We start from the raw sequence: 72,089 nt of genomic DNA on the forward strand, positions 1-72,089 counted from the left end.
ATTAACACCAAACCCAGCCTTGCATATCTATATCACTGATGATTAACAGAGCAATCAGAGTCGTTTGAACATTCCTCCTGACACCGTCGTTTAAATAGTTGTCCATCGTTAAACTGAGAGCGGATAGAGTCGACTCCTCCTGCTTGATGTCTTAATGACAGAGTAAGTTGACAGTGGGTGATCGTATCTCCTGCTGACGATGGACGTAGCTGCATGTATATTACGATGGATTTGAGCTCTTCACTGGAAGCGGCGTCAGAATTTGCCACGCATCGTCGGGTTAAATCCTTAATCGGTGCACTCCAGCGTGGCGTATGACAACTAACACTCATAATCAAATCATATGGTTACTCAGGATAATTAATGACCTGCAGGTAATGAGGTGGGTCCAGGCCAAGCAAATGCAGTGTAGGATAAACCTGGCTTAGTTCAACTCCCCCCAGTGGCTCTATGATCAATTCCAGAGGATGAGCGTGATATCGCCTAGAACTTCTAGATTCTAGCAATTTTAGGTACATGTATGTGGTGGCACATTGCTTGATCAAAGTTGATGGGCAAACGCCATCCTAAATTTGAATAGCGTAGGTGTTAAAGTTTCTTGCATGTATCAAAGCTATCAATAGCTGGCTAAATTCAACTGCCAGATGTAAACAGTATTCAGAACATCATGTGCACTTAGGTGATATTATTTCCAAAGCAGTCCTTGGGTATCGTTCACCCTGTAACAGCTCCTGTAGGTCTACTGCACTCAATAGTGACCAGACAAAGTGATCCACAAAGTAATAGGCCTATACTTCAGGATGATATCTTTTATTTACCTCCATCTCTATTGTCTACTTTATAATCTTTGTGTTTGTCTAAAACCATGCAATTCGGGCACAATAGTCCAGGTTCATACCACAGGCCAGTGAGAACTAGATCATGTCAAGATTTATAAGTCCAAAGACCAGTCTATACCAGTAGTTGATGACATATACAGTAATTTTTGTCTCATAAACTAAATGACAAGCAACCAGCAGTTCTTAAACAAATGCCATTCCCATCAGGAAAAAAAATCCTTGTACTAGACTTGTCATCTGACTGTTTTCCTACTTGAACTATATGAACTAGAATTTATTGCCTCATTTCTTCCAGGACATTACATCCTTCGTGCTGGTATCTGAACAGAAATCAAACCATACCAGCTTCACAATTCCCCGTCTAGCAACCTTTCAGTTTAGTATCAAGGTGAACCCTGATTAACAGTCGTTACACATGTGATGAAGAAGTTACCATGTCCACAAAATGTCAACTGAAATATTCCACACAAAAGCTTGCAGTCACCGTCCAGTTAGTGATGAGTTTTCACAACTATGTTCAACTCAGGTTCCATGTTAATGGCCCATGTGCTTATTGAATAAACCTTATTCAATATCAAACCAACACGCACCACAACTATCCACGACCAACACACAGGTGTACGCAATGGGACAATGAAGTCCATAAAAAAGAACAGGCATCGATCTCTCTTCAGATGACTGTCTGTATAGCAGCTCACACCACGCTGAGTGCAGGGATCATATACAGCGCACTAATCTCCCTACCAACATCACTACCACCACTACCAATTCATGGGTGCGTTACATGCACCGTGGAGTCTCCCTGCTGGGCATTGAAGCAAAGTACAATAGGAATCAGACTCGCTTGCTCTCCACGCACGCAGTACTGTGTTATCAATATCATGAGGTCGCAATGCTTTCATAATCACACCAATGCCCAACTCAGGACCATTTATAATCTCCTATTCTAGTGTATCAAGTAAAATGGTTCTCTCAACAATAAACAGACCATATCCAATATGAGTTAATACAACTACATTTCTCTCTTTTTTTCTATTTCTCTCTTTCTTGCTCAACTTGTTTATGTTTCTAATTCTATGACTTATCTCCAGCTGATCTCATCTGATTTGCAATATTTGTGTGTCTCTCGAGGTGGTTTCAGACCGCCTCGAAGTTCATCAGTTCCAGGTATTCTCTGATCGGGAAATTTACCCTGATCAGAAAATACCAGGTATTTTGGTAATGTGAAAGCAAACTACGCGTAATTTCCCCGAAAGAAAATACCCGCTAAATAGTAGGTACTTGGCGAAATTACGAGAACTTTCGCGGGGATTTTTCCAAGGTTGCAGGTATTTTGGCAATGTGAAAGCAATATACGGGAACTTTTAGCCCAGCGTGTTGTTGGGCGCGGGCGCCGTGGGTGGCTGCTGGGCTAGTGGTTTTGAATCTCGCGCCTTGCTTGCTTATTAGACCATACTGCGCATGCTCCTAACTTCAGGAATTCATCCCGAAGAGTATGTTTCGGGGCGGTGTGAATGCAGGAATAAATAATGGGTATTTTTTAGCCTAAAAATGTTCTCGTAATTGAACGGGGATTCTTGTGATCGAGGCGGTTTGAAACCGCCTTTTTTCTCAGTTGTTCTTCATATTTCAATGCTTTCATGATTCCAACGCAGCTCTTAAGAGCAGCTCAGCATGCTGGGTATGGATTGAGGCTGCAAAAGCCAACAAAACACAAAAATGCTATAGCAATGAAATGCCAGAGCAAAGAAAGAAGACAACGCTATGCATTAGGACACAATTGTGAATGTAAAATTGCCCCCTCCCCAGTGAGTTAACGATTTCAAATTTATCTAAAAATTTCAGGTAGTGATAAAAAATCAAATGAGTATTAGTTATGGTATTAACTTTCATTCCAATGGTAATTTTTTTTACTACTTTAATCAAGTTAATCCTCAACAAACTACTTTAATTATCCAATGTCTTAATACATAAAAGTAATATCCTTGGATGCTTGCCTGATCTTTTTTGTGAAATTTTAAGGGCCTTTTAAAACCGAGCTCTAGTGACTCTATTCCCCATAAAATGAGATTTAATATAAATTTTGTTACTCAACATCATGTTTAATTGTATTTAAAGGTCAAGTCCACCTTAGAATAATGTTGATTAGAATAAATAGAGAAAAATTAAACAAACACAACACCAAAAATTGTATCAATATCGATCGGCTGTAATATAAGAAAGTTATGGCATCATAAAGTTTTGCTTACATGTATTTTTTGCAAAACAGTTATAAGCACAACTCAGTGATAAGCAAATAAGAGAGTCGACGATATCCCACACTCACTATTTCTTTTGTCTGTTATTGTTTGAATTATACAATATTTCCAGTTTTGACAATAAGGACCAACTTGACTGAACTATAAAATATTAAAACAATGGGTAACACTACATGTTCAGGGAGGAACAAAACTTTGTTTCACAGGACAATGAGAAAATAAGAATATGTTATATTTCATATAATAAAATACAAAGGAAAAGTGAGTGGGTGACGTCATAAGTCATCTCATTTGCATACCGGATGTACATATATTTTGTGCAAATTATTAAAGCGAAACTTCAAAACATCATAACTTTCTAATTTTACATCCGATTTTGATGAAATATTTAGTGTTATGGTTGTTGGATTTTTCTTTTTATCCAAATCAACCTTTTGTTGGGGTGGACTTGTCCTTTAAGATATTATTTAATTCTATTTACATATTTTAGAGTATATGCCTTCAAGACCAGACTAGATAGATCAAAGGTCTTCTAGTTTAGACTATGCAGCCAGGTCAGGAAAGAATGATAAGCCGAGAAATACAAACACTTCAAATCTTACAAAATACACTCTAAATTCCAAGGATTTGAAATAAATCCAGATCAGCTCTGAACAGTGACCAACCCAATACTAGATTTAGATTTAAACGTTGTTGATTTAAATATAAATCTAAAAGATTTGCAGTTAAATCTTTTGAGATTTAAAAGTTAATCCTTAAAATTTGAAATAAATTTAAAATTCAGCTGATCACTATTCACAGCCGATCTCGATGTATTTCAAATCCTTGGAATTTAGAGTGTAGTGAAACCCAGGGAATGGGTGAACAGGAATGTGGCCTTTTCTGTGCAGGTGTGGATTTAAAGGTTCCATGACATTTGCTCCGCCAACAATTGCTCCGATGTAAAAATCTGCACGCTGATTCAAACATAAAACCTAACCTCCAAAACTAAATAAACCCAAATCTTTACATTAGGCTATTCTGAAAAAAAACTCTATTAATTTACAATCCTAACTCTAACCGAATGTCCTCTGAAATATCAGGACCAGACAAATTTCGAAAGAGCGTATGTCATGTCATCATGTTTAAGGGCTAAATTTTGTGATAAAAATACAGTTCTACTTGCCCACAGACTGATGCAGTGGACAAGAAATAATTCTTTATTTCTACATCTACCAAGAAAATGATGCCCTTAACATGATGGAGCTACTCTCTATAAATGTAAACAAGATAATTAAGTGTCTTTTGTCAGAGTGAGACCATTCCCTTAGGAGTGAACTGTACATCCAGAGTGCACAACCAGGGATTGAATTTTGAATTTGAATTTATTAACAAACTTCATTCATATGGCATGAATATTTTGTTTTAAAATATATACAATGATAACATAAACAAAAACATTCATAACTGTACATGTATGTCGTATAAATCAGTAATACATCAATACATAGATTTCCAATTATTATAAAGATATACATCTATATATATACAAAGAGAAATGACGAATTGAAATTTAACATAAAGAAGGTGTAGCATAATGCAATATACACAAGTTATCTAATTATCGAATACAAATCAGGAAATAAATAAATGTATAACGTTAGAGATGGTGGCTTTGGTGGATTTTAGATATTTTGAATGAAATTTAAAAAGAAAAAATGTACTTGATGTTAAAACTCACCCCTCTTATTTATAATCACTTTGAAAAACTTACAAAAATTATCAATTATGTTTTCATTATCAAGTTTCATTATGAATATAAATTTGTCTTCATCGCTAAGGTTCTTAAACTGTTTATACATTTCAGCTATTTTGTCAAAAAACACCACCCTTTCAGTTGTGTGTAGATTACATTCTATTATCATGTGATACTCGTCCCCAACCCATCCTGAATTACAATTATTGCACGTTCTTAAATGTGAGGGTATTGAAAAATAACATGGATTCAAGTTCAACAAAATATGAAAGCAAGGTCAAGTTTCAAATTTTATCCTTTGAAATGAATTTGTTGTCCATCAAGGAGATTACATTTACCATCATGATCTCCGGACATTTCCTTTTTTAGATGGATCACGAATTCCCCCCAAAAAAATCCTACAAACATCACAACTTACCCGAATGAAAGACAATGCAATTTCCATGGTAATTAGAATTATATTTATAAATCCATATTAATCAAAAAATGTTTTAAGAAGTGTAGAACTTCACATTACTCGGCTCACATCGTTGTTCTGTCGGTTCAACTGTCTAATAAAGGCGATTCAATTCTGCAAAGTGATCATTGGTGAAACTTGTATAGTTAAGTTATGTAATATTTCAAAAAAGTCTTAATCCCATCTAACCTCCATTCAAGGCTTTGTATTTCCTACCTTGTCCAGACAAAAGATTAAGCAATGTCAGATGACTAAATCAAAACTTGAATATCAAGTATGAAAATAGACTCAAGCAATTACTTCCCTTTGCAACAATTTGAATTCCATGCAAAGGAAAATAATTTAAAAAATTACTCACCCATGATAAATTTCAAACACAATTACCTACAATTTAAGATGAAACTGATTTCTTTTATGAAAACTGGTTATTGGTTAAGCCAAGGAAGGAAAGGAAGCTAACCAAAAATCTATGAGAGGATTAAGGTGAAGACGTGACTTCTAAAGGGGCTATTGTATGTCTTGAAGAGTGATGCTTCTCATGTCTTGAGGGCGCTGTTTTTACAGCTAGCACCGTTTTTTTATTTACTCTCTCATTTGATCTCCTATTTTACTCAGAATTTATGTTTTTACTTTGGATTTTCAATGTTTGGACATATGATTGTGCTTATTGGATTGTATGGACTGGTTTGGTCAACTGTCAATATATTTTTGTGGAATCATTAAATGACATTTTGCGTTCATTCGTTGCCCCGTTTAACTGCTACTGCTAAACTTCTTCATTCAATGGCACAGTGAGTACCGTACACTAACATGTCACGCCAATGTTATAGACGTTACAATTGGTCGTCCGCACTCGAACCGCTTTTGTTACTTGGTGCTTTGTTACTCGTGATGTCGCTTAATTGCATAACTTCGGACGGGAGCAATCGCCCGAATAACGGATTGTTGCGTTATACTCGCGATGAACTTTTCAAGTTACGGAATAGTTTACAGCCAGTACCCCATTTACCACAAGATGTCTTTTCTACAATACATACTCTTGGTATTGCACGCAGAAAAAGAGGATGTCGGGCTGGCAAAAAAACAAGACGGAAAATAAGCGTAGTACTTGATATGTATTCTCGTCAACTGCTCTTTCCACAATCAAAAAGAGAAAGAACTTTAATTCATGTTAAGACTGGTGGTGGTTCGTCAGCATTGCCCTCAATACTACTTCTAAATGCCAGGTCATTGTGCAACAAATTTGACGATTTTGAGGCAACTGTTGTCTCCCAGTACAGTGGTATCAGTTTAATCGCAGTAACTGAAACTTGGTTCACTCCTGACAAGCCATCATCTTGCTTTGACTTACATGAATTCACTTTACATCGGGGTGACCGTGTGGATCGAACTGGAGGGGGTGTCGCGTTGTACTGTAGAAATGACATAAACTCACGTCTGGTGTACAATGATTTGGTACCGCCACACCTGGAAATTATTTGGGTAAAACTGAGTTCATCTTCGACTATTCATCTAGCGAAGAACATTTATGCTTGTGTTGTCTATGCTCCGCCTCGTTCTCCGTATCGTCAAGAAATAACTGAGCACATTATCCAAATGACTGATTTGATCAACTCTACAGAGGAAGCCTTGATCCTAGTCATGGGAGATTTTAATGATCTCGTCACAGATGTCATTGAACAGAATGCTCTTTTGACACAGGTAGTTACCGAACCAACCAGGGGTGATTCAGTTTTGGATAAAATCCTGACTAACCTCCCTGACTTGTTTGAAGACCCTGTGATACATGCCCCGATTGCTACTTGTGACCACCGAGTTGTTGTTATGCGCCCACATGACTGTATCCAACCTCTCAAGATTTCCAAGTTAAAAATACGACCCTTTTGTGATTCTTCTGTTCGGGTGTTTGGGCAATGGATCACCGACTTTAGCTGGGAAGAGCTTAACGCCACTTGTGATCCTGACGAAATGGTTGATATTCTCCACTGTACGCTCATGACGCAGTACAAACGTTGCTTTCCTGAGAAATCTTTTAAACGGAGAGCAAGAGACAAACCGTGGTTCAATGTAAAAATTCGAAGTCTGATTAACCAGCGTGAACTAGCTTATAGAAGTAGAAAGTTTGATCGATACCATCAACTAAGGAATAAAGTTCAACGTGAAATTAGCAGAGCTAAATCAACCTATTTCCGTAACAAGGTCGAGCATCTGAAACAATCAGAACCAGGAAAGTGGCACAGACAGATACGGTCTCTTACTGGAATGACCAAGAAGCCGTCATTTTCCCTGGGTCCTGAGGATGAATCCCCTCGTCAGATAGCAGAGAATCTTAATGTTCATTTTTCCCAAGTCTGCAACATGTTGCCTCCATTAGACTTGTCAGCCCTCCCAGCGTATCTCCCAGCCCCTTCATCCCCGCCGGTAATCCAGGAACATGAGGTCTATAAGCGTCTTAAACGTCTCAACTCATCGAAGGCACCTCATCCCAATGATGTTCCTACTCGTCTATTCAAGGAATTCGCATTGGAAATTTCAGGACCGTTGAGCAAGATATTCAATGAATGCCTGAAAGTCGGTTATTTCCCTGCGAAATGGAAGTGTGCATCGGTTTGCGCTGTTCCTAAAACTCAACGAGTCACCTGCCTTGACCAGCTTCGTCCAATCTCGATCACCTCTGTCCTGTCCAGATTATTTGAGAGCTTTCTGGCAGACTGGTTGATGATTGATCTTAGGCCTCACATTGATCCTTCTCAATATGGCAATATGAAAGGAAGCTCAATCAATCATTATCTTGTAGATATGCTGGATCTCATCTACAGGAGTTTGGAACGCAGTGGATGTTACGCCAACATTTGTACAATTGATTTCACAAAGGCCTTTGACCTTGTCAATCACACCAAGGTTATTGAAAAGCTGATCAATCTGGGAGTAGATGCTTCTGTTTTACCTACCGTCTGTAGTTTTTTGTCGGAGCGTTATCAAATGGTTCGACATCAGGGATACTCATCTAGTCATCTGCGTCTCTCTTGCGGAGTGCCCCAGGGTACGAAACTTGGGCCTATCCTCTTCCTTGTACTCGTCAATGATGCTGCTATAAGTACAAGGAATCGATGGAAGTATGTAGACGACTTAAGCGTTGTGGAGGTTTTACCAAAGAACCAGCAAAGCTCCATGCAGGACCATGTTAATTTGCTGAGTCAATGGTGCATCTCAAATGACGTTACGCCTAAACCCGAAAAGTGCAAAGTCATGCAAGTGTCCTTCCTGAAGGTCCCTCCACCCCAGCTAGACATCACAATCAAGGATTGTCACTTGGAACGTGTCAACTCGTTAACCCTTCTTGGTGTGATGATTCGTTCGGATCTCAAGTGGGATGATCAAGTCCAACACATGATTTCACGCTCTTCAAGAAGACTGTATATCCTCTGCATTCTAAAGAAATTTGGTGTTGATAAGCATGATCTCGTAAATATCTACAAAGTGTACATTCGTCCACTGTTGGAGTTTGGTGTTCCGGTTTGGGGATCTGCAATCACTAAAACACAAAGTGACGAAATTGAAAGACTCCAAAAACGAGCTCTTCGTATGATTTTGTATCCGTCATCTCTTTCATACTCTCAACAACTCACTCTTTTTGGCCTCCCTTCATTATGTGAACGCAGAAAGGATCTCATCTTGAGTTTTGGACTTGGTCTTCTCAAATCTCACCGCCATCGAGACATGTTACCCCCCACACGTCAATCTGTTTCGCGACACAGTTCGGCCCTGCGTAATGCGCATCTTCTGGACTTACCGCGATGCAGAACTCAGAGATATAAGAACTCAACTATCCCTCATGTCACAGCATTATTGAATGCTGCTCTGTGATATGTGCCTCTGTATATGCCATTGAAGTCAATGTCAACCCTTGTTCATGTTCGTATATAATTTGTGTGTAAAAGTATGACATTGTTTTCTTCCCTTCACCCTTCACCTCCTTTTTCATAACTTACAAAAGTTCCCCCCCCCCCTCAGTTTACATTGAAATCAATCAACATAATACATATCCCAATATTTTTGTGTGTTTTTATCGGTCATTCTATTTTCTCTTTATATGGCATTATCCCCTTAATTATATTTCTGTAATGTGTAGAACCTCGAGTGCAATATTTAATCTTACTATTATGTTTTTATTATATTTTGTTAATTCGTAGGTATATAATTTAATGTACTTTTCCTTTTTTTCTGTTAACTTTGTATGTGTCAGTCTTCGGACTGTTTTACAATGTCTTTCATAATAAACCGAATTGAATTGAATTGAATTGAATTGAAAATTGATAAAGTGCATAACACTACACAATAATCAATACTTGGAACAATGAAATCAATAACATATTCACACTGTCTACAGTGAACGTTACCCTATTACATAATCTGTATCAAACTATCTCTACACTCAATGTCTTCTTCGATTCCTCTATGGCATAGTAAACAGATAGAATCTCCAATCAGATTTTTAACAATCATATACATATGTTTGTACTCTAATAATCCAAAATAGCCCTAATTTATGAGCCTCAATCCTGAAACACATGTTGTGGATCTTTATCAGTTAAATGAGAAGAGGTTTTAAATAGTTTAAACTTCAACTAACCATAACAATTACTTTATAAAAATTGAAATTATCAGAGAAGAGGGTTTGTTTTATTCTTAATTTCATTTTTCAAAAGACATCTAATTATTCTTCCTTCTATAGGGCACAAATCACATAATTTAGTACCTAACTTTGACGCTAAGAACATTGGCATTATTTTTATGTGAATACTGCATTTTTTTTTGCAGGTGTTTCTGCATTTATTGATAATTTGATATATGAAACACAGTTATCATAATGCATATAAAGAAATACAAAAATAAATGAAAGAATTACAAATTGTGACGATTAGATAATATAAGAATAATTTACATACAGTAGATATACATGCAAGCAATTAAAAATGATTTTAAAAATGAAGTGGCCAGCTATCGTAAGCAAAATGCTTGAGAGAATAGCAGCCAAGGGAAGGGAGCTACATGAAAACCATTGTAAAGAAAACTTTACGGGTCTATAAAAATGATGTCAAATAATTATTTGAAATGTTAAGAAAAAAAGGGGGAAAGGGTTTAAGGGTCAAGTGAAGTGAGTGAGTGTGGGTGCACGTGCAGGTGAGATTTTTACAAATACTTTGATACAAGAAACCTCTTTAACAAAGCTTTAAGGAAAAAAGAGATGTAGCTTGTTTGATGTTATTAGGCAAAGTGTTCCAAACTTCAGGACCGTGATGACGTATTTCATAGTATCACATGGACATTTCATAGCTTATTCAATGACAAACTCTAAATACAAGAAACAAACATTTGAAGAAAAAAATAACAATTTCACAAGTAGGACATGGCACACTCATCACATGGAAACCAATATGCGTTGCAACACATCACTGCTGAGGAAATAAAAAAAAATGATCCTGACAGCCTTGGTGGGAGGCTAAGTATCCCAGGGGATAGATTTATTGGTCTGAATTTATTGGTCTATAATCATTGGTGTCTGAGTAAACTATTAAGCAATAAACATTAAACAAGCCCTAAGAGATAGGAGAGTCATTCAAACATTTATCTCAAAGACGATGTGTGGCATGATTTATAACTCTCAATAAATAAATGTCCCTTGTACTTTAGATGAAAGGTCATGAAGTATCCCAGATACATGTATGAGGCTGTTCTCACTACGTTCCTAAAACTAGTTTACTGGAAACTAGTTTAACGCGTAGTGAGAATGGTCAAAGCGGTCTTGGAAGCGATCTTCCAAACCAGTTTGGAAAACCACCTCGCGATGTAGTTTTCAAGATCGCTTTGCCTTGTTAAACTGGTTTTAGCGTGAGGACACAACCGTTCTTCGGGAAGCGATCTTCGCACATTTTTAGCGCGCCACTCCACGCAACAGGTGTAAAATGCCTATGCTGCGGTTTCGAATTTCACACGAAACGTGTCACCCCACTGAGAGCGTTTCCATAGCAACAAGAGCGCTTTACGTGAAGTGATTTTGAAAACCACTTTCGTGTGATCAAGTGGGAACGCTAGCAAAGCGATCTTCCAAAGTGGTTTCCTGAATCGGTTTCCAGTAAACTAGTTTTAGAAAGCGTAATGAGAACGGCCTCTATGTATGCTCAGCAGTTCATCTCAAGGTAGCCTTAAAAGTAAAACTTGAAAATAAAATTTTAAGCATCCCCAGGGTTGTTAGTCAAATGTATTGCTGTACACATGCCTGACTTATTTATTTCCCAAAACCCCCTAGACAAGTTTTTCTCTGTGTGCAAAATAACCCCCTAAACAAGGCCCTCGCGGCCCTAAACATGTTTTTCGCGGGCTTCATTTGAACATTTTGGCCCCTAAACAAGTTGCCGCCAGAATATGACCCCTAAACAAGTTTTGCCTGCTTGCTATAAATAATAAGCGTAAATAGACAAAACTATATTGGGTATTGCATGCCCCCAGTGGAGTATAGGGTTATAATACCACAAAAGAATACAATGTTAAAGCTGTATTTTAAGTCTCATCCAAAATTCATCAAGTAATAATTCATTTTTGAATTAAAAGGTATGTTACATCAAATTGTGTTTTTCCTAATAGGCTTTGATACCAAATTGTCAGTTATCCTTTATTAAAAACATAATTACCTTTGAATACTATTTCTGGATCATAAACACATAAAAATGTATTTTTATGGCAACACTAAAATATACAATAAGAAAATAGACTGTTTGCAGTGACTGGTTACCAATTTCCACGCCATATAGGCTGTACTCACTGTGATGCCGAGCGCGTGGACAGAGAGGTGAAAAATTTCACAACCATTTTCCCGTTTCCCCAGGCTCGTTGCTTACAATCGGGAAGAACCCCGAACACTTTTCGGATAAGAGGAGAAAAAAGCCCAAGGGATAAGCTTGGAGAATAAACATACCCTAAACATGTTTGGCTAGTCTTTAAAAAAAAAGCTTTGTAAAAAAAAAAACATACCCAAAATACGTTTGACCCCGCGATTAACCATTGACCAGTCTTCCAAACCCCCTTTTTTAGAATTGGTGTTTTTGGTACCCTTAATGAGTGCATGCGCTGCCCGCGGCCAAAACTGGAAAAAAAACACCCCTTAAACAAGTTTATTTTGGGTCACGCATGTGTACAGCAATATATTTGACTGCCCCCCTTCCACCCGGACAAGAATCCTCCCTTTGCTTTTTCCATTGCTTGAAGTTTTGTGGAGGGGGGGGGGGGGGGTGATTGTCACACTCTTCATGTAATGCTACACATTCACCTCAGAAAATGCATCAAAAGGGTCCCATTTCAGGCACCGAGTCCTCAACTTCTTTGGAAAAAAGGTTTGTTTTTAGCTCCATTTGCATATTTGCGTATGTGTAATTTCTTGTAGCTTTCAAACGACGTTAACTTTTTGTTTTATACTGTGTATTGATAATTTTTTACAACCATTTTCAAACGTTTTCTCAGTTTTATAATGAAAAAAATAAATACTTAACATACAGTATGTTATCACCATCATCATCATCCTCACCATCATCATCATCAACATCACCATCATCATCACCATCATCATCATCAATACCATCATAATTATCACCATCAATCATCATCATCACCATCATCATCATCATCATCATCATCATCATCACCATCATCATCATCATCATCACCATCATCATCATCATCATCATCACCATCATCATCATCTTCACCATCATCATCATCACCATCATCATCATCATCACCATCATAATTATCACCTTCACCATCATACTTATCACTATCAATCATCATCACCATCATCACAATCACTTTCATTATCATCACCATCATCACCATCATCACTATCATCACCATCACTGTTAACAATTTCCAGAATCATCATACCTTATATAAATACTAATGAAATAATGACGGTCCCAAAATGTGACAGAAAAAGAGATGTGAAAATAATTAAATTACCACTTCCGATCTGGTGACAGTTTAAGCAGTCTCTCGAATCGATACACAAATATACATTGGTAACCTTGGCCTTATTCGCAAGGACAAGTTACACTATTAGAGATCATGATTAACTAACATCACAAGATCATGAGGCCTTGGAGAAGTCAGTCTAGAGGTACTAGGTGTGACACTATTGATCATAGCGTCGATGTTAATGCCATTGTCTAGTGCCCATAACCCTGTCATATAAAGGCAAGACTGCGAGGGAATGATGGGAAGCAAATAGACAGACTGCTTAAAGGCAACATTCAAGCTGGCAACAAGTTAGTTTTCATAACAAGCAGAACGCCTCTGGCAGTCTTTGTCTGCATTATGCAATTGAGGCCGTGTTTATGCTTCCACTTTTCAGGCCAGAATCAGCTTTTCCAAACGTGATTAGTCCAAAACATGGTTGCGTCCATGCTTACTTTCATTTAAACGCTGTTTCAAAACGCTGATCGTAAACTCACAAAAAGGTGCGTTTGTAAACGTCGTTTGACCAGAATCAGGCTTTCTGGGGAAGTATAAACAGAACCACGATCGTAAACGTGTTTAAATGACGTCATTTGGTGCATGCTTCCGGTGAGATGAAAATCCGCGGGCAAATACAGTCGCATTGCTCCATGGTCGCATGTTACCTCCACGGAATTACCTCATCTCCCTTGTTACATTTGCATGTGTGATAATTGATTTAAGTACTATCACTAGTATTACTCTTCCAATTTGTCATCACGATGAATGTTGAGGGATTTACAAAAAAATCTGGAACATGTTCTTATAATGAGGAGACATCGCCAGATGCCCATAAACAAATAGATGTTTTATTATTTTTTTATGTATACTTTAATATTCTTTATTTTTTCTCACTATTATCCTCACCATGGTGGAAAATATATGGCTATGTCAAGTAGCTCCATGCAATGACTAAAATATCAAAAATTGTTCGATGTTTAAATAGCAGTCAACGTACCTTCCCCATAACAACTCTCAAAAAAAAAACTTTCGAAAAAGGGCACGCCCAATTTGACCTCACTTTCCTGCTCAACGAAAATTACGATGCGAAGCCAGCTGGAGTTCGTGATTTCGCCTCTGAAAAGTGAAGCATAAACAGCACTCCCAGAACCCCGTTTACGATCGGCGATTTGAATCGACGTTTGAAAACACTGATTCTGTCCTCGCAATGGAAGCATAAACACACCCTTAATATGGCAGCAGTGATGACTTTGGAAACAACTTATACCCCATTCATCCTGCGCTTTTCCCCGGTGAACTTCACTGGCGAAGTTCGCCAGCGAAGGGGAAAGTGTCCAGTATGAAAGGTACACAGAACTTCCCCGGTGAAACTGTTTCCCGGCGAAGTTCGCCGGTGAAACAGCCAGTATGAAAGCTAACCGGAGAACTTCTCCTCTTTAATGACGTCAGAGATCATTTTTTTTCACCCCGAAATCCCCTGAACTGAGATTCCGCGCACTAGCTAGTTATTATCTCCGTGGCTAAATGTAGAAGGCCACGCTTTAGCTTAATGAGCTTTGAGCGATACGATCATTCCAAGATCCATAGAGTTAAATACCCTCGAACATACAGTTTGTTTTTTTCACTAACAATATTTATTAAAAAAGCGTTATTTTACATGCTGAAAATGCGCTTAAAATATAAAAATACTTTGATTCCTTTTTGTTTTGCATGTAATATTTCTAGAATATGTTGTAATTTATTTTTTCACACCTTTTTGTAATCGGTAAGAAGCAATGTTTACAATTTTCTTTTCGATCGTTCTAATTCTGCATGCACGTTTTGAGTGAGCTGATCAGCAGCTGAGAAGTTTTTACCAGCCGTCATCTCCAAAACTTCGCTGATAAAATTAATTAGGTATCTGCAATTAAGAAGGAAAGAGTATAATTAAAATTCAAATTTAAAAAAGCGTGCGCTTTCACTGACAACGGGTCTGCACTTCCTTCCGCCCGAGCAAATCACCCGTCGACTTTCGGCGGGGAAGAGATGTCAGTGCAAAAGGGTACATTTTTTTTCTTCGCCAGGGAAGTGAGCAGAGCTGCCAACCTTGTGCAAGCAAAAAAAGGAATCATTATGGCCAAAAAAAGGAATTTCCAACAAAAAAAAGGAATGTGTTAAAACGAACCTTAAAACGACATGCGACAAACATCCAATGCAAAAAGTATGTATGCAGTGAACAATTTAAAAAAAGTTAATCTCTAGGCCTAGTCTGGGCTAAGTAACGGAGCGTTACAAATTGGACCCTTATTTTAATTAAGTCAGTAGCGGGGCTTGAATTAAGAATTGAGAGGGGCAAGGCCATTTTCAAATGGGCACTTTCAGCCAAGTTGGGGCAACCGGCAAAGTGGCCTTGGATGCCCCAAAATTTCAAGGGGTATCAAGGCCATTCTAAAGGACATGAAGGCCACTTTTATTCTAGTCAAATGGGCACCTAGGCAAATTTTTCTAAAAATGTCAAGTAGGCCTTTCATTTTGTAGTGCAACCTACTCCGGCACTTATCAAAGTGAAGATCTGTCGAGAAAAAATTCTTTCAGGGGCACCAAAATCAGTTCTGGTGAACATTTTTAGGGCCCCATTTTTCTGGGGCTTCCTTTCCACTTCTAAAATAATTAATTGTTTTATGTTGAGTTTCCTGACAAAACTACCAAATTGTAGACTAAGAGAAATATTAAAAAAAAGTTGACATCAATTCAGACTTCAGACCCAAGTAACATTGTTTTTGCCAAACAGTACCCTTTAAAATTAAAGTGTCATAAAATGGAAGTGTACATGTAACATTCCACAAATATAGAAAAATTATTCATAAATCAATCTAATCTAAAATTCAAATAGATCTATAGATAAGAAGTTGAAATCATTCCACAAAAGTCCCATCGTAAATCACTTCACGATGTGCACAGCTCAGCCTCAATCACACTGCACGCACACTCAATCATCCCCAGCAGTGACGGCACTATAGAGCAGACATCTAGGCCGCCAGAACCGGGGAAGAAATCTTCCCATTCCTGCTAAACTGAATGCTAAAGTGCCGACTTTTTTAATGAATTCCAAAGGCAGTAGGACATCTCTCTAGTATAAATCATGTGAAACTATCAATAAATGTTGAATATCACCCAGAATTATTACTTCAAGGGACAATGAAGAGCTTTCCAGGTCTTTTCAAAGCCGAATTCATCGTATTTGTTTGATACGATTACGAGTTGATGAAAATTAACCAGACAGTACCGTTATCCGAAGGGAATTGATATTAATCAATTCAAGAAAATAGCCTCAAAATTTCATTTCTTTATCACAACAATTAATTTTAAAGTATATGAAAAATATCTTTTGATGATTCAATCTTTAATATATATGATGAGTATTTTTGTAAAATTTTGCAAATGGAATAATAATTTCCCTCAAACCTCCAAATCCCCCTCCATTACAAATGGACTCTTCTCTTACTACATTTGGGAATTACCCTACCCAATTCATCGTACTCCTCGCTCTGCGCTGCAAGAACAAACATTGGCTCGATCACCTGATGAGTGTTGGCCCGTGCGTAAAGACAACGTATTAGCAGTAACGTTAGATCTAAATTCTGAAATCTGATTTTCGGATCGTTTTTTTGTACATAAAACATCACTTTATAGGAAAGAAATTACATGCAAATTTAAGATAAAATATATAAAATTCAGAAATATCGTACCTTAGACCGCAGTTACTGTTATTTCCTTTCAAATGATGATCAAAACATAATCATCCTCGATCCTTTCGTTTGTCATCGTAAGTTGCCATCTTGAATGACGTCATCATCCTTACAGACGTATTTACCAGTCGCTATACATCGCGATTCGTACCATGCATGCCGCTCGCATATTCAACTAACGTATATGTACGTGCACGCTATCAAATTATTAAAGTGCGTTGGAAAACCGGCCGGCGGGCGACTACGCACGCGCAAATACCAGGCTCATCTCGGGCTCAACCACTGAACTAGAAATACGTATTTCTAGTTCAGTGGGCTCAACACGCACTCCACATACATACAATTATGTACACACATTATCAAAATTGTCAAAAAACGTAATTTGAAAAGAAAAACCATAATGCCGTAATTTGAATGAAAAAACGTAATGATTACGGCAAAAACGTAATGGTTGGCAGCTCTGAGTGAGGAATGCGTGCCGGAGAAGTTCACCGGGGAAAAATGAAGAGGCCAGTTTGAAAGGGGTTATAAGATATGATATTAAAATACTAAGTTCATTGAACCCAAATGACATTTGACCTTGGTCATGTGATCTGGAGCTCTTCCAAGATGGTATTGACTGATACTTGATTGAAATAGGTCTATACATTTTTTAAGTTATGATGACATCTCAAAAACCTCGATTAAGAATGAAAAAAATCAAACTTGAAGAATAGAGTCAGACCTGTATAGAAGGACCACCTCTTTATCAAGACACAAGTTTGGTCTCCCTTGAATATTATTCTATATTGGAACATATATTATAGTTCTGAACCTATCCATAAAGACCACCATTTTCATCTCCCTTGCAGGGTTTATATAGCTATACAGGTTTAAAGGTAAATGCTAGTTTTGGTAACGATATCAAAATGAGTTCGTACAGAATCCAATGAAATGACCACCAAAGTGTCTGTTTGTATAAATAAAACGCATGTGCCAAAGGATTCTGGAAGAAATTGTGTAATTGCTGAGAAATCAGCAAATAAGCACAGGATTCGGGTAGAGTGTCGGGCCCGACATTCAAAGCAATAATTATACACTGTCCCACGTGCGCTTATCTGTGTTGGGGATCTTCAGTCTGAACATTTTTCAGCGTAGATTTCAAGATTTTAAGATTTCACAAAGTTCAGTTTATGTAACTGTACCACATCTTGATCCTCGATGATATACTGACAATTAAGCCTGGTTTTACAGACTTTCTCATGAAATCAGTGTTTACTGCAACTACTGGAATTTCTCTTTAACTGTGTTACTGGAGTCTGTCTAAAAAAGGCAACCTGCTCAAAAAGACCAATTTTCTTGTCACCGTTTGGTCTTTATAGGCAGGCTCAAGAAGGTTGGACAATCAATAATAGAATGGCATTTCTAGAATTTTTAATTTGGGCAATTCCATAAAATATGTACGTCCGACCCCCTATATGTGGGACCTTCATGACATTTTTTGTCTTTCATTTCTTGTTCTTTTGACACTCTGGTATGCTCTCAAAGGACCATGACTTGGTCAGTTTATGAATTGAAGTAAGTAGAGAAAAATGGGGGTCGGACATACAAAAAGGTTATTTTATGGAATTGCCCATATGAAATGTCATATATGCAAGCAGTCCCCCCCCCCTCCCATATGTTAATGTCATAGAAACTCTATAACTTGGTTCAACTTCAATGGTTCATGACTGACAACATTTTCTCACAGAAGTGGGTGTGAAATAATTTTTTTAGAGAATTTATGTCTTGGCCTGCTACTTAAACTTTTACCTATATTTGTATTTCTTATTTAATATCATCATTTGTTATATTTGGGATACCAACTTTTATTTGTTGTTTCAACCTTGTTTTGCAACCAAAGACATGTAAATATAAGTATTTTTTTTGTATGAATAAATGAATCAATTCATGGACTACTGCATGAGTAAGATACCGTTAAAACCAGGGTAATAAGGCAAAGTGATCTTGAAAACTACATCACGGGGTGGATTTCCAAACTGGTTTGGATGGAAGATCGCTTCCAAGACCGCTTCGCGCATACTCGTTTAACATGTTAAACTAGTTTCACTAAACTATTTTCAGTAACTTAGTTTTAGGAAGGTAATACGAACAGGGTTTGAGATATCTTGATTTTGTTACTTGTCTAGCTATTAAGCACTATATGACTCTGGCACCGTTCTCATTACCTTCCTAAAACTAGTTTAGTGGAGACTAGTTTAACATGTAATGAGAACGGTTGAAGCAATCTTCCAAACCGGTTCATAAAACCACATCGGGATGTAGTTTTCAAGATTGCTTTGCCTCGTTAAACTGGTTTTAGCGTTAGTGAGGACACAACCATTCTTCGGGAAGCGATGTTCATACATTCTGAGCGCGCTACTCCATGCACTATGTGTAGAACTCGTGAAACGTGCCACCCCACTGACAGAGTTCCAGTAGCAACAAGATCACTTTACGTGAAGTGATCTTGAAAACCACTTTCGGGTGATCAAATGGGAACCTAAGAAAGCGATCTTCCAAACTGGTTTCCTTAACCAGTTTCCAGTAAACTGGTTTTAGAAAGTGTAATGAGAACGGGGTCTAATTGTGAATAAGGGGTACCCAGTACTCATAAACTGGAACCTCAAATCTAATCAGAAACTACAGTAGGTCATGACTTTAATAATCAGAACTTGGTAGTCTCTGGTTTTAAACCCTTTTTTTTAATCTATTGGTCTGTTGTTTTACTTTTGGCCTAAGCAGCTACTATTCAATTTCATGTTTTCATTGTATTGTACAAATTGATTTATGTTAGGCCTAGGCCAATAGTTTTATATGTGAATTGTTCTATAAAAATAAATATGAAAGGATTTAAAGGGGAAAATAAAACACTCAGAGAAGCACTTGTAAAATATATTTCCCTCAGGCTGGACAAGAGGCTACACTTCTCCAACCTTCGAACCCAATCAACAACACACAAGAAGTAGGTCAGGTTGATAGAGTTCATGTAAGGAAAAGATCTTTGTAGAGCACTTGCTCTATACAAATTAAGTATAAGCAATGTGTTAAATGCTGACAAAGCAAATAAGTAAATAAATAAAGTAATAAACAAATTTGAATTTTGAAACTTACTCTCACTCCGACCTTTTATAGGCTTAAGTCCAGGTGAGCAAATGAGCATGCGAGCTACAGAAATCAATTTTACGTTTTTCTTTCCCAGGTGACCTGGGGAGTGTTTCATCTATATTTTCATCCGACAAGTTGTCAGATCTGACATCTTTCCATGATTTTGATTGGCAGAGAGGCACTGTCCCTAGATGGTAACTGTTGGATAAAATGGGACTTGTCGGATAAAACGTCCGACAAGTCCTTTCATGAAACGCCCCCCTGGACTGGTAATAAAAACATCAATTCATTTTCTCTTTGTATATTCTATTCTTATAATAAATTGCTATTGTTAAAATTCTGAATGAAGCTATAATAATAATTTTTAAATGGTGATGTGGATCCCAATCAAATGATTTGCTGAAATAGCCAGTCATTTATTTTAGCTAATAGGGAAATTTGCTGCTGACTGGTAGTAATGTCATAATAATAATATAGGATTTGTATAGCGCATGTATCCACCTTGCTAGGTGCTCAAGGCACTCCTATTACGCTAGCTAAGCTAGTCTACCGATTCTGGTGTGCACAGCTTTTTGAGGAATTACTTCCTGCCGGTACCCATAATAGAGTTCTACAATAGGACTACATTAACACACATTATTTTGCTTGGGCAGTGGAAACACAAAAATTGTTACCTTTAAAACAGTCTAAATGCATTCGACTATGGGCTAATTAGAACTTTTCCAAAGGAACCTTGTGCATGTACAGTCAAACCTGTCTATTGTGGCCACCCTTTGTATAGTGGCCACTTTGGCTGTTACTATACCCAGGTTTGACTGTAATTCTTTCTAATGCCCTCAATGTTATTGAGCACTTTTAGAAACGTACGTCCAAGTAGACGACTGCTACGAGATGACGTCATTTTTTGGCGTTCCATATGCCTCAGGTCCTCACACACGTCTACTATCAGAATCGAGAACCTCGCCACATCCATTTTGCGGTTCTCCTAAATCTTAGTCGACGTGCACGTGAGTGACGTCATTTCAACCGCTCAAGCTCAGCATGAAGATCAACCTTTCCCTTTTGAAACACAGTTTTCAGTGACTTTTCACAAAATTAATGTAAGTTGTACGATGCATTATGTTTATCATATTTGAAATTGCTTTTTGATCTCCAAAATATATATCGATATATATCCTAACTCGCGCGAAAAGGAATCAAAGCAAGTGAAAGGGCAAGTGTGGTCAAGTTGCACCTTCGCATCACCCGACCGGGTCGCCAGGCGATGGAACGCCAGATCTTCCGGGTGGGGCAGCGTGTCATGACCCGCTGGTTATCGCGCTGTTTCACGTGGACGTACGTACACGTACAAGTCGAGTGAAATCTAAAGTATTCGCATCTGTAGTGAACAAGGGCAGACAACGACGTTGACTCAAACGACCAGACGCCTGCTACGCAGTTCTCGTTCACTGCTCCTAAATGTCTTTATTATATGAATGTGGACAGTTCTGACACCATAGACACTTGACCAAATGATAGAACACCTCTATCTCTCAAGATAACTCCATGATGTGACACACATATTGGCAAAAAAGGTCAATAACTACATGACTCAAACATGAATCCCTATGGCCCCATTTCTGTTCCCCTATATAGATCCTTCATTGTCTTGTCATATTACCATATTATTAGACAACAGTGTCAAACTAGGCCTTTAAGCTAGGCTTCATGTCTGATAGAAGAGTTGCATTAAAATTAACTTTAAAAAAAAAATCAGGTCCACATTTGATTGGTTAAAATCAAGTTGAGTATGAGTTCTTTTTTTTTCAATTTGCATTCACAAACTTTTTTGGGCAAAGGCCCCAGAAATTGAAGAATACAGAGCAGAAAATCAACATTTTCTGAATGGGGCTCTCTTCTTTTTTTTCCATTTGAAATAAATACCAAGGTTCTCTTTAGCCTCCTGGTAATTTACAGACCTATTTCATGACAAACACTGACTAAAAAGCCCTTAAGCTCTTGTGAATCATTTTGACTATAGTGACCAATCTAAATTTTCAATGATTTGAGATGAGGTGGAATTAAGACCAGGTGGGATGCTGCATGAAATCAAGACATTTTATAACAAAATGATTTGACGTGGAGAAGGTTTACGGTTCACCATGTGTAATATGAAGAAGGGAAAGGAAATACAGGCAGAAAAATTGAAATGGAAAGACGAGAAATGGTGAAAAGAGGAAAAGAGAAAAAAATTGAGTTTGTGAAATGGTAAAATAAGGTAAAATGGTAAATTTTCCAATGACATACCATTGGTCTACATGGAGTCAGTTTTGTGTGTTGACTGTACCAATAGAGCATTTAAATAAATCAATTGTTTAGTATTCAATGGTATCACATGGAAATCAAATGCGGTTGAAACGGAAGATAGACAACGAGTAATCATCAACTATCTTCACAACTACTGCGATTAATGACAGCATATCTCTCTCACTTTGACTCACCAAAACCAGGTTATCCATTCAAAAAAACAAGACCAGGAAAAAGGAATCAAAAAGCAGCTGTCAGTTGTACACCGTCACAAGAAGAATCGGAAGAAATCGTAAGTAATGCCCTTGACGATCCCTCATCGTCCTACCCAGGATATACAAAGAATTGGTTTCTAGAGGATGCATTTACACCCACCCAATCAAGCAGAAAAAGCCTGAGGGCATTCATAAAGAATTTAGTGTGACTTATATGCTTTTCTTTAATATATCGTTTTCTTAGCCCGTACTATAACTTTACTATTTCTCACATGCCATGCTTTACACTACACTTGTCGTAATGGCACAGGTTCAAATAGTGAAATACCGTTATTCTTGTTGGCTAATATTTTATTCCAGTTTAGAAATGTATGATAATAGACTTCATTCCAATTATATTGGACCTGACAATAGTGAATTACTTCAATAAACTTCATTAACTTATCTGGTGGATGTAATGGCGGGTGGGCACAATAATGAATTTTGCCGCAACAAGAATATGCATCATATGTAAAGGAATACAAGTCATCGTGTCAGTGCAAGAACGCCCTTAGCAAAACATTTTCGCACACCGCATTAGTGCAAAAACACCCTTACGCAATACACTTATGGGTGCTGCTAAAGGAATTTGTGCACGCATGCGATGCGGTGAAAGTGTGATTTTAAGGGCGTACTTAAACCGACACAACGAAGTCGGATTGCTGGCTGCAAATTTTTTTTTGTTTTTTTACTTTTTATCTTGATGTATATTAGAGATAAGATGACCAACTGATGCGGTATGTCTTCTGCTTGGTTTTTTTATTCCAAATTAAATTCATTAGTACTGTGTAATACATCGATTTATGTTTTAACAATCATTCATCAATTTTATAATAATGACAGAGCCCTGAGGAAGACCAGCTTTTAATGTTATTGTATTTTGCATGTTTATACATGTATCTTGCCATTTGTATCTCGTGAAGTATTCTCATATTTTTCTTATTTGTTGTTCTGATTTTCTTCTGTATCTCATAATGTCCTGTTACTATGTTTTTCATATAATGTATATACAATTTTTATGTTTTTTATGCTGATCAGGGAACCCTGTTTAAATATTTGAGAATAAATAAATAAATAAAAGAATGAATGAATGAATAAACAAAAATATATGAATAAATAAATAAATTAATTAATAGTAAATTACACTTTCTGTTTCAGAACAATGGTTTGTAATAATACAAGTATTTTCTGTGATGAGAGGGGGTGTGATAGCACCTTTCAAATACAATCACCACACAAACTTCCCTTGCGACTGACCGCATGATCCAGAGTGTTGATTTTAACCATGAACTTTAGCCAATAGCTCAATACTCATAGGCCTAAGGCTTATGGTGTGGTGTTATAATATGAGAGATATATACCAGGATTGATGAAGATAATATGACAGATAAAAGGAGGCTAGTCTCTGAAGTAAACTACATCTCCATAGATAACATACAGTTTTATTCAGTGGTTTTGATATCACATTTAAAGCCAAAGATACTAGTGTCCTATAGTAAACCGGACATTCTCATTACTCAGTCCCTCAGAAAGGATGTATAACTGAAAGTCCTCTGCTTAATAAAAACCATTTGGCTCGCTACAAACTTCACACCTCTGAAAACCAGTGGAAACGGTTGCACGCTGTCCTACATTTGTGAGAATCATGGTTTTCATGTTCTTGAGTTTAAAGGAAACCAAAACCCAAGATGAAAAGCAATCTTATTGGAAAGAGTAAAATAAGAGGAACAATTAAAAAAAAAGTTTCATCAAAATCGGTTATGAAATAAGCAAGTTATGGACGTTAAAATTCTTATTGTACTTTCTATGGGGATCCTCAAATTGGCTAACGTGCTTCAAAATGGCTGATTTTGCGGACAACTCTCCATTTGTTTTGTACACAAATTTTCAGATTTTCCTCATTATCTTTCAAATTGCATCTTGCCTCCTTCTGAGCACAGCATATGTCATGGGAAAATATAATTTACACCACATATGTCAAGGTCAGGAAGAGATAATTTGAAATATGTAAAATAAAGGGGGAAATCTGAAAATTTGTGTACAAAACAAATGGAGAGTTGTCCACAAAATAAGCCATTTTGAAGCACGTTTGCCAATTTGAGGATCCCCATAAAAAGTACAACAAGACTTTTTAAACGTCCATAACTTCATCATTTCATAACCGATTTTGATGAAACTTTTTTTTAAATTGTTCCTCTCATTTTACTCTTACCAATAAGATTGCTTCTTTTCTTGGGTTTCCTTTAAAGGTCAAGTCCACCCAAGGAGAATGCTGACTTGAATAAATAGAGAAAAATCAAACTAGCATAGTACTGAAAATTTCATCTAAATCGGATGTAAAATAAGAAAGTTATGACATTTTAAAGTTTCGCTTATTTTTCACAAACCAGTGATATGCACAACTAGGTGAGTCAGTCGATGATGTCCATCACTCACTATTTCTTTTGTTTTTTATTGTTTGAATTATACAATTTTTCATTTTTTATAGATTTGACAATAAGGACCAACTTGACTGAACCATATAGTATTAAACAATGCTAATTCCACATGTTCATGGAGGAATTAATCGTTGAATCACTTGACAATGAGGAGAGAATTAGAATATTTCATATTTCATATAATAAAATACAAAAGAAATAGTGAGTGGATGACGTCATCAGTCTCCTCATTTGCATACCAGCCAGGATGTGCATATAACTGTTTTGTGAAATTAAGCGAAACTTTAAAATGTCATAACTTTTTTATTTTACATCCGATTTTGATGAAATTTTCAGTGTTATGCTTGTTGGATTTTTCTCTTTTTATTCAAATCAACTTTTTGTTGGGGTGGACTTGTCCTTTAAGTAGAGAATGAAGGACAGTATGCGTACTGCTTTGAGATAACATCACCATTAGCAGTCAGTCCATGATATTGATGATGCGCAAAATATACGACTCCTATTGTGTCATTATTACAAACAATATCTTTTTCTGTGCTATATTTTTTTGATACATACATTTGCAATTTGTTTGTGAGAATAGGGGCAGACAGGGGTTGGATCACATAGAAATAAAAAAAATCTTTTTTATATATCATTTTTTTCTAAATCTCCTGTGTTTGTTTAGGATGGTGATGCCATAACATGTTCGACCTCCCATTGGGAACAAAAATTTGAATTCTGGGATGAAGATTTTGATCTTAGTGTTAGATGTGAGGTCCTCAATTTACTGCAAGGGTTCAATCAAGATGAAGTGAGGCCATCTGGGAAATAAACCAGAGTACGCACTCCTTTCATTATAATTAAATTCTCCCTTTCCATGTTTTCCCCACGCACCACTCGTTCTTGCGAATTTCGACAGGATCGTCCACATTTGTATTTCATATTTTTCTCCATACGTAAATTCTCTCCTCTCTCTTCTTCCTCCTCTTTCTCTCTCTCCATCCCACCCCCCCCCCCTTTCTTGCTCAATATCTATGTCATTCTATTTCTTTCTCTCACTCCCTATCTCCCTCTTTTCCTCTTCTGGATCCGGATGGCTTGATGTACAAACACCTGGTGGGACTATATGGGCAGCCAAAAGGGCCAAAATTAACCATCTCAAAAATAAAGAAACTCTCAGAAATAAATGTAGTATCTCAGAAATATAACATTCAGAAATGAATACATTACTTTGAACGATTAGTACATAAGTCGGAAATAAAAGTATTTAACCAGAAATTGATACAATTGAGAAATAAAAGACAACTGTGAAATAAATCTTGTCAATCATAGATAAAAGATTTAGAAATATAAGACACATTCAGAAAAAAAATATCGTAATTGAAATAGCAGTATATTTTACAAATGAATGTCATCGTTCAGAAAAAGATGACCTCGCAAATAAAACAATTTCAAAAATAAGAAAACTCTAGAAGTAAAGATAACTACAGAAGTTGACACAGAAATAAAGACAACTGCAGAATCATAAGTTTACACGGAATTAAAACAATTCTTGGAAATAAACACAATCAGTTTTGCGGGGATATAATTATGTTATCACAAAAATAATTCATTTCTGAGAGTCTGAGAGGCTGCATTTATTTCTGAAAGACTGGGATACTACATATACATAATTCTATTTCTGACAGTTTCTTAATTTTTGAGATTGTTAATTTTGGCCCTTTTGGCTGCCCATAGGACTATCCCATATTTTTCGTCACCAAATGTGTGAAGTCAGAAGTAAACTTTAATTTAGAATTTTTCTTGCACTCTATCACACACTCTCTCTTGGTCTCTTTCTTTATCTATGTTCTATTCACTCACTCCCCTATGCCTTCTCCCTTGCCCCCCTCCCCCTATTTTCCTATCCTTCAGGCTTCATCCACAACCTTCATCCGCAACCTGTCTCCAAGTTTCTTTCGTTGTCTCCCTCTTTCCCACCTTCTCTCACAATTTATCTTTACTCCAACACTGCATTTAGAAGAGAATTACAAAATACATCTAAGATTAATTATCTCCCCCTCTCCCCTACCCCCCCCCCCCCCCCCTCGGTAAAATAGCCTGTAGTTTTGCTGGCATGCTTATTTAGTATCAAATTCCATCCCCTTGTTTTAGTTTTGAGACAAGTACAACCGAAAGGTATAAAAACTCTTACCCAAAGGCATAAAAGAATAATGCAAATTTGGTAGGGAGGGAAATTTGAGATGAAAATCAATGAAAATGTTGTGTGAAAGAGCACATTGTGATTCTAAATTTTAGAAAAACGATTTCCTCGTTTCAGTTTCAACTGATTAAGTACAAGAGAAAGGTGAGTATTACCTAGCCCAATCAGAAAGGGGATTAGATCAGAGTTTGGGAAAGAAAACTAGAATAAATAATAATAATAAACAGTGTTCATTATGAGTCATCTATCTAGAAACTATTCTGAGGTACAAAGGGATAAAATAATGAAAAGGGGTCTGGAATTACAGACAATGTGTACATGTACTTATGTTTTAAATCAACTGAATTGCATTCAATTTTGTTCAGTACTGAGTGAAGAATCATTTGTGTTGCTTTAAAACAAAGAAAACATTCTTAATATCAAGAAATCTGATTAAGAGAATGGTTTGCCATAGCCTGCACTGGATTTTAACATTCAGGTGTGACTGCCGCTTAAAATACTAATACCCTTTTTACACAGGATTTTCTTAGCCCCGGACTATCGCTAACCCCGTACTATCCTTGACCCCGTACTATTTTTTTTCCTTTTCACACATGCCAAATTGTTATTGCTAACCCCGGATAAGGAATGCTTGCTTTTCACACACGAAACTCGCTAACCCCGGACTAGTGGTAGCTCATTCACTCGTACCCTTTTTACACACGCTAACATTTCCTTAACCCCGTACTATAGGTGGGGCTAAATTGCCATTTAGCCCCACCTATAGTACGGGGTTAAGCTTAGCCCACTTTCGTTTTACACTAGCGATCTTAACCCCGTACTATCGCTCTTAGCACCGCAATTGCTGGGATAACCCTGCTTTTTTGCAGGGCAAAATAATCCCGTACTAAAGGTGGGGTTAGCCCACTTTGCAAAAATGCTGTGTAAAAAGAAAGTGGGCTAAGCTTAACCCCGTACTATAGGTGGGGCTAAATGGCAATTTAGCCCCAATTTAGCCCCACCTATAGTACGGGGTTAAGGAAATTTTAGCGTGTGTAAAAAGGGTATAATATAGCTTCAGAAGTAGCTATTAACGGGACGTGATGGAAAGTGATGACATCACTGATTCAAGGAAATGAACTTTGCTGGCAAGTAACATGTGATGCAATGTAATTAAATCAATGCTGTTTAAAAGACACATGAAAGGTGATTCTAAAAACACATTTATAGAGGAAATTACAGATGCGACGGAACTGAAGGGGGGAGCAAAAAAAAGGGTTTAAATTCTAACAAGGGGAGTGCTTCTGGCAGTCTCGCCTGCATTACGCAATTCAATATAGCAGCAGTGCTGACTTTGAAAATGACTATAATATCATTATTCCCCCCAAAACACCATTCATATAATATGCTAAAACGTTCATTAACCCTAAATGACATTTGACCTTGATCACGAGACCTATGACTTGTGCAAGATGAGCAATGATACTGGATTACCCCTATGTCCACATTTCATTAACTATATCCATAAACTTTCAAAGTTATGATAGCAATTCAACAAGTACCTACAACAAATTCAACAAATACCCCCAATATGACCAGTTCATTGACCCTAAATGACCCTTGACATTGGTCTTGTGACCTGAAACTTGCACAGGATGTTCAGTGTTGATTTTTCCTATGTCCAACTAAGTTTTATGAGCTAGACCAATACACTTTCAGAGTTATGATGGTAATTCAACAATTCCCCCAACATGCCCAAAGTTCATTGACCCTAAATGACCTTTTACCTTGGTCATGTGACCTGAAACTCGGGCAGGATGCTCAGTAATACTTCATTGCCCTTATGTGTAAGTTTCATAAATTAGATCCATATACTTTCTTAATTACATGACATTTCAAAAACTTAACCTTAGGTTAAGATTTCAATATTGATTCCCAAACATGGTCAAAGTTCATTGACCCTAAATGACCTTTGACCTTGGTCGTGCGACCTGAATCCAAGGCAGGATGTTAAAGGTCAAGTCTCCCCCAGAAAATGTTGATTTGAATAACTAGAGAAAAATCAAACTAGCAAAACGCTGAAGATTTCATCAAAATCGGATGTAAACTAAGAAAGTTATGACATTTTAAAGTTTTGCTTATATATCACAAAACAGTGATATGCACAACTCAAATGAGACAGTCGATGATGTCCCTCACTCACTATTTCTTTTGTTTTTAATTGTATGAATTATACAATATTTCATTTTTTATAGATTTGACAATAAGGACCAACTTGACTGAATCATATAGTTTTAAACAATACTCATTCCACATGTTCAGGGTGGAATCAATCGTTGTTTCACTTGACAATGAGGAGAAAAATAGAATATTCCCTTTTTCATATAATAAAATACAAAATAAATAGTGAGTGGATGACGTCATCAGTCTCCTCATTTGCATATCCACCAGGATGTGCATATAACTGTTTTGTGAAATTAAGCAAAACTTAAAAATGTCATAACTTTCTTATTTTACATCCGATTTTGATGAAATTTTCAGTGTTATGCTTGTTGGATTTTTCTCTTTTTATTAAAATCAACTTTTTGTTGGGGCGGACTTGTCCTTTAAGTAATACTTGATTACCCATATGTCCAAGTTTCATGAACTAGGTCTATACTTTCTAAGTTATGATGCCATTAAAAAAAACCTTCAGTTAAGATTTGGTGTTGACGCTGTCACTGCCGTCGGAAAAGCGGCGCCTATAGTCTCGCTCTGCTATGCAGGCGAGACAAAAATTAAAAGAACATATCTTTGCATGAAAATTATGAGCAAAAAGGCCGGAGGTGCGGAATGCAGTATATAAAACTAAGTAATGAGGCAAAAACAATTGTAGTTTTAAGAATAATTCATATAAAGTATTGTAAGCACTTCTGGCCTACTGGGAAAAGCGCAGTCTAAGTAATAGTAACAAAAATAATGACTTTTGTCAATATTTCTTGTCAACAGCATGCAGGCAAGAAAGCATTATCATTTATCAATCAAAGGACTAATGGCTCTTGAATGTCCAACAAAAAATCATTGTAATGATTAGTGAAAAAAACGTTCTTATCATACTGTACATCTACTCGAACAAAGCTGCAGAGCACAATAAAATAGGGCATCGTGAATTGGGTTTATACAAGGTACTCATGTGGCCATGATTAAAGGATGACACCTTAGACTTATCCATGAAGAGATACCAGCTGTTATGAACCCCTTCATTTAATTGTCAACATCAACAAAATTGAGACAGACTAGACCTAGGAATACACTATTGACAGTCACAATCATCATTTCATACTGAACCATCAATTACATTGGGTCAGATTAAAGGACAAGTCCACCCAACAAAAACTTGATTTGAATAAAAAGAGAAAAATTCAACAAGCATAACACTGAAAATTTCATCAAAATCGGATGTAAAATAAGAAAGTTATGACATTATAAAGTTTCGCTTCATTTTACAAAACAGTTATATGCACATCTCGGTCGGTATGCAAATGAGGGAACTGATGACATCACTCACTCACTATTTCTTTTGTATTTTATTATATGAAATATGAAATATTTTGATTTTCTCGTCATTGTCATGTGAAATGAAGTTTCATTCCTCCCCGAACACCTGGAATTCCATTATTTTAACATTTTGTGCTTCAGGCAAGGAGGTCCTAATCATCAAATTCGTAAAAATTGAAATATTGTATAATTCAAACAATAAAAAACAAAAGAAATAGTGAGTGACATCATCGACTCTCTCCTTTGGATGTAACTGGCTCGTTCATATAACTATTTTGTTAAAAATAAGCAAAACTTTGAAATGTCATAACTTTCTTATTTTACACCCGATTTTGATGAAATTTTCAGCAATGTGCTTGTCTGATTTTTCTCTATTGATTCAAATCAACATTTTTCTGAGGTGAACTTGACCTTTAATGTCCTGATAGCAAAGCAAAAGATCAAGCCTGAGCAATTGCTTGATTTGGTATGCAAAATCTTTTGCTTGCACTTAAACCCTATCTTCCCTTCAGCAAGCAATACTGCTAGCGGTTTGAACAATAGCGACATCACGCTGGTGAAGACTATCAGAACAAAGGCAGTAGTTGTATGCAAAGTGTTTCATGCCATGGCAGTGTAAAATTTATTGCCTCTCTCATGTAACTTTTTTTTTCTGTAGACATGGTGTAAACTATTCCTTTAACTTGTTTCTAATCAAAAACTTATTCAGTTAGCATCCAGTTTGCAATTGGAGGAAAAAATATACATGTGGGCTCCTGTACATTGGGTTTCCCTCTCGCATGCATAAACATGGTTATAATACCCACACATCTTGCTTGATCAAGTAAACGCTCAAGCTGCTATGACGGAACTTGAAAAAACCTGAACAAATGCTTTAACGCACAAGCAAAAGAGTTTGCTTCAATGATATCGGTACGCTTTTTAGCAATTACGTAATCCATGCAGTTAGGAATTACTTGAGCTTACTAGCAAGAGCTTTTGCTGCAAGCAGTTACTAATTTTTAACACCCTTTCATGTTTCATGATAGGGTCTATGTATCAAGACTACCCTAAAGCAGATGCACCTAGAATGCCGAGCTCCTTATATGCTTTTCACATTGCATTTCCTTAACCCCATACTATCTTTTTTTCGATTCACACTGTCTTTCTTAACCCCGTACTATTTGCTTAGCCGGGGTTAACGCCTTAACCCCTGGCAATCACACAGCTCATAAAATATTGATGATTTTACCATACACAGCGCGATTAACGTGCAATTTCGACTTCTGTGATTGGCTAATCAAATGCTTAGCCCCACTTTTGCTTAGCCCTGTTTCGTTTCACACTGCATCTCTTAGCACCGCAATTGTGGTGCTAGCACCACAATAAGCCGGCTAACCCTGCTTTTTTGCAGGGCCAGATAGTACCGTACTATTTACTGTGCTAGCCCACTTTGCTAAAAGGTAGTGTGAAAACGAAGTGGGCTAAGCTTAACCCCGGGAAATTGGTGGGGCTAAGACCCCCCTTAGCCCCACCAATTTCCTGGGGTTAAGGGGAAAAAGTGCAGTGTGAAAAGCATATTAGAGGATTCTTTTCTTTTAGGAAATATTGAAAATGCCCCCCTTATTCATCTTCTCACCCTCCCTCGACAGCCCCTCTTTCTTTCTCTTCCCCCCTTATCCCATCCCTCTTCAATTTCCTGGCAGATGACTGAGTTACAATGAGCTCAATTAGTGATTGTCGAGATTATAAAACCAGACATAACCACAGTTACCCCCTAAAAACAATACCATAATCCTCAAAATTAACATTGGATTTATGATTCAGCTCAACAATAACAAAGATTAATCAGATTCATAACTAGTCTGCTGGGCAAACCCTTCACTCGAGTTAAGGGTCTGAATGTGCAGCCTACTCATGCTTGTGTACTGAAGGCCTGAATTCTCGCTACCCCAAATAGGAACAAAAATCTCATAATGCGCGAGACGAGATAATTTTCACTCCGTCGGGTCGTCATCACCACTTCCGGTTCAGAGTCATGCATGTTCGCGATACTGAGTTTTCCACCACGCTGAAATCGATGCCAATCAGCGTAATATGTACAGATTATCATACTTTTTATTTAATTTGTTCAGTTTTGATTCCATTTGAATTATAAATTAAAATAGAAAATATATTTCACGTGAAAATAATTTTTATTCATGTTTTTATTTGGTTATAAAAAATAAAACAAAAAATGAATATCTTAAAATTTTGCATTTAGTGACCGGCCTGACATCACGATCGTATTCGACTAAACGCTAAATATATACACTACAGCATTCATTCCGTTCAATTTTTCGTCGACCACAAAATTGATAAAAAATCAGTTTCGGAACTTAAAGTTGAATTAAGAAGGGGGTGAGTTTCCATAAATATAGGTTCTACATACAATATATAGTATATATAAGTTGTTCAAACACATAGCATGTCACAATAATCCTCTGCCTTCTCGATATTTTGCTTTGAAAGTCTATGAAATTAGCCACCTGTCAGAGCCCGAGAGACGAGTGTACAGAAAAGTCACTCGGAGTGTGACGTAACCGGGGGGAATTTAGTATAAGAGGTGCCTGAATGTCATACAGAAATGCTATGCAGAGAGAGAAAGATATTTTACAATTTTTTTTCAAAGCAACTCGAATCAAACAAATAGGACTGATATGTACAAATCTTTACTTTCCCTGTATAAAAAACAGTATGAATAACCATCATGAACTCTTCAATCATGATGTAAGATAGCAAACAGTGAGTTATTGAATGATATTTTCACTATTTTTCATTTATTTTATCACGATGTTCAATCAAGTGAGTAGCTGGAAAGTAATTCCGGCGGATAGCTCAGCTCTCGCTCAGCGCGCGCTGAACGCATAATACTAGTACACACAACACCCAAGCATTGAGTGTACTGTTATGGTCTGGTGGCCGTGCAGCGATCCCCTGGCGTTTTTTCTTCTTTTCTTTTGTCTTTGACTCCACTTTTATATCCTCTGGATCATTTCCACTCATAGCTCATTCCACAGAACAATCTTGAACCAAACGTATAGTATTCTTTCTCGGCCTTCTGAGTTGTTTTCTATATTTAATTACGCTAGGGGTCACCGTCACACATACAAACGCAATTCGGAAGTGAGTTGAAGACAGAAAGATATATAGTAATTAGTATACATCTCTATGGTTAAAGACAACAAGAACGGTACGGTAGCTCGACAGCTAGCTGCGCCGGAGCGGGCGGCCGGTCGGCACAAAGCAATTCCGCAACCAACTGTGTTTTTTTGCAAGAGCCGCGTCACACGCGGATAAATATGTCATAATAACACGTCTGCTACGTTATCGACTGGTGAGAAGATCTCGATCAAATTTCATATTATTCACCTTGAAATTATTCCTTTAGGGTCTATGGTATCATTCTGAGGGAATTCACATATTTGGAATAATAGTACGGCCACAAATATTTTAATCATTTCCTCTTTGCAAGTTCTATGGCTCGCAGATACAACTTCAACTGCAGTTATTCCATAGTAGTACACAAAACGGCACTGCTTTGTTTACTAAACCGGGACCGAATACCCCCCGGTGACGTCACACTCAAAGAACACCCGTCTCGGTAGGCATTGCAGGAGCGAACTCAGGGAAAATGGGTAGGGATAAATCGTTTAAATTCACTATTTTGAAAAAAGAAAATGGGGGGTCGAATCACCTATTAGTGTTTGGGGGGTTGTAAGGTTGCTATTAATGTAAATATCTCAATATTTGGAATCGTCTTCTTAATTCAACTTTAAAAAATCTTAATTGACAGAGGGATATGGAAAGCGTCGGGCAGAATTAGTGACTTTAGCAGAAAAGGCTGTTAAACTGTATCGTGAAAGAAAGGGTTGTGATCACGAACTTTCCGAGCGAAAGCGACGTTGTGTTGTTGTCGATGACGGCACTGTTGATCTGAATGGCAAAACAGTGCATTGGACTTCCGAACAGGAAGTTGTAATACCGAAAAGCTATCCCATAATGCAATGCGCGTTACAGGGATTTTTCCCGGATCTCGGCGAAATCGCTATTTGGGGTAGCGAGAATTGAAACAGCAAGTTTTGTATGTGCTAGTCTTTGCGTGGAGACACACTTGCTGATCAAAGTTTCAATCAGGGTCTGTGCCTGCAGACTAATTCATAACTATCAGGCCCCCCCCCTCCCATACCAAATATAGTTGGCTCAGGACATCTTTTACTCAAGAATATACTGAATAAAACTAATTACTATTATCCCATGACATATATGAAAATGGGAAAGGTTTTAATATTATTTCTTAATGAACACCATTAAATGCAAACAACAACAAATCCACATTTTGTAGTCTGAATGCACAGACTCTAATCCTACTTTTGTAAAAAAAAAAAAAAAAACACTTTGGTCTTGTGAGGAGTGTAGCACTAGCTCCACGAAGGGCATGCTACATGGGTAAAGTTATTTAATTAAAAAATGCAGAGGTTTGAGGTTCAAGCCCTGGTCACCTCTTTTAGATGGAAAACGTTAGATGTTAGTCCCAGAAATAAATAATATCTGATTTATCATTTTTAGTAAATTCAATTACACACACCCTCACACACGTTCCTCATGTTGTCAATAATAGTTTAGAATGGATTCAATAACATTGGAGTATGACACAATCAACCATAATTGACATATTTATTTATTTTCAATTTACCTCTTTTCAGTGCAATTCCAAATGATACTGAATTTATTGATATTGGAATATGAGTTGTACACTGATACTTATATATTCAGATAGTTTTGTGAAAATTATGATTTATAATTGTTTTGTCAAATGAGTCAAGCCCAATAATACTGTGGCATGTATTCCTTGCTGTGCACTATCCTTACAAACCATCACTCAAAGAGGAACTGGACACTATAATCAAACCAATCACAGTGACCTTGTTTGTTTGTAATGAAAACACTTCATTTCAATGTCATTTACAAGTGATACACTTGATCATTCTTAATACTCTTATTTCCTATTCTTCCTCTTGCATTGTTATCAGTGTTCCATTAACTTCCCATTTCATTCCTCAAGTTCTTTCCGTATTCTTAATCCGTCATTTCTTTCTTCTTGAATTATTCTTACTATGTCCATCACTGACGGTCATGGGGAATTCCCCATTTTTATCCTATAATTATGATGAATCTGTTGGGGATCCTTGAAAAGTTGTTAGATTACGCAATAAAATTGCAAAACCTAAAGTGAATGAATCCATAACATGAAATGATGATTTGGGGAGAGAATATGTATTTGCTCTGTAATTATCAAAACAAGCATTAGATTATGGTCAGAATAATGTCCATTTCCACCTGTGCTTATCTGTTTTTCGGAATTGCCGTATTCTCAGTTTTCAGATTTTATTACATGGGTAAAATTGAGATGAAATATATTTTTTACTCCTAAAAAGATTGTATTTTAAAGCTTAACTCAAAGGTCACAGCAAGCAGTGATTTCCTGAAACTGTCTTTAAATTCAAAGTCAAAAGTCACCATACATTCATTTAATACCAAAATAAAAATATTTTAAAATATTGCAGACTTGGCATATTGTGTCTTCTGATTGTAAACTTGTGATCGTCATCTTTGCATCATTCATACAATGTATGTTTTAAATCATATTGATATTCCCTATAACTTAAGTCTTTCGGGAGATATGTAAATTACACAGTATATGAATCTCTTGAGCATTTTTAGATAAATATATTTGACAACAATTTTTAAATGAAATAAATTAATAACCGTGATTCTATGAAAAGGAAACTGATAGCATGATGTAACCAGCAAGAGAGGGGGTTTTCATAAAATGACAATCCTCAAGATTGCATCATTTGATTCCACATCTCATAGGTGGAGATCATCAATTCATTTTTTTTTTCAATTAATTTCCATGTTATTCATCTAGGATAATACAGTAAAAGATGCACTGCTCTTAGCAAATGTGGTTGTCTTGATAGTGGTGGTCCAAACGTTTATCTGTCTTCAGAGCATTATAAGCAATATCACCCAAACAATTTCTTCCACATTTCAATCTGATGACCACAAGTCACTCATCTAATAACCACCTGATTGATGTAAACTTTATATTAAGTGAAATATAAACCATGTATCAATTGTTTTCCATTGGAAGTGGTGGCCTATACACAATAATTGAATAATTTCTCACACAGTACAAAGGATGTACATGGATGCTTTGCTTTCATGAATATAAAATAATTGAACTTACCTGTTAGTATCAGATCAGTGGCAGGTTGTTGATATGTAAGATGAAATAGAGGGGAGGAGAGAGACATAGAGGGGGAGAGAGAAAATGAGAGGAGAGTGAGAAAAGCGAGAGATAAAAAATAATAATTTGATTAGCATAGAAAATCTGAGTCTCAAAATTGCAAGGTATATTACATAATTTACTTCTTTTAATTCAGATAATTATATATTTTGTAAGATGATAAAAAATCATATCCTATGGCATATGCAACAATTATTGAATTAGACTTCAATACTATATGGTCTGTACTAGGTTACATGCACATGTAGAACAAAACAGTATGCAGTTTCACATCAACTATTTCTCAAAATAAAGTCCATGTACAATGAAATATAGATTTTATCTTATCAAAACATTTATTCATAATTCAGAAATTACTCATAAAAAAACAAATTGTATGCAATACAAACAACCTAACAAGTGGAGCGCCTCACCTGCATTACGCGATTCAATATAGCAGCAGTGCTGACTTTGAAAATAACTAATGAATAACTTCACAAAAAACACCATTCATATGATAATAAAATACTAAGTTCATTGACCCTAAATGACCTTTGAACTTGGACATGTGACCTGAAACTCAGGCAGGATGTTCAGTAATACCTGATTACCCTCTGATGTCCAAGTTTCATGAACTAGGTCCATATACTTTCTCTAAGTTTTCTTAGTTATGATGACATTTCAAAAACTTAAACCTGCTATGCAAGCGATACAAAAATCAATCTCCTTTATACAAAGCCAAATCAAACAGAATTAATAAATATGCATAGTATGTTTCCAGTTTTTCTCATATAATGTGTAAAATCCAAACATATACATGTGTAGGATAAATAGCAATGTTTTCATTTCATCAGTAAAAGACTCAATGCAGACACTGGCATCATGAATCCCTATAGTCTTCACACAAAGGGGATGAATACATGATCCCAGAGGAAGCTCTTTACGCAGAGGTCAATTAACAGGATTAATTTGTTAATTACACATCATCACCAATGACTAGTATCTTAGAGGGTTTCTCATCAAATACTGATTGATGTCAATTCAACTTTTATCATTATAAGGTTTCCACAATCTATTCCTAGTTTAAGCGATATCAAAGGGAGGATTCTAAAATCAATGTGAAAAATAATAAGACAATTTTCAAATTCATTTCATACAAGTGATAATGTCGTATCAAACTAGAAATTTGACGTATCCAAAGGACACAGATGCCCCCGCTTAACGCGACCAGAAATTCATTCAATATAATCGAACAGGGACTCGATTTTAAGGCGCGCGAGAGCGATCGCGCGCTACATGCGCGCCTTAATCCATTTTTGGTAGCGCAATGAATAGCGCGCCTCGCGATAGCTAACCTGCGCGAAAATGCCTAAAGTCGCCCTCGAAATCACCCAAAATCATGCTTTCGGGGGCGACATAAAATCTGAATGTCGCCCCCGAAATTATTGCCGAGTGATAACAACTCAACGGCCCACTAGTGCCATATGCTCGAGCTCCGCTTACCATTTAAAAACCATCCAAAATCCACACTCAAAATCACGAATAAGCCTTAAAAGTAGCGAGTAGCGCAGTTTCAAATTCCGAAGTTGCGTTATTTTTTCTGTAGCACGTATTTCCATACACATGGTACCAGGTATGGAAAAAAAATCAACGCAACGGTCGGGAAAGAGTTGCATGAATAGGGGTCCATTATGACTACCACCGTGTGCCATTTCGAATGCACATGTTTCCCCTACACGTACGTTAATCCCTCCAACTCAGTGTAAAAAGTGGGCGGAGCTTAATCGGATTTTCGGGCCTAGCAACCCTGTTAGCAACGCCTGTTAGCATCGTTTGGCTCAATCTCCATAATGTCTGCGATATTAAATTCCTACAAACTGATGGAATTATTCAAATTTAGTAAGGCTATGAATGTTTATCATTTACACTGACTATCGGTGTACAAACTCATACCGAATTTAATGGCAATTGCCTGTTATATTACGAATTATCAGTCATTTTGATGAGTGATGCAAAGTGCCAAAATTTATGAAAATATAGCGTAAATTTTATATAGCATTTCAAAATCCTTATTTTCAATATCCCCATAATTTTTTGTTGTTTAAAAAAATATCTTATTACATTTACCAGAATTTTCCCGACCTGATAACGTTAATAGATTACTGTTTCTCGGCTTTATGAGGAAATGCCAGACCTTCAAAATCAGGTTAATTATTGTTATATTTCTAACAGAAAATTGTTAGATTCGAACTACTATACCAACTGTACGCCCGAATGAGGGTTATCATCTCGTATTGTTGTGTAAATGATACATATCAATTCATTTTAGGAGTGTAGTAATCCATGTTAGATAATCTTTTTCACGATGAGTTTTGTAATGAAGAGAAAAAATCAAGTTCATTCTTGGCACGCGAGCCGCAGAATGATAAATTTTAGCGTGCGCAGACGGGGCTGATCCCTAGTGTGTCGGACGGGATTATCTAGTCCCATACTGGTCATGCTGGTTTCGGGTGGTATATTCCACGATGACCACTGTCCAGTTTTATAGTGCTTAATGTTGATACTTAATCTGTGAAATGAATAGTTTACCGATATCTAAAAATGCTCTAATATACCTGACACATGAATGATTTCATTTTTGAGAATTATCATTTCTTTCGACCTGCATGAATCACAAAAAGTCAATCATTAGTCCCCTTTCTCTGCTACTGAGACTGACGAGGTGGTAGAGGGAGGGGGGGGGTAATCATCTCACCGTGCTCACTGCCGCCCCAGCCAAGTGTGTTTGATACATTTTAATTGCAAGGGCTTCTCCTCCTCCTTTATCTCCCTGTTCTCTCTTTCTTTGTTTTTGCTTTCGTGCCATTATATATCTCAAAGATCAGCTCTCCCTATTTAAATTTCCACTGTCTTGTATTTTTCCTTCCCTCCTGTTATGGTCAAGCTCTCAAATAAAGCTTGCCCTATTAATATTTGACCCTCTGTCATTCTACCGGCCTGCAATCTCCTTTTGGCCCCTTAATTCTTTTTTTCTTTGGCCTCGACCCCTCCCCATGCAATCTATTTCATCCAACCCTTTTACTCCCCCAACTCACCATGATTATAATCTATAATCAAAAGAGCCTGGTAATAGGCATATTGAAGGTCTATAAATATTGATACTACTTTCATTTTAACGAATAATTTGAGTCCCCCCCCCCCCCCCCCCCGGCGGTCATGCAGGTTGGCTTCATATGTTCCATAATGGTAAAGGCGGTCGTGGAATTTACAAAACATATAGTTGTTTTATATTTTCTGTTTAACATATACCGAGATGCTGATGACATTGGACAAACTTAACACGATATTTCCCAAACCTATATTTTTAACTATACAGTCAATGTTACACATTCTTGACATCAGTTTGACTTTTTGTAAATAAGGAAAGAAATAATAATCACCGAAAATGAAATAATTTATGTGTCAGGTATATTCCAAGTATTTTTAGACATCGGTAAAGTATGAATTTCATAGACTGAGTATCGAAATAAAACACTAAAACTGCACAGTGGTCATCGCGAGGGGAAAAGGTACGTGAAATATACCACCTGACTCCAGTATCGGACTGGATAATCTGAACGGACAGCCCGGGCGATCAGCCCCGTCTGCACACGCTAAAATTTTGCATTCTGCGGCTCGTGTGCTAAGAATGAACTTGATTTGTCTGTTCATTACGTAACTCATCGTGAAAAATGTTATCCAACATTGATTGCTACACTCGTAATATTTAATGTTATGTATGATATACACAAATTTATGTGATGATAACCCTTCTTCGGGAGAACAATGGTATAGTTGTTCGAATCTAACTATTTTCTTTTAGAAATATAACAAAAAATAACCCGATTTTGAAGGCCTGAAATTTTCTTATGAATGATGGAGAAAATAAGCTACCAACGTTATCAGGTCTGGAAAATTCTAGTTAATGTAATAAGATATTTTTTAAAACAACAAAAAATTATGGGGATATTGAAAATAAGGATTTTTGAAATGCTATATAAAATTTACGCTATATTTTCATAAATTTTGGCATATTGTATCACTCATCAAAATGACTGGTAAATCGCCTTCTTACACACACTTGCTTATAATTTCGATATAGGTTGATACACCGATAGTCAATATAAATGATAAACATTCATAGTCTTACTAAATTTAAACGATTTCATTAGTTTTTAGGATTTTAATATCGCAGACATTTTGGAGAGTGAGCAAGAAGATGCTCGTAAGCGTCGCTAACAAGATTGTTAGGCGACCTACCGCGAGAGGGCTTTTATAATGGCGGGCTCCACTGAGTTGATACATAGCCTATAGGCGGTGAACGTACGTGCCTACAGATATCACAATTCTGTGATAAAATAATTCGAATTACACAGGAAATAAATCCCAGAGTCTAGTAACCTAGCATTGGTGAGTTGTCAGTCGGCTTTGCTTTTCAAAACGGCTTATTAACTTCCAAAATAAGTTATCTAATTTATCAATTATAACTAAAAAATCATTTGTTTTCTTTTTCTAGGGGATGAGGTATTATATCAGACAATAAATCATCAAACAAAGCTCCATCTTTTTTACAAGGACGGCGGCAGGCTCACGCATTGGCGCTTTTACTAGCTAGCCAGTTGGAGCTCTGTCTCTCTGCCAGAGCTCTGGGGGACAATTCGCTCAGTAAAGGCCTCAATTATGGTGATTTTCTGTTTCAGACAGAGTTTACATTTCAGGAATATTATTCAAAACTGCCAATAAAGTTTGATGATTTCTTCATTGTCATGTATATTTAAGTTCCTAATGAATACATTCTCACCAAATTTAGACTCCCCCATAGAGAAATTAAATTTTCATGGAGATCTGCGTTTTCAAAGAACTTCAGGAAAAGTTAGGGTACGTAAGTGGGCCTTTATTACATGTACATGGCTGACTAGGGTATTGTACTGGAATAAATGGAGTAGAAATTAGATATTGAATTAATTTATATCCAAGTCCAACTCACAGTCACACACACACGCACACACCCACCCATCCACACACACCCACATCCAAGATTCTAAACATGATAAATAACTTTAAAAATCATACAATATTAAACAAAAAGTAATAATTCCTTAATAAGTGAACAGGTATTCCTCAAAATACAAAAAAGTAGCATTTAAAAAGAGCCCCCGAAATTTGACAAAAAAATTAAAATGGAGCCCCCGAAAAAAAAAAATTGTCAGTGACTTAACTTTTAGCCAAAGTCAAAACCTAACTAAAACAGGTTTTACAACACACAATCTAATTACAATACATTGTAAAACAATTATAAATACTTCCTTTGGTTGATTGTAATTTTATAGTACATACATTTCCTCCATCCATTTTGTTAATTGGGCAAAAAGCTCCCCTTGTATGTTGAAGAAGAGCTTTTTGAAGTGCTCCTCTACCGCTCTCCTTAAAAGTTCTAGGAGAGCTTTTTATTGCTCCCCTTATAATTATAAAACCGAGTCCCTGAATCGAACTTAATATTGTGCAGAAACCTACACACACTATCCAGTTACTATCCAGAAACCAACTTGCATATATATTGAGCTGTGACCTTTGACCTGTGGGCTCCGATTTCAAACTTAGCTTGTATCTTGGTGTCATCTACCTACACACCAAAAAAATGTTTTAATCTGTTGAATATTTCAAAAGTTAAGTTAAAAACCTGTGGGCTCCGATTTCAAACTTGGCCTGTATTTTGCTGTCATCTACCTACACACACCAGAATTCTTTGAAATCTGTTGATTATTCCGTAAGTAACTATGCAGAAACCAACTTGCATATCTATAATGAACTATAACCTTTGACCTTTGACCTGTGGGCTCCGATTTCAAACTTAGCCTGTATTTTGGTGTCATCTACCTACACACAAAAAAAAATTTAATCCATTAAATATTTTCAAGTTATTGCGCGGAAACCAAGTGGGTAGACGGACAGAAGGACAGAATTTCTTCCAAAAAGCAACTGCAAGCGACTTCCGCAAACAATAGGCGAAGCTACCAAGCATTTAAGTTAATATTTTACACACTTCTTATTGTATTTAATACGAATGTTGTACTACATTGTTTTTACATTCACAGCCTTGCAAAACCTTTGAGAATGCCACTTAATCATATGAATGGTGCCCTCTCTCATAAGATTCGTTCAAATGCAGTGGGGCCTAACACCCTATCCATCCAGATGGATTTCTGTATGTACTACATGCCAGTCATAACAAAACAGACCATTTTTCTTTTGGGTGATTTTCGGTTTACAGCATACAATATTCTTAGATGCATATGGTCAACATTACCCGATTGAACAGTTTGTTTTAAAACTCTATCTTATGACGAGAACCAATCTTTAAAAAGTAATTATTTTCACAGGGTGAAACCATATACATGTATATCATAGTGTTTAAAGATTTGTCATAGAAGTGATAATATCTATGACCTTAAATTTCTGCCTTGGTATTAGGGAAACAAAAAAGAAAAATTTTGACATAACACACATATATAAATTATCTGTTTTGGGTTTCTAACAAAAAAATTGCAGTTACAGTACTTAGCATTTGATCATTTATTGTTAAGACTTCTGGGGAGTTGCGAGAAAATATTTGTCATCAAGTATAATTGATAATCATTGTCAGCACATCAGTTTACTATTTGTGGTGCAAGAAGATGCAAATTTTGAATAATTTGCACAACATACATGTATGATTGAGTTGGGAACCCCAAAATAGATTTGTAATTGATAGTTTGTGCTTCTTTGGTCTGTTAAACACTACTAAAAATTGCAGTCCAGGTTATACAAACTTGAGTTTAGTATTAAAAAAAAGCTGTTTTGTCAAAACAATCCTATCATGGCATATAATGAATGATAGATATTGCGAATATACATATTTTATGTAAGATTATCCCATGAAGTTTGATACTTTTTAATCATAGCAGACGTCTTCCTTGATGATGTAATGGTTATTTACAAATGCACATTGGCAAAAACAAGAATGAAATCAATCTGACGTAATAACAATAATAATGATAATAATAATAATTTAATTTATATAGTGATTCATACGTTGGTTTCTAAGCGCTTTCCATTATTATTAGCCTGGTCATAGGATCCATCACTGTTCCACACATACAGTGCACCATCTCCACTCCCGGGGGAGTATCCTCGCCAGGCAATTGTTTAACAGTGCACACGTGGCAATCTAATCACATTGACATTCACATCCTACCGGGTACCCATTTCACACCTGGGTCGAGAATCGAGAGTGGCAAAGTGTGAATTAACGCCTTGCCAGAGGATGCTCGGCCACTGAGGGATTCGAACACACGACCCTCTGATTACAAGGCGAAAGTCAGAACCACTACACCAGGACTCTAATAAACTAGAAGCTTCTATACCAATGATATTCTCTTGAAGAATAACATCTTCATCAAGTCAATTAACATTACAAAGCTGCATCTATGCACCTGTTCATCATTCATCAGTTAAAAGAGAATCTGAAATTGCCTCTACTAATTATCAACAACAGTTGATGGCTCTCATCAGCTGGATCATCAGCATCTACAACCCTGTTCTCAATACTGTCCTTAAACTAGTTTAGCGGAAACTAGTTGAACATGTAATCGGAACAGTCAAAGTAGTCTTGGAATCGATCTTCTTGACTGGTTTGGAAAACACATCGCGATGTAGTTTTCAAGATTGCTTTGCCTCTTTAAACTGGTTTTAGCGTGAGGACACAACATTCTTCAGGAAGTGATCTTCGCACATTTTGAGCATGCAACTCCACACGTACACTGTGTATGGAATGCCTACGCTGGGGATGATATTGGTGGCGGTAGGGATGATATTGGTGGTGGTGGTGCATGTGATGGTGTTAGTGGTATTTATCAAGGTGGTAATGACGATGGTGGTAGTAATGATAGCCGTGGTAAGAGTGTTGACAGTGCTAGTGATGGTTGCAGAGGTGGTAGTGGTGATTATGATATAAGATGGCCATGATTGCATTGAAACAGCAATCATGGTGATAAATGTGATAATAATGAATGATGGTGATGATGATGATGATGAATTGATGATAATGACGATGTTGATCATGATGATCATGATGATGATCATGATGATCATAATGATGATGAAGATGAAGATGAAAACTATGTTTGGTAAAACTAGATAATTTCACTGATGCCAGAGCAAAGTGTTGTCCTGATGTGATGTAGACTGCTCAGAAGATCAACTTAAATATTCATCCTTCAACTTACATAAATATTGCTGACCTGGGAATATTTTCCCTAGAAAATATACCATTTGGATATCAATCTCTGATTGCAATTTATTCAAGCTGAAGATATAATGTCCACCTGATATCCAACGGATCCCACTAATTAAAATCAAATGATGTTAACATGAACTTTCAAAACATCATCTCGCATGCTTTGTCACCAGGTTTATAGATGATCATTAAAATAACAAATGATTGTTTGTAGAAGAAACATGATGATTGCCTGCTAGCTATCCTGGGTAGATGTTAACATGGTGAAAAGGTATCGTCTCATTTTCAAACCATTGAAATAAATAAAATCAGATGGAAGCTAATCTTATCCGTCAAAAACCACTTTTTATAGTGGCATGTTGTAGAAGTACAACAAGGAGGAGGAGGAGGAGGAGTAGTAGTAGTAGTAGTAGTAGTAGTAGTAGTAGTGGTGGTATTGCAATAGTACCTGAAGTAGTAGTAGTAGTAGTAGTAGTAGAAATAGAAGAAGTAATAGTTCGTAGTAGGCATGGTAGTATATGTTGTAGAAGTAGTATATCAGTAGATAGTAGCACTGAAGAATACTCCAATGTTTTGAATCAGTTTTTATCTATTTCCTGACAATATTTACATGTAGTTCCTTTCATCAATAACATATATTTATGCAAGCCTCAATGACAACAGCCTTGACCATCACTTGTTTTATAGGGCAACCATTATTGAGCCTGATTCTACTCAAAACAAGAGACCTGGGATCACCTCAGCTTATCGTCTCGTCTCATGTGTCTCATCGTTGACAAGACAAACAGACGATAGGTTACTGTTATCTGTGGCACACAGATGTCCATTTAGTTGGTGAAATGCAAGTAGAGACAAATTGCCATGTAACCATGGCAACCAAACCAGGGTCTAATTGTTGATGAGACTCTTTGCTATTCAACCTGTAGTTATCAGGGTATGATACTGATGAATGAAAATAAAAAATGAAAGGAAGAAGATAACAGAAGGGAAAAAGAGAAACTGAAGGAAGAGGAAGATGAAAAGTAGAATCATAACTTCTGTATCTTTTCTTTATAACTTCAGGGGTCTTTTCACTCTATTAACATTTCCATATTATGGACACAAGCAAATCAAAGTCTCATCATCAATCTTTTACATGTACTTTTAATAAAACAGTTTTCTACTGAAAAGAGACTTTCCCAGTGAAAAATAACTGGAAAAAACTTGGTGGAGAAACCAAAACCCTTCTCACTAAAACATTCTGGGACCTAAATAAGATGTAATATGTGTTGGCATGTATGCAAACGGCACATAATTTGGCACAGGTTCAAATATTCCATGAGTACTACTCTCATGTGTATTAATACTTAGTGAATAAGTCAAGGACAGTGAGAGTGACATAGATAGATAGGTATCACATTAGCTTGAGATATATACATGAGGCACCCCTCACACCTTGAAGATATCTTGAAGATGATATACTCCTGGCAATGAGAGTAGGTGAAATGCCACTTGGTCCACTCCCATTTGGTCTATTCAGTCTACTGTATGTTTTGATCTCTTCACACCCTGGGAGCAGTTCAATGATTTTCACAAAGTAATTTGCTCTTAGCCAATCAGATGCTAGGATTTCAGAAGCTTATAACAAATAGTCAGTGATCAGTTTCACAAAATACTCCCCTAATGTCCAAATTTAATCTCATCTAGATAACCATTCTCCATTTTACAGAAGTTTGTTTTGCCCATTTTGTCTAACATTTCTCAGTCTAACAAAACTAAAGGAGCATTTCAATAAAATGACAATCAATTACAAATCAATATTTAAAGTATTTCAACAAGCCTAATTGCAAATTAGTTCATTAGTCTTAGATTTCTGTAGTTACAGCCTGATTGATCTGTAAACTGTAAATATGAAATAAGAATAATGTTGAAGTGTTAAAAAAAAAATATGAAAGGGTTTCAAAATGAACCAGACCAAACTGAAAGTATACCAAGGGGGGTGAAATCAATTTAGAACAAATGTATAAAACCTAGAAAACAAGTCAAATGAGTTAGTAATAAAAAAAGGAGATTGAACAGAGTCAAATACTTTACGGAGCAAATGCAACTATTCATTGGCAACTTGTGTAAATACAAATTCCTTTCCTTTAATTTGAGAACATGTTCAGCTGCAAATAGAATACATACTTGACATATTAATTTTTCTGCATACACAACATAAACATTCAAACACATGTTTATTTCTGTAGGCTATTAACAGAGAGAAGATCGCTCAAAAAAAAATATCTTTCAAGGAGATTTTTTAATAACTCAATGTTTAAATTTCTCGCTGATGCTTATGAGAAAACACCCTATGGCTGGGATTCGAACCAACAACCCTATGTTTGAAAGATGATGATCAGAGCCACTAAACCATGTTGCATCCACTATTAAAAATGGAGGAGATTAGATAGTTTATTCTGTGAGCAGTGTGAAAGATCCCTTGTTATTGAAGAGGACAAGATGTAATTTATCTTGAACAATCAATATTCTCTTTCCATCAATCTGTTTCCATTTATGGTCTTTAGGGTCTACCCGCAGTAATTGCTGACACGAAATTAAGTATTAGGGACTGACAAGGATGTGAGGTACTCAATCAATGGGTACACAAACCACAATAGATGGGATTGACAATCTTTCCTTTGACTATTAGGGGTAATATGGTGAGTTATCCCCATGGTTTTTTTCATAAATTTGAGAAAACTCAAGATAAATATGAAACAAAATTTTCTTGTGACTACACATTGCTCCTGTCCATAATACTTCCATATATGGAAGGGACCATGAGAAAGATCGCAAGCTGTTACCTGTTTAATCCCATTGTGATTTGTAATTGAAATATTTAGACTGTCAACTCTGAACTGAAAACCTATCTTTTACAGCAACTGTGTGAAATGTTTGGGCAGTCAGTGCCATTGAATTTTTTCAACAGCAAATGGTACTAAACCAATGCTATTCTCCATCTTCATCATCATCATCTCTGTAACCATCATCATCACCACCACTATCACAACCATCACCATCACCGCCATCCCCCCTATCACCACCACTAACAATCATTATTATCGCCACCATCAACACCATCATCACCACCACTATCCCCACCATCACCATCATCACCACCATCACTACCACCATCACCATCACCAACACCATCACCATCATCACCACCATCACCACCACCATCACCACCACCACCACCATCATCACCACCCTCACCACCACCACCACCATCATCATCACCACCATCACCACCACCATCATCATCACCACCATCACTACCACCACCACCATCATCATCACCACCACTATCCCCACCATCACATCACCACCACTATCACCATCACCACCACCACCACCACCATCACCACCATCATCACCACCATTACCACCACTATCACCATCACCATCATCACCACCATCATCACCACCATCACCACCACCATCACCACCACCACCACCACCATCATCACCACCCTCACCACCACCACCACCACCATCATCATCACCACCATCACCACCACCATCATCATCACCACCATCATCATCACCACCATCACTACCACCACCACCATCATCATCACCACCACTATCCCCACCATCACCACATCACCACCACTATCACCACCATCACCATCACCACCACCACCACCACCATCACCACCATCATCACCACCATTACCACCACTATCACCATCACCATCATCATCACCATCATCAACATCATCATGCTGATCAACATCTATCACATCCTTCAGAATGTCTTCAAAATCTTTCTAGGGTTGCCTTAGTATTTTCATATCTTGCAAATACCATTTATCTCAGGATTAAATGAAAAAGAGAATACAAATGAAAGTTGAAGAGGAAGAGAGTCAGGTGATTTATCAACCACAAACTTCCTAAAATATCTGCATCTGGACAACAACAAAAGCCTTCAGACTTTATCCGCTCATATCTCGTTACATACTGAGAAGACAGTTATAGATACTTGGGGTCTGGAATATGTAAGTCAGAATTTATATTTAGTGAAGGATCCTTAAAGGTTGACATCAGTTTCCTACTTGATAATGATAATACTTTGGTAACTCAGACAGAACCCTAAGGCCTGTCACATCGTTCCGTGCAAGCTTTCTGTGCGACTTACGGGTGACCATTTTGTCTACCCACATGTCGCCCGCAAGTTACCCGCACTGACAATATCTCGCAGGCATCCCACACGCAGTTGCCGCAAAAGCACACGTAGTCTGATTTGCACACAAAGTTTTGAAGATGCTCAAAACTTGGTTGCGGGTGAGTTGCAGGCAATCCCGGAACCATGTGACAGGGCCTTAAAGCACATACACATTATCATTAATAGAGCCATTTGATATATATGTTGCAAATTTTCTGTATCATTATTATTGATAATGTATGTGTGCATGCACCTTATTTTGCCTCTTGTCTGCTGGTTCCTTATATTTGAACAAGTGAATCTCTGGTATCTACGGCCCCTGATACATATGCGTCAAGTTTGAAGCTGGCCCAGACAGCGGCTTTAGAATCGCCATCAAACCTGAAATTTGAAGCCAGCTCAAGATCACTATACCCCTGTTACCTATGGTCCAAGGCCTCCAAATCGTGTGTCGACACTTAGGTCGGCTTCACGCCTCCTATTCACATGATAACTGTCACCTGACTTTTCATGTGAACATTCTACATGGTTCTTACACGGTTTGTTAGCTATTTTGTTCGTTATCACATCAAGCCGGCCCAAGTCCACTTGAGGTTGATACACATACCTATTGCAGGACTGAAGCCGGCACGATGCTAGCGTCAAACCACATCCAGAGGTTTGACTCAGTCCGAGCCGGCGTCAGTAACGGCTTTTAAAAAAAGGGGGATGTTACACATACATCAAACAGCCTCCAGAGCTGACCTCAGTCCACTTGTTTGTATGTGTAACATCCCCCAAATTTGGAGTTTGATTTACTAGCGATAGTGTTATTTTTTCCAAAGATAAATTCAAACTTTCCTAATATTGATCCATTATATGTATTTCCAAATTGCCAAAATGCTCTCAATTCAGTTTCAATTTTGTATAATCATGTTGTAGTAGGTCCATGGTATAATGATGTTCTATATGATTGTTTTTATTTTTTATTCTTTTTATTGCTTTCTCATTCCACCTTTTTAGAGCACTAAGAGACTTAACTGTAATTTATGCTTCATAAAAATTGAGTATAATCATTGCTATCATTATCACAAACAAGAAAATTCAAAGACAGGAGGGGTAATTGAATTTTCAAAGCTGTACTCTAGCTTTAACTTTTTTTGGAAACTGAAAATGATACTATGTACATAATAAGGGCTCCTTACTGTTTTTAATGAGGGTCATATTGTGGGTATTGCAATAAAAACAATTGCTCAAGTGCAAGGTCTTTGATTGTTCAAATAATCCTTGTCATTATGATTAAGTGACAAGGTGTATTTGAGATTAGCCAATGACAGATTTTACATGGTCACCCCTTAATTCCAACGATTTGAAATAAACCCAGATCGGCTGTGAATAGTGACCAGCTGTATATTAGATTTAGATTTAAACCTTGTTGATTTGAATATAAAACTTAAAGCTTTGAATTTAAATCTTTTGAGATTTAAAGGTCAATCCTTAAGATTTAAAATAAATTCAAAATTCGGCTGGTCACTATTCACAGCCGATCTGGATTTATTTCAAATCCCTGGAATTTAGAGTGCACCACAGCATACCCATGGTGCTAAAAACTGTTATTCGCCGCCAGGGATTTCTTTCATGTAATCACAAAAACTGAACATTACCTTTAAGTCCCTTTCCCAATTTTAGATAGCTGACAGAAAAAAAACTAATATGAGATAGGACAGGATGAGAGGCAGCTGCATTTTTTTACCTTGTAAAGCGTTAATGGGTGCTAGATTTAGAGAGACTATAAAGTACAGAGGGTTTATGAGGCTGAAGCATGGAGAGGAATTGTGGGGTGATTCAGTTGATTCTGTGCAGGTGAATTTGGATATCACATACATCATTCATGCTAGATGGGAGACATGTTCATACAAAAAATTTGGCAAAGTATTTAAACCAAAATGTAAATTATGATACAAAATGCCAATTCATACAATTTTTTGGGGTGACTTTGCCAAATTCTTGCTTTTTTTCTGAGCAGATTCTCCTAAAGCTAGCCCATCACCAGGAAACCTTGGACTTTCATGTAATTCAACTTTGGAGCAAAGATTCAACAAGTAGCAAGCTATGGGGGCAGGGTGACATCATTATTATGAATATGATTGTGTTCTCAAAAGAATCAAGGCAATTTCTATTACAATGTTACCACATCCAACCGCTCATCTTTTTCTAAATCTAAACCTACCCTTACTGATAAAGCATTTGCATATATGTGGCTCTCAAATTATGGGACATGCTCCCACTCTATAAGGGAATCACCCACATTTATTGTTTAAAACTCATCTCAAGACTTATCTTCCTATAGAAATACTCTTTAAAATGTACAGTTTATTTACTTACTTTCATAATATCTGTGACAGAAAACTCATCATTCAATTTATCTCACAGGGAGTGTAATTGTAACACAAGTCAAGTCAATTTTAATGTTTAATTCTATGATGGCCTCAATGAAGGACTACTACATCTACATAATACGTGCGCCGTCTTGTTTAATGCATAGATCGTTCGACATTTTGTACAAGCTCATTCTTCTTACCCCTCTAAAATAGAGCGTTGAGAGTTAGGTCAGAATGTCGTCAAACGCCCGAAGACAATACCCTTCTAAAGTAGAACATGCGGATAAGAAATCAATTTCCCTCTCAAGGAGGAGTCTTTGAAAGGAAATCTTCAAAGGCCTTCCTAAGAAGGATGAATACATGTTCGTCGTGAGGGGGGGGGGGGTTGAAACATAAGCTTATCTGGGACACGCAGTCAGTGCACGTGTGTAAGAGTTCATTAGGCACTTCTGACTTGGTTTACGTCTTTGAGAGGATAATATTTCACATGAAGCAGACAATCGCTTAATAAAGATTATTTTGATGTCAAAAACAGCATCTAGTCAGTGTCACTTATCTTTGCGCCTTTTTGGCATCTTTTATTCTCATGAACTCTCTACATTTGGGTTTGATAATTATGTTTGTAAATACAGCATTTTTATGTCATGGTTTAATTTTGCATGAAGAACTTGTCGCACACTGAAATATAAGTGATGATTTTATTCAAAGCAAATAATACAAAGATACTGATGTGATGATATAACACGAAGCTGATTCATGGACAAGTTGAATAGGTGTCATAGATGACTTCAAGTTCACCTCAAGTATAAAGTCGTTAACCATTTTTATGAGTTACTGGCCTCTGAATGAACCTTCAATATTAGAAGTTTATTAGACCCAATCACTGTTCAACATATCATCAATATGCTGAGAAATCCCATGGGAAGAGTGCAATGACCCTGTCATGCAAGTAAAAATCATTTCTAATCATAAATTAATGTTTCTAGGACTACACGAATCAGCGAAAAAACATCCACAGGGCAAATAAGGTTTAATCTTAAAACAAAATGTAAGGGGTGAAAGAGCCAACTTTGACTATGGTCTAACTTAAGGCTAAAATTATGGGAGGCCACAAATGTCAACAGTTTATTTCTACACATATTTTAAGGCCTGGTCGCATTGGCCGATGGATGCAAAACGTATTCATAAAGACACAGGGGACGAGCACAATTTCAGGGGTGGCTCCATTTCGTTGTCATCCGCTCCAGAAATTGACAGATTTAGCGAAATAATTTGCGAAGAACATAACAGAAATAGTGGACGTCGGTAGTATTAAGCGGGGATGTTAATATAATAATAATAATAATATAGGGTATTTATATTGCGCACATATCCACCTTGTTAGGTGCTCAAGGCGTTCCTATATTACCCGGCTAAGCTACGCGTTCATAGCGCACACAGCTTTTTAAGGAATTACTTCCTACCGGTACCCATTTACCTCACCTGGGTTGAGTGCAGCACACTGTGGATCAGTTTCTTGCTGAAGGAAATTACGCCATGGCTGGGATTCGAACCCACGACCCTCTGTTTCAAAGTCTGAAGACTAAATCAATGGGCCACAACGCTCCACGAATGTTCATCGGATGAAAGCGGATGAAAGTGGATGGCAGCTCCGAAGGGGTTACCGTGGGCTTCGATACTTTATATACGAGATGCATATGCTCACATCCTTTCTATTTCCGTTGTACTTACGATGTATAGACAAACTTTAGACGTTCCATGTGTCTTATCTTTCCTCCCTCTTTCCATTGTGCCGCTGCAGTGCATTGGAGTTGCGAGGATGCCCAGAGGATGCAGCGGACGTTAAACGGAAGATAACGGACATGGGACGTTCGTTGCTCGTTAACGTTGTGGATTTACATCGTAGACGGTAGAAAGTTCATCTGCTCTTAAAGTTTTGTGCAGCTCAAAACTTTTGCGCGGATAAAATCACCGTGGACGGATACTTGGATTAGAGCATATGTAACACCAATGCATAGCGTTTTCCAACGGATGGCAAGATTTTTTCAGTTTTACATCCACTTTGCATCCATAAGTACAGTGGGACCGGCCATTACCTTTCTTATATACCCTGTATTCCTTGCCCATGCTTCAATAATGAAGAAAACTATTTTAGTTATTTTATACCGACATTTGATAAGGAATTGAGCATCAAATGTACTTATCACTTAAACCTCTATTGTTGAATATTGGCTATCCATAGTTCACAAATATACACCAGTGAAGAAGAATATATGCCAGTACAATTGATTTAGTGCAAAGAACGAACAGTAGTAGGAACATTATCTCTCACTACCATAGTCTTTTCGTCATCATGGGTTTTTCGTATAATCCACTAGTAATTTTTATGTCATTTTTCTGGTTAAAATCATCAAAAGGGAAAGCTTACTACTGAAGTCTTCAACATTTCTCTCATTTTCTAAACATCCATTATCATCTTCCACACCTCATCTTTCGGAACTAAACTGATGTCTGAACCCCCCCCCCCTCCAACCCCTTTATCAATATGCAGACAATGAGGCTAGAAACTATAGTAGATATACTGCCTGGTCTACGGGCATAGTGTTCTTTTAGAGTGACTTCATTCGGTGCTTGGCACATTTTTCATAGGATCGCCTTTCGCCAAACTTGAAATCTGCAATTCCGACGAGACATCGCAATAAAGCTAAACTGAGGAGAAAATGGAAGCACCATGATTTGAGTCATTATATGCAATCTGGCTCCATTTTGAATAGAATTCTGCAGCTCGCTCCACCATCAATGCACATACGGAATCAGGATTGCCAATTTGACGCCTTGCGGGTAATCCAATGCCGCTTTATTTGGATACTGATGCCTCCGACGCTCCTTGAAATGTCAGAGCATCATAAAAATAAAACCATCAAGTGAAACTTTATTTCTACTTTCTACATTCTTTGTGCAACACGTGGAAGAACCATATGCTGTGTGTGCCTCAGGGGTGTGTCAGCTCTCTTCAAGCATGCAACCAGACATACTGATCAGGGCATAAAGGGCTCTATTTACACCAGCAAACATTGACTTAATGCTCTTCTGCCTCTCAACACACAGTTTTCTTTGGCTCTCTAGGTTTTCAGTGCATAAAGGACACTATTTACATCAGCAAACATTGACTTAATGCTCTTCTGCCTCTCAACACACAGTTTTCTTTGGCTCTCTAGGTTTTCAGTGCATAAAGGACACTATTTACACCAGCAAACATTGACTTAATGCTCTTCTGCCTCTCAACACACATTTTTCTTTGGCTCTCTAGGTTTTGCTTGTTTATCAAGGGATGTGAAGAGAACCATAAAAGTATCTCAGCTTAGTTCATATCTACCCGAGATCAGGTGCAACAATTATATCAGCATCACTGCAGTAGACTAGATTACCAGTACTTACACTGCAAAGACATGGATGATAATTGGTCTACATCAAGAACCATATCCGTCGTTTTAATCCAGTGCTGATCCAGGTTTAATGTCATGCCTAGGATTAGTTTTTTTAATCTCAAAGGATTTAAATTCATATCTTAAAGCTTTAAATTCAAACCTGAATCCAGGGGGGGGGGCTTGTAGTTGTCGGATCTTCTGTAAGACAAAATTTGGGGAGCGTTTCATAAACCTCTTGGTCTGACAAGTTGTTGGATCTGACAACTTTTCTTGATTCTGATTGGCTGAGAAGCACTGTTACTATGGTAACTGTAAGGTAAATGGGACTTGTCGGATAAAACATCTGGCAAGCCCTTCCATGAAACGCTCCCATTTGTTTATAACAGTTACCATATCAACGGTGCTTCTCAGCCACATTAACATATAAAGGACAGCTGTCAGATTACAAATGTTGATGAAACGCTCCCAAGTTTTCAACTGGTCACACTATTCATACCTAGAGTATATGAGTGCAAGGTAAAGGGAGGGGAGGAGTCTGGGTAACAGTGTCAGAGAAGGACTGTGAATAGTAGAGGACAAACACAAAGAGAGAAAAAGAGAAACCAACTGACATGAGAGAGGGAGAAAGATGAAAGATGAAAGAAAGAGAGATATGGGACAGAAAATAAAGAGAGGCTGATGGAGTAGAGAGAGAAAAAGTGGGGCCAACTTCAAAGAAGGAGAGAGAAGTTGGTTTCTCCTTTTCTCTCTTTGTGTTTGTCCTCTACTATTCACAGTCCTTCTCTATCACTGTAGAGAGAAGGGAAGTAAAAAATAAGTTGATGAAAGAAAGAGGAAAACAGATAAAGGAAAGAAAGAGAGAGAGAAACAAGGGAGAAAAACACAGAAGAGAAGAAGAGAAAGTGGGGTTGATGGAGGGAGGGAGAAGAAAGACAGACAGAAGAAAGAAAGAGAGAAAAAGAGAAGAGAAGTGAGGGGATAAAAAGGAGAGTAAAAGAAATGAGGAAAAGGAAAGAGATTGAGATGGTATGAAGAAAGAGAGAAAGAATAGAAACAAGAAAGCAAAATAACTAGATATAGCATGAGGTAAATGAATAGAGTATGAGAAAGGAGAAAGATACAGTGAGAGGAATGGATGGATGCCCCACACACTCAAAATCGACAGATGACTCGGATTTCTACCACTCAACCGGCCAGGGATAACGTTTCTCTCCATTAGAAAGAAAATTGATCTTACTCGGTCAAAAGGTAAATAATGATAGCTTCTCGGAACGCTGATGATTTTGAGGCTCCCTCGTCTTTGGAAAAAAGATTGCTTTTGAGAGATACAAAAGCGTTGCCTTTGTTTTAACCAGACATTACGGGTCATGATGAGTTCACATGGTGATTGTTCATTATGCATCATTAGAATGGAGATAAACATAGCAATATTATAAATGGCAGACATCATACAGTATATATATACACACAACATGCACCCCCCCCACACACACACACATATATATATAACAAGTAGTAGGTATGGAAGTTGTAGATATATAAGTACTAGTATGTACAATTAGAAGTAGCAGTAGTAATGGTAGTATTGGAGTGAGTAGTAGTAGTAGTAGATGTAGAAGTAGTAGATATACTAGTATGTAGAATTAGAAATAGCAGTAGTAATGGTAGTATTGTAGTGAGTGTAGCAATAACAGATGTAGAAGTAGTCGACATAAGTACTAGTATGTAGAATTAGAAATAGTAGTAGAATGGTAGTATTGTAGTGGATGTAGAAATATTAGATGTAGAATTATTAGGTGTAGAAGTAGTTGATGTAGAAGTAGATGTAGAAGTAGTAGACATAGAAGTAGTATAGGTAGAAGTAGAAGATGTTAAAGTAGTAGATGTAGAAATAGTAGATGTAAAAGCGGTAGATGTAGAAATAGTAGATGTAGAAATAGTATTAATGTAGAAGTATTAGATGTAGAAATATTAAATGTAGAAGTAGTAGATATAGAAGTAATTGATTTAGAAGTAGTAGTAGTAGTAGAAGTAGATGTAGAAGTAGTAGATGTAGAAGTAGTAGATGTAAAAGTAGTAGATGTAGAAGTAGTAGATGTAGAAGGAGTAGATATAGAATTAGAAGTAGTAGATGTAGAAGTAGCAGATGTAGAAGTAGTAGATGTAGAAGTAGTAGATGTAGAAGTAGCAGATGTAGAAGTAGATGTAGAAGTAGTTGTTGTACAAATAGTAAATGTACAAGTAGTATATGTAGAAGTAGTAGATGTAGAAGTAGTAGATGTAGAAGTAGTAGAAGTAGTAGATAGAGAAGTAGTAGAAGTAGTAGATGTAGAAGTAGCAGATGTAGAAGTAGCAGATGTAGAAGTAGTAGATGTAGAAGTAGCAGATGTAGAAGTAGTAGATGTAGAAGTAGTAGATGTAGAAGTAGTAGATGTAGAAGAAGTTGATGAAGTAGTAGATGTAGAAGTTGTAGATGTAGAAGTAGTAGATGTAGAAGTAGTTGTTGTACTAGTAGTAAATGTACAAGTAGTAGATGTAGAAGTAGCAGATGTAGAAGTAGTAGATGTAAAAGTAGTAGATGTACAAGTAGTAGATGTAGAAGAAGTTGATGAAGTAGTAGATGTAGAAGATGTAGATGTAGAAGTAGTAGATGTAGAAGAAGTTGATGAAGTAGTAGATGTACAAGTAGTAGATGTAGAAGAAGTTGATGTAGAAGTGGTAGATGTATAAGTAGTAGATAGAGAAGTAGTAGATGTAGAAGTAGTTGATGGAGAAGTAGTAGATGTAGAAGTAGTAGATGTAGAAGTAGTAGATGTAGAAGTAGTTGATGTAAGAAGTAGTAGTAGATGTAGAAGTAATATAGGTAGAAGTAGCAGATGTAGAAGTAGCAGATGTAGAAGTAGTAGATGTAGAAGTAGTAGATGTAGAAGTAGCAGATGTAGAAGTAGATGTAGAAGTAGTAGATGTAGAAGTAGTTGTTGTACACGTAGTAAATGTACAAGTAGTAGATGTAGAAGTAGCAGATGTAGAAGTAGTAGATGTAGAAGAAGTTGATGTTGATGTAGAAGTAGTAGATGTAGAAGAAGTTGATGAAGTAGCAGATGTAGAAGTAGTAGATGTAGAAGTAGCAGATGTAGAAGTAGCAGATGTAGAAGTAGTAGATGTAGAAGTAGTAGATGTAGAAGTAGTAGATGTAGAAGTAGCAGATGTAGAAGTAGTAGATGTAGAAGTAGCAGATGTAGAAGTAGTAGATGTAGAAGTAGCAGATGTAGAAGTAGTAGATGTAGAAGCGGTAGATGTAGAAGTAGTAGATGTAGAAATAGGGCAATTACATAAAATATGTACGTCCGACCCTCTATATGTGGGACCTTCATGAATTTTTTTGTCTCTGATTTTTTGTTCTTTCAAGAAGTAGTAGATGTAGAAGTAGTTGATGGAGAAGTAGTAGATGTAGAAGTAGTAGATGTAGAAGTAGTAGATGTAGAAGTAGTAGATGTAGAAGTAGCAGATGTAGAAGTAGCAGATGTAAAAGTAGTAGATGTAGAAGTAGTAGATGTAGAAGTAGTAGATGTAGAAGTAGCAGATGTAGAAGTAGTAGATGTAGAAGTAGCAGATGTAGAAGTAGTAGATGTAGAAGTAGTAGATGTAGAAGTAGTAGATGTAGAAGCGGTAGATGTAGAAGTAGTAGATGTAGAAATAGGGCAATTACATAAAATATGTACGTCCGACCCTCTATATGTGGGACCTTCATGAATTTTTTTGTCTCTGATTTTTTGTTCTTTCAACAGTCTGTAATGTTCTCTAATTGACCATGACTTACCCATTTTTTTATAAGTGAAGTAAGACTTGAGAAAAATGGGGGTCGGACGTACAAAAAGGTTGATCATATTAAGGCATTGCCCAATAGTAAATGTAGAAGCAATAAATGTTGAAGCAGTAGATGTAGAAGTGGTAGATGTAGATGTAGAAGTAGTGGATGTAGAAGTAGTAGATGTAGAAGTAGTAGATGTAGAAGTAGTTGATGTAGAAGTAGTAGATGTAGAAGTAGTAGATGTAGATGTAGAAGTTGTAGATGTAGAAGTAGTGGATGTAGAAGTAGTGGATGTAGAAGTAGTGGATGTAGAAGTATTCGATGTAGAAGTAGTAGATATATAAGTAGTAGATGTAGAAGTAGTAGATGTAGAAGCGGTAGATGTAGAAGTAGTAGACGTAGAAGTAGTGGAGATAAACAATCAATCATGCGACTTCCCAACAAAGGAGGACCTTGCTGAAGATGTAAAACATGCAGTGAAGGTTCAAGAAATATCCCCTTTTATTCCCCTTATTCTAAAATCCAGAGTATTATTCACCAACTCAATCATCCTTACAAGGCAGACCCTGCATGCATAATGCACATGGTTTGCTTTCAGCGCTTTAGGAAGGACTAAATGCTCCTGAGATGAGCTAGCATAATCATGTCATTGCCATGGTAACAGTAAGTATGACAATCCAATTGGCATTTGCTCATTTTCGACCCACTTCTACTAGTTATTCAATACTTGATCAATTCGTTAATCAAATCATTGCTTTATTTTCCTATGTTTGGGCTAACCTGTTGCTCGCCTTCTGCAACACTGTCAATATGTGTATTAGTTACTCTCTAAATATCTGTGCATAACTGTCTAATGTTCCACCCCCCCCCCTCCTTTACCACTCACTATGTTCTGACCCCTTCCCCTCCCCTTCTGTCTGTCTTCCTCTCTCTATCTGTTCATCTCCCTCACTCTGAGGGGGGGGGGGGTTAGGTCTAAAAATTAAACATTGTTGTTTACATTTTTAGAATATTTATTCAAACTTTAAAATGTTAAGATAAGATCACTGGTAAGCCAGGTTGTATGAATTGTGTACATATATGTTTAATTTTGTTTATACTTTTATAATTTACTATTTGACAGTAAACTTTAGACAGCCAGATACTGGTGATTATAATTCATCATGCTCATATAATGGTTATGCAAAGCCAAATAATTTTAACATTCAGCTGTACATTTCGGTATAGCTGTAATATGTAACTTTCATCACTTTGTTTAAAAGGCTTTTAGTGTTTTCTTGGCTTCATCATAACATGTTGTCTCTTTATTTCCATATATAAATCAACCTGGCATTTAACATCCAAAGAATGCAACCTTATATTAATGTTCCATGGCACCAAAAAAGAAGAGCTAACTCCAAAAATAGCTTTGCAAAATATTAAACCTTCAAAACATCACATTTCTCAAACGTTTTTAATTTCCCCTTGATCTTTTCAAATAAAACATCGCTGACTTGCAAACATGTTTCATAGCAGACGTTGCCTCGAGGCAAACTTGTCAAGCAGACCAATTTGTCCATTGCCATATGATGCTCCGACCAATTCTGTTTTAAGATTATCATTGCAATTTTATATTTTTCTTTTTCCTCTCACACGTTTTCAAGAATGATTTTCTTCATATTCAGGAGGGGTTTTCTTCACTATCTCATGTCAAAAATATTTGACATATTTTTTCATGTTTAATTTCACGATCACAAGCAACTTATTTTTCATCAGGTGGGGATAATAGATGTTTTAATTTCTCCCTTCCATCTTCTTATACCCTTTTTACACACGCTGAAATTTCCTTAACCCCGTACTATAGGTGGGGCTAAATTGCCATTTAGCCCCTCCTATAGTACGGGGTTAAGCTTAGCCCACTTTCTTTTTACACAGTATTTTTGCAAAGTGGGCTAACCCCACCTTTAGTACGGGATTATTTGGCCCTGCAAAAAAGCAGGGTTATCCCAGCAATTGCGGTGCTAAAAGCGATAGTACGGGGTTAAGATCGCTAGTGTAAAACGAAAGTGGGCTAAGCTTAACCCCGTACTATAGGTGGGGCTAAATGGCAATTTAGCCCACCTATAGTACGGGGTTAAGGAAATTTTAGCGTGCGTAAAAAGGGTACGAGTGAATGAGCTACCACTAGTCCGGGGTTAGCGAGTTTCGTGTGTGAAAAGCAAGCATTCCTTATCCGGGGTTAGCAATAACAATTTGGCATGTGTGAAAAGGAAAAAAAATAGTACGGGGTTAAGGATAGTACGGGGTTAGCGATAGTCCGGGGCTAAGAAAATCCTGTGTAAAAAGGGTATTAAAAGATTGAAAACATGCCAATGCCAAATGATTCTTTATGAGTGGTGACATACAAACCATTACAGTCAAACCTCTCTAGCAGTCAACTGCACTATAAAAATGCTATTTAAAATTTCAAGCAGATCATTTAAGCCTGTCACTCTAACATCGATTGTTTAAAGTTTGAAACAAGTTGTTTGATTTTTTAACAAGATGTTGAAAACGTTTAAAGAGTTTCAAAAAATGTTCAAACAATTGTATAAAAGTTTAAACAACTTGTCAAGGTGACAGGTTTAAACAGTATGATAAATATATATATATATATATATATATATAATTGTGATGAGCAAGGACCTAAACATTGCGTGGGTGCTTCAGTGAGTAATATATTGGCGAAGAAGCTCAAAAAGCATTGAAGCTAGAGACGTAGCCTGGATTTCTTCAATTTTTATTAGTACAAGCTTTCGGCCATTTAGTTGGGCCTAGCTATTAAAATCAATTAAGTTTACGCAGATTTTTATTACAAACATTTTTTTTTTAAGTTATGTGTGCTGTATAATACATATGTCCCAAAATGTATAATAATACATATATCTCAAAATAGTATATATCTCAAAAGAAGTTGTATTGCATTGGTAATGCTTAATCAAGATTATCCAAAAGCTATTAACAAATAGATTAAGTTTGCATATATATATATATATATATATATATATATATTTACTGTGTGGCAACCAACATTGTCTCCCATTGAAAGGGATATTATAGAGCCTGTCTACAGTGACCATTTTTTCGGTTTCCCTTGAGTGGTCTTAAAAGGCAGTTTACTGTACTTATTTTCAATTCACGGACATCGTTCTCCCTTCTGATGCTATCATCACTTGATATTGATAGTGCTATCAATAGCCAAACGCAATCAGTCATCGCTTGCAATCTATCATTACATCTGACCAAGTTTGTGCTGGAGAATCTTTGATCACAAATAATCCCCCATAACGCTCAGTGTGCTATTTTATGCATTGTGTCGTATTATGTATGACCATGAATAGCACACATTGTTAAGTATGTACACCACAACGCTGTAGTATCATACCTGTTGTAAAAGATGATAATGTATGAATGTTGCTTTCTATCACAAATAACAATAATGTGTGAAGTCCTCCCTCCACACATGTACACTTTACAACAGGGCCATGATCCAATTTTGTAATTTTTGTTATTTTCTAAAAAAAGGGATGAAAAGTAGCTTTTTATTTGAGGTTCAAATTAACAACAACAATTTTGGATGATTGCGAGCCTTTGATCGTTTGAAATCATAGCCAATCTTACAATTACAACGACGACGTCATTACGACTTTATATAAAATCTACTTTTATTGTTATGGTAGCATAGTCAAAGATTTAACATAATACAGTATTTGCATCATGATTTAGAACTATAAACAGTAAGATGATCCATGTCTCAACATTCTCATTAAATTTACATTTTAATCCAAAATCTGGCTTCACACCAATCACAAAAAGTGTTGTGGCCTTAAATCACACGTAACAGATTGACATTGGCCACTGATAAGACTCTTGGGAGATGCAGTAAAACGACATCTAAAAGGAGGTAGCCTATCTGAAATAGTGACATGAAATATGCATCCAAGTTATTTTGACGATTAACTGAAACTGTCATTCCATTCCTAATTTACATCATGAGCACTTATCACACTTCTTTCCTTTCACATTATGTTTAAGCACATACATCTCATGTTTGTCAGCACTTGTAAAGATTTTTTTCAGGTGCAGGTTCTTGATTTGCTATATGAACTTCTGACAAATAGTGTATGGAGTAAAGTTTCTCAATATCCTAGAACTCCAGAGCAGCATAATTGGTAAACCAACACATTTGAGACATGATACAGTATAAAAGAACAAGTAATATGACTGACTATTCATTCTTTAAAGGGTACATACAATACGCATGTACATAAACAACCTGTAGATGGAAGATGTGAAGGAGTATGGAAATAGTTGTAGAAACAGCACATGGACAAGCATCATTTCCTTGCCCTTTTATTAATCAAAGCCCCCCCCCCCCCTCTCTCTCTCTCTCACTCTCTTTACCTATCCTCTTTTCTCTACTATCTTGATTTTTTTTCATTCTCTTCCTTTAATCTTATTGTTAATTTCTTAGGCTTATCTATATGAAATAATTATTATCATGTTACAAAATTAGATATTTGTTAAATTATTATTCTATGTTGCTTGGGTTTTATTTTTTGTTTTTTGGTTGTTTTATTCTTTTTACTTTACAGTCTTTGTCTCCTTTTTATCTGTCATATTACTATCACACAAAAAAAAAAAAGATGGATGCTTCTGGCAGTGTAAAACCTTTTACTACCTTGACTAGATACTTTAATCTTCATACTTACATTCACACTCAAACTTTAAACGGGTGTTTCAGGCTAGTGTGAAAGTTACCACTCCCCTCGACTTGACACTTTAGAAAGGTCTAAATCAATGACACTCACTTCCTCTCGACCAAGACTTCTTAAAGTCTTGAGAGTCAAAATGGAAACAATAGACTCTAGTGCATCAACAATTATTGAATAACCATTCAGAGTTAAATAAATAGAAAGATTGGAGTGTACTGGCGACATGGCAACTTCAAAATTGTACAAGGGTAGATAAAATGATGGTTTGTTCATGTTCTCCTGTGAACCGGCCTACTTTCACAAGTATACTGCCTAACAGAAGATTTATTGAGAAAGATATTGAAGTATGAATTCCAGTGAAAATCTAAATCAGTCATGAAAACTTGATCAACAATGATAATAACAAACTAGAGCTTTATTAATGCTTAAATAAAATTGCATTTAAAGTTTTTCCCCTTTTTTATTTTCTATACATATCAGTAATATTTTTATTGTTAAATTTTAGTCTTACATATTCCTTTTTGCTAAAACAAAAAATACACATTCCAGCATCTACTGATGCAGCAGTATGATCATAAAAGTAACATCTCAGTAGAGACGACAAACCTTTTTTCTTTTTAATGAGAGACACAATGTTTCTCATGATAAACTATATTCATCCCTCATTTACACTATTTATTAAAAAAACATTGTTTTTCATTTGAAAAAAAAATTGAGTAGAATGACAGATTTTTTCTACCAAAAACAATGTCTATCAACCCATAAACAGATTATCAGAAAAAACATTGCTTTTTGTTGGATAAACACTCTTTTTTATGAACAATATTCATAAAAAACATTGTCAATACACAGTTTTTCTAAGCACTGTTTATCGACTTGTTGTTCAGTTGGCTTGTGAAAATAAAATCGAGAAACAATATGAGTTTATACCAAAATTAATGTTTATCATTAAATAGTGTTTATCGACTTATAAACATAGTTTTTTGCAAAAAACATTGTTTTTCACTAAATGAACAGTATTCATTATTGACATTTTTTTTATGATAAACAGTGCTTTTTATACTGTTTAAAAAAAAACTGTTTATCAATAAACAGTGCTTAATGATGAACAGTGTTTTGGGGTACTGTTTGCAAAATACACCATTTATTGATAAATAAATTTATCAACATAAAAACAATGTTCATTGCGAAAAAATCAATGTTCATCCAAAAAATGTTTATTAAAAACAAGTTTTTCACCAATAAGCAGCTTTTTATACCCTTGTTGCTGATAAACATTGTTTATCAAGTGATAACAATATTTTCTTATTAAAACGTTGAAAATAGTTGGCTTGCCATATATCTCTGCTACAGTAATTTAGAGTCATGACTAAGATTTCCTCATTCATACTTAGTGTATGATTGACAGGTCTTATCACCAGTAAAGCATCTTTTATTTACAGGTGTCTCTTGACTTCAAGACGTAATCAAACCCCATCAAAGCTTGTAATAATGTCTTGCAAACTGGCAACATTCATTAATCAACAGCTCCATGATATCAACAATATTAGAATGTCACTTCAATTGACATGATTTTTAGGAAAGTTTGTAGCATACAAACAAAACATAAGAATTCCTTTGACTTCATCTATTAATTCAAATTGCATTTGTATGTTGCACGATAGGAGTTGCATGCCTGTTTAAATACTGATTTTCTAGAGTATTTCATTGTGTTTATTTTGTATCTTTATTGTTATGAAACTGTCAAATAGATTTACTAAATACTGAGAGTAGACTTAAAGAAAAATATAAAATAAACCTTCATCTTGCGAGTTGGGCATGCCTACAGTCAAATTTTATATAACGCTGTTTTACTAGTTTTTACAAGTGTTTAGAATCTTCAACAACAAAATGTACTTTTGATATTTATACTTATATGAATTAAGCATGGTTGATATCTTGAACAGTGTTGTTTGTAATGTTATATAGCACTTTAACTCTGTATATCTCTCTTCTTTCTCTTTTCCGCCTCCCTCCTCCTCTCATAAATACACGGAATCCATCCATCTTTCCTTACAATCATGAAAGTGGTTTATTTCACAGATTAAGCTTATTGACTTATTATAAAGTATGCATGGTTTTCAGCTGTCCCGACCACACTGTCAATACTACTGGCCATATATTTCCTGCCTTCCTCATCGTCGTCGCCAATAAACAATAAGCTGTACTTTATAGGAATACATCCTAAGTCTTTGACCATAGAATGTCACCATAACACTGCTCTACAGTCACAAAAGGAAGTATGTGAAGATAATGGCATTTCCTTTTAAAGAACAAACTATAAAGGGCGATGTGGTGTGTGCCTGTAATCCAGACTTAAAAATGGGGAAGTTAAGAATTCTTTAGTAATATCTTTAAATAACTATTAGTATCAATGGTGCAACATTTAAAAAATATATAAAAAGAGTAACTAATATCACTCATTCATACATTGTGAAAAGAGAGTAAAAAACTTGGAAAAGAATCAACTTCCTTGCATTGAGATGCCACATGTGTCCTTATGACATTAAGTTATGTTATCTTTCTAACAGTCCCATGGGGTATTTCATGCATATTATGTTTGATGTTGACAAATCGACACATACTGATTCTAACACTTTGCAAGGACATATTATTTACAAGATCAACATAGATGAGCCCTCCCCCTCCCCCTCTAAAAAAATGTTTGCAAGCAGTGGAGGTGGGGTAATGATTTCTTCTTTCATCAGTGTCTTTCTCTCCTTTCATTATCTGGTCTATTCATCCATTTTCTCACCTTATTCTTTCATCTATCCCTTTATTCACTTGCTTATTTAGCCATGTATTTATCAATTCATCCAGTCATTATTCCCGCCTTCCTTCCTGATCTATGGAGTACATTTCTTCACTCACTCGTTCAGTCAATATTCCATTAATCTATTCATTTTTCTTCTTTCTCTTATTTATCAATCAACTCCTATCATTCATTAATTCATCCATCCTACCTTCCTTTCATTTTCATGTCCTTCCTTCCTTCTTTTGTTCATTCTTACTTTCATTCATTTATTCATTCATTCACTAATTCATCCATCCATCCATCCATTCCTTTCTTCTATTAATCAATTCCGCCATCCATCCATTCCTTCCTTCTATTCATTCCTCCATCCATTCCTTTCTTGTATTATCTATTCATTAATTAATGCATCCATCCATCCATTCCTTCTATTCATTTATTCCTCTATTCATTCATCCTCCATTCCTTCATTTTATTCCTTTATCCATCCATCCCTCCATCCATTCTTTCATTTTTTAAATTTATTCCTCTGTCCGTCCATCTATTTATTCCTTCTATTCATTTATTTCTCTATCCCTCCATACATCCACCCCAAATCCCCTAATTCTTTTTCATCATCAAAATGTTCAAATAATAACTTCATATCTTGCTTAGATGAAAAATAGGAAAAGGATTTTTTTTTTGCATGAGGAACTGTTATGTAATATCACATTTATAAGACTGTACTAACAGCGATTCTTTAATGCAGAGAGATGCAAAATCATCTCACCTTCAATTGAAATATGATCCTGTAAAATAATAGGTCCAGAGGCTTGTTGCAAAAAAAATTGAGCGCAACTCCCAGATATGCGCTTTTGATTGGTTAGAAATCAATTTGCGTTTGATTTTTTTTTTATTGTGTTTGATTGAAACTTTTACTTCAATGGGCCCCACAGACTGCAAGGAAAGTAATGCTTTTCTTTGATTTTCACTGCATCATTCATAACTTCATTTATCCTTCATTTTTAACTATCATGATATTCAAATAATAGCTTTATATCTTCCTTAGATGACAAATAAAAGGTGAAAATATGTTTTTAATTGAGACATCCATGTAAATTCACATTAAATGAGAAAATGAGTGCAAAAAGGTGGTAAATTTGGCAAGAGACTCCAGAGGTTATTTTCTAAAACAAGTTTGCTTTTAGCAAATCAGATGCATGGATTTCAATAGCTTATAACAAAGGAAATCACTGACCAATGACTTCATAAAACACTCTCCTTGCTTGAACTTAGTATAGGTCATTACCCTTGTCATAGAGTATACCGCACACTCCCCCATCACATCTGAGTGACCTTTCATGTTCATGTCTAATGACAACAATATAGAATAAATGAATAAAATAGTCACATAACAAATCAGGCCTTGGTTTATGAAAGGAAGACTAGACAGAATACCCAATGTTATGCTCTGAAGAGAATTCATGTTTGTAAGTAAAAGAGACACAGAATGGAATGCTACTTGTAAGGTACATTCTAAGTTAGTCTAAAATATTTCTGGCATATACAACCTTGTGTTACATTCATACTTGAAAGATTGTAAATGCTTTCTTTATAAACAGTTAAAGACTACAAGAGGTTACATTTATTAAATTACATAAAAAAGCATTATCAATATATTTCATCTTTGTGTGTTTTCTTATTTTTTTCTAAATATGAAGTCCTTTTTTGAAAAAGATTTGCTCCTTTTTTAAAAAGACTTAATACAGGGGAGTTGTGCTTGTTAAAATCTGCTATGCATGTATGATACATGTATAACATGTGCCCCTCATGTGCTTATTTGTGTTGTTGACTTTTAAACATTTTCTAGCATCAATCAGTACATTGTCATTATTACACAGTGCTGTGAGGTCAGCTTAAAATTATAAGGATATCAATTCTATTGTAAAGTAAGGAATTTTTCTTGAAATCACCTCCAACTGTGAGTCTGCAGCTACTTTGAATCTGGCTTTAAAATGCAATGAGTCTTTCCGACTCCTACCTACCTACCCATGATGGCATCAACATTTCCATGAAGTTGACATTCAATTGTACTGCATAATGTCCCACATTACAGACAACAGTCGGTAGACAACGACGCCCACCTAAAAATCGATTCCTTGCTTTCTCTGCCACACCGAATACTAAACACTATTCAACCCCACCAGTCGGAAGATAATACAAGGCGACATATCGCTTACATTTGGAGTGGGTTAGGAAAGACGAGCGCATGGAATGATGAAGGACCTATTCACCTGTGAGTCGGTGACGCATCAATCTCTTATCCCATTGGCGGTAGTGATAATGGGTGCAATGTACCCCAAATAATTAAGATTCCATTTGGGTGTTAATTCATGGGGTAATATGTTTATGATATAATCAGTGAGTGAGAACCATCTGATTTGCTATGTACATTATCTCTAAGTGGTGATAAACACATGTCCTATTGATGCATTCCCTTTACTAACAGATAACTGAAGTACAGCTTTGTATATAGATTGTCTTATACAAGTCTTTAACCCACTGAATTCAATTTTTAATTTCCATTGGATCTAAACTGAAATCATCCAGGTTGCAGCAGGCCATGGGTTAAGCTCAAGAATTAGACGGTTCAGAGCATAAAAAGCTCAATAGTTGGCAAATTTCAAGAAGCAATCATGAAACCAAATTAAATCATGTGTGAAAAATAAAAAATTGCCAAATAAACAAATCATCTTTGTTATTGCTAAGGTTAGAAGAAGCTTTTAAAACATATCATCTTTTGTGTTTTAATCATACAGAAAAATATAATGGTCTACCTTTAACTCTTCTTGTAAAGGCCTGAAAATGGATCTATGATAAATCTTGTTGAGTTGCTAGGGAGACTGTTTCATAAAGCTGTTCCTAAAGTTACAAATAACTCTGAGAAGAACTGGAATATGTAGTGCTAAATTGTGAGTAAAAGAATTTTCCTGACATAGTAAAGAACTATGACTGTATTTCAAATTTCACGCAAATAATTTCATTTGCATGAAAACAAAAAAAATATATTGCCTAGAAAGCGAACAAATATTTGTTTAAGAAAAAACAAGAACACTTAACAAACAAATCATAAAACATATATCTACAATCAAAATACATAGATATGGCTTCCAAAGTTGGAATGCAGTCTCAACAAAAGTCAATTCTTCTCCATTTAATAGGGGGAAACTAAAGTAAACACTGAAAAAGGCAGATGTTTTGGGGGAAGTCAGTCTCACTCTTTGATTAAACCAAAATCTCAGTCTCAAGCTCCTTTCCACAAACATGTATCCACAGTCGGATGTGAAATCAATAAAAGGAAATCTTCATATCCCTAAAAACGGAGGAATAACATGTTGACAAATTAAGTCAAAGATTGATCAGAATGGGTAGCGTTTCCATGGATTCCAACGTGTAAATACTGTGATTAAGCTTGTAATGATTCAACTTGAAGTCAACGAAAGAAGGTACAGCTTTCAGGAATTCATGTTACCCCTTGCAATTTCCTAATAATTTTTTTTTTCTTCAGAACCTATTTCCCAAATGAATTTCAGATTATGGTATCCTAACAAACAAATGTACCACTACCAGGGATGAAATTCCATGTTCTGGAAATTAATGAAGTGGTTTCATGGTACACCATATATTTTTTTTTTTTTTGGGGGGGGGGGGAATGCATGTGTTTATGTGTTTGGTATAGAAAAAGGACTGCCCTAACTCAACTGCCTTTTCATGACCAATCATATGCCCATGAAAGATCGTGTTGTAGCGTCAAACCTCTGCATTTGTTTATTTTCCACCATAGAATCCGTCAAGATATAAAGGTAATCGAAAGAAACAACCATATTCCATGAAGAATATTCCACCTACGCGTGGCTTCTTGGCCGTGGAAACATTCCTTCCATCTTCAGGTTCGTCATAAGAAAGATTTTCAAGCCATTTTGAAAGCCGTAATCATCCATCCAAGCAAAAGAACTCCGTCCCACTGAGGATTTCATGCTCAATTAAGCTCCTCAAAAACTAAGTAAAAACAAGTGACCTGAAAATTACACTAGTGATGGCAGGGGGGTACTGTAAGGCAAAATCAAGATAGGAATCTATATTTTTCAGACTGTTTATGTATGACTTCACTTCCTCTAAAATGAATTTAAAAAAAAAACAATGGTGAAGCTTAGACTTATAATAATTTGAGCAACTGAAACAATAAATAGCCCAAATTCTCCGCAAGTCAAATAGTTCCCAAATTAAGTGATATTTCTTCCCCATTTTTGTAAAGGAAATTCAGTGATTGCCCTTCCTATAATAAGTGTTAGATGGCTAATGCATACATTTTTGTCACTCGGCTTTATCAAATTAAATATGTTGGGAATGGGTTGGATGGGTGAATACCTTTTGCCTTTAGGTTTGTGAAACCACTACTCAAAGACAAGTGGGGAGGAGTGTGTATCTACATGTATAGATTGCCATCAATCAAGCAAACAGTCCCATTTAATTGGTTTTTGTTTGTAGAACACACACAGCATACTATGTGACTACGTAAGACCCTATTCATTACTACCTTTTAACAATTATTTGATTTATTCTTGTCAAATTGAAGCCATCAAGACCTATTTACAGAAAACCCCTTTTAGCTGCCCCACTTATGAATTCATTGCTGCTATAGGATAGTTCAACATGTTGAGTGGTAGCAGACAGAAATTAGTTCAAAGTGGTCCACATTGGGGCTAACTGCTGATTTACCCCCACCCCCCCTGCTCCAATATGTCAAATGAGCCCATGTTTTGGTGTGGATAAAGCTTTCTTAAAGGGATGCTCCGGGCTGAAAGTATTTAAGCTTAATTAATAGAGTAGAATTCACTGAGCAAAATGCCAAAAATTTCATCAAAATCGGATAACAAATAACAAAGTTATTGAATTTTAAAGTTTGGCAATGTTTTGTGAAAACAGTCGTCATGAATATTCATTAGGTGGGCTGATGATGTCACATCCCGACTTGTTCTTTTGTGTTTTATTATACGAAATCAGGTTTATTCACATTTTTTCCTCCAAAAACTAGAAAAATTGGATTGACAACTAATTTAGTGCATTAGATATTTATTGCTGCAACTTATTTCAATTACGGGAGACATATTGTTTACACATGTATGAAATAATGAAAAAAATTATGATTTCATGTAATAACATAAGAAAAAGAAAGGTGAGGATGTGACATCATCAGCCTACCAAGTGAATATTCATGACAAAGTGCATATAACTGTTTTCACAAAATATTGCTAAACTATAGCATTCAATGACTTTGTTATTTG

General features: G+C 36.4%; 1 protein-coding gene across 1 annotated transcript; it reads left to right on the forward strand.

The window, feature by feature from the left end:
• Positions 1-6,885: 6,885 nt before the first annotated feature.
• On the forward strand, positions 6,886-59,239 carry LOC135157372 (uncharacterized). The gene is made up of 4 exons (XM_064112629.1): positions 6,886-8,872; positions 57,412-57,659; positions 58,294-58,599; positions 59,219-59,239. Exons 1-4 carry the CDS (start codon positions 6,886-6,888, stop codon positions 59,237-59,239), a joined length of 2,562 nt encoding a protein of 853 aa, XP_063968699.1.
• Positions 59,240-72,089: the final 12,850 nt, after the last annotated feature.

This window comes from Lytechinus pictus, chromosome 17 (genome assembly GCF_037042905.1).
Source record: "Lytechinus pictus isolate F3 Inbred chromosome 17, Lp3.0, whole genome shotgun sequence".
NCBI classification, from domain to species: Eukaryota; Metazoa; Echinodermata; class Echinoidea; order Temnopleuroida; family Toxopneustidae; genus Lytechinus; species Lytechinus pictus.

Excerpts from the sequence above, each read along its gene's own strand:
- LOC135157372 (XM_064112629.1), top strand. The coding sequence starts at position 6,886 with ATGACTGATTTGATCAACTCTACAGAGGAAGCCTTGATCCTAGTCATG. Across the intron at positions 57,660-58,293 it reads AAGTAGTTGTTGTACAAATA|GTAGAAGTAGCAGATGTAGA; the intron begins GTAAATGTACAA and ends GAAGTAATATAG. Across the intron at positions 58,600-59,218 it reads TAGAAGTAGTAGATGTAGAA|TCTGTAATGTTCTCTAATTG; the intron begins GTAGTAGATGTA and ends TTCTTTCAACAG.